This window comes from Peromyscus eremicus, chromosome X (genome assembly GCF_949786415.1).
Source record: "Peromyscus eremicus chromosome X, PerEre_H2_v1, whole genome shotgun sequence".
Lineage (NCBI taxonomy): Eukaryota > Metazoa > Chordata > Mammalia > Rodentia > Cricetidae > Peromyscus > Peromyscus eremicus.
In genome coordinates, this window is record NC_081439.1 from 99,883,312 (window position 1) to 99,955,400 (window position 72,089).

General features: G+C 43.5%; 2 protein-coding genes across 2 annotated transcripts; both read right to left on the bottom strand.

The window, feature by feature from the left end:
* Positions 1-36,685: 36,685 nt before the first annotated feature.
* On the bottom strand, positions 36,686-38,085 carry LOC131899076 (homeobox protein Rhox13-like). Its single transcript, XM_059250448.1, has 2 exons — positions 37,460-38,085; positions 36,686-36,772 (listed from the first exon to the last, which is right to left on the bottom strand). The coding sequence occupies exons 1-2, from the start codon at positions 37,849-37,851 to the stop codon at positions 36,700-36,702; spliced, it is 465 nt and encodes a 154-aa protein (XP_059106431.1). The 5' UTR covers positions 37,852-38,085; the 3' UTR covers positions 36,686-36,699.
* Positions 38,086-39,346: 1,261 nt separating this feature from the next.
* On the bottom strand, positions 39,347-42,180 carry LOC131900170 (rhox homeobox family member 2-like). The gene is made up of 4 exons (XM_059251532.1): positions 42,099-42,180; positions 41,472-41,922; positions 40,780-40,825; positions 39,347-39,574 (listed from the first exon to the last, which is right to left on the bottom strand). The coding sequence occupies exons 1-4, from the start codon at positions 42,178-42,180 to the stop codon at positions 39,479-39,481; spliced, it is 675 nt and encodes a 224-aa protein (XP_059107515.1). The 3' UTR covers positions 39,347-39,478.
* Positions 42,181-72,089: the final 29,909 nt, after the last annotated feature.

Below are 72,089 nucleotides of genomic sequence, written 5' to 3' on the forward strand. Positions count from 1 at the left end.
CATGTTTCTGCTCCTACACCTACAGAATGGGGTTCAGGAGTGAGAGACAGAGAACAAGGCACATTCTGTGCAAATCCAGAGAGACCAGAGAAACAACTGTGAAGTGCAGGGGCTACTGAAGGTGACACAGGCATGCCACCTCTTGAAAGAAGACCTCTTTGCCAATCTGTTTGAATCTTGTGTACAGAGATCATTTTGCATCTACATTCTACAAAGCAGAAAGAAAATATTGTGTAAATCTCTCTTTACTGATACTGTTATTCCAATGCCAATGATATAGAGAAACACAGTTTTCAACAGCCCATCTCCATGTGGCTCCTGGACAAGGATGGCATCCTAGGGCTCCTCCACGTCCTTCATGGAAATGTGGTCCTGGATCCCAGGTGGTGCGCTCCTGAGCATTGCTTTCTTCTCATTGGCCCTCTGTTTGGCTCTCCTGTTGTTAAACCAAGTCTGAAACCAGAGGAGAATGGGAAATGTCTCAGCATTCTGGGCATTTTGATGCAAAGAGGCACATCATAGGGACACTGGCATTCTGAACTGTACAGCAGCAGCTGTTTTCCAAATGCTCAGCCACCCAGGGCAGAAGCAGGCAGGGTGGGTTCAGTGTTGGAGGTCATGTCTAGACTCTAGTTAACCCTGCCTTCTTCACAGGAACCTGAAAACAGCACCAGCAATCACTATTTCTGAAAAGTCATAGCATGCCTGCACCTTCAGATCACACAGGGAGAGCAGCAGCCCTGTGCTAAGTTCTGGAAGAAACTTGGTGCAAGACAAGTGCACATTTAATGTGATTTCCAAGATGCACTTTTACGGGTATCTTATTCACCGATGCTGGGTCATCTCTAATGAATTAACTGGTTTTGACTGTTCCATCCCTTAGACAAGGTTTCAAGGGCATTAATCCTCGCCCTCTTCCACCACCCTTGGGACAGTTTGGACAATGTGTTAGGGTGGAGACAACATCTGAACTGAAAACAATCCCCCAGATTAAAATTGAGTGCTGCTATCTCATGCACACTCACAGAGGAGGAGGAGCAACCACTTGGACTATGAAGCTCTATTCCCACATCAGTCTCGTCATATCATGCATTAGTTGCTCCACGTGGGTTCTATAGGTAAATAATTCACTTGCCCCGATAGCTAGTAGGTTGTCCTTTAGCTAAGTGTGCACAACTTATTTTTAGTAAATTAATGCAACTGAATCCTTTGATAGCCCTGTTTGATCCTGCATCAACTTGAGTCTCTACAGCCACATCCTCAGTCCCAACATGACTCCACAGAAGTTTCCTGTAAAGGACAATGGTGGTGAAGGAATTAAACATGAATACTGGGTAAATAGCCATGCACTCACAGGTATGTGTTCTACGTGTATATAATTATAGAGCCCTTGCCGTGAAAAGACCTTGGCTTTGCACACAGAACATGAGCAGTATGTGGTTGCTTTGGGTTTCTGTTTCCACCAGGAAGTCACTTTCCTTCCAGGAACAGGCAAGAAGCACTAGCTGAAGTATAGTTCTTCCACCTTCCAATGAGGAAGCCAGTGACTGCCATCATAGGAAAACAGAAATCATACACCTACTGAAAAAGACCCAGGACAACTGGTCCAAGACCTGAAGTGCTCCAGATGGACTGCCCCACCCCATGCTTTCTCAGATTTACTGACCTGCACTTTGGCTTCAGGCACATTCATGTTTCTGGCAAGCACCCGTCTGTGTAGAGAAAGCCACAGAGATCAGTAGTCAAGATTATGAGAAACATCACAGGCTGGAAACAGTGTGTGCTTGTGACAATCTTTGTCTTCCTGCTAAACTCCTCAAGGACTTGTCGCTGATAAAGCCAGGCACGGTTTTCAAAGGTTTCACATCATCACAAAAGTGTTGTACATTGATGGTCAAGACGACTCTAATTAGCTTACACAAATAATTTCAATGCAGTATTTTATAAATGAGTACAAAGGCAGGAGTCTATGATGGAGATGTTATGTAAATTTTAAGCATAGGAATATGTAGGAAATATGTGAAAGGCTGTATGATGACAAGATCTTATTCTCCTGACTCTGTTTCCTTTAAATTTGTTTAGTACCTAAGGCGAAGACCAGGAAGGAGTGGGGGTGGGGGGTAGAGGAGTGGGTGGGGAGAAAATGAGGTAAAATAGAGCGCATCAAAAATATAATCTTCCTTGTATCATAGGACACAACCAAGAGTGTGTAGCCAGAAATGACAGGGGAGACCTGTAGTTCCAGCTACTTGGGAATCTAAGGCAGAAGGGTCACAATATAAGGCCTGAGTGGGCTCTAGTTTAAGTTCAAGGTCATCCTAAGGAAGATAGAAAGACCCTATCTCAATCAGTAAGAGGAGGCTCGTAGCCAAGGCAGGGAATCTCAGATTTGTATTCCTAGGACTTGAACACCAGAGAGAGGATAGCCTCAAGAACAAGATTAGCTTGGTTTACATTGGTGGATCCATTTCAGCAAGGACTCCAAAGGAAGTCCATTTTTAAAGAAACCAAACACTCCTTTAGATCAACCAAGAAATGGTGGCTATGGCCATAGATTTAGTGGACTGCCTGTGGAGCATACACATTCCCTGCCTTTAACCCTCACCACAGACAAACAAAAGTGACAAAGACAACCACAGAACAGGAAAATGTTTGGAAAGAACACTGTCACAATTTCTTACCCAGTGGGATAGCTAACACAATCTACAGGTGAGGATTTAGATAAAACAGGAGCTTCTAGACTGTGGGTGGAAATATCTACTCATGCACTACGTGAGGAAAAGCATTGCTTATGAAAAGACTCAATCCAGTAACTCCATTTCAGAGTTTACATAGCCAAGACCAGAAGCCTGGAGCTGAAGAGAGTTTTGTCATCCCAGGTAACATCAACCCCACCCCCATAGCCACAAGGCAAAAACAACCCTGAACTCCTCAGAGGGAGGATTCTAAACAAAGACAGGGTATGTTGATACAGAGGTGTGAGATTCAGACCCAAAGGGATCTGAAGAGCACCAGAAACTACGGCTGAGAAGCCTGAGAACTATGACAAATCAGTCAAAAAAGGACGTTGACCTCTATCAGAGGCAGCCTTTAGAGCACTAGTGTTTACACCAGGAAGGAAGAAGAGGTCAGGTTCTGGGGTGGAAGAAGTAGGGAATTTTGATACAGTTGGTCAAGAGGAATGGACTTCTAGAGCTCTGTCAGACAAATCATAACATTGCAGAATTCTCAAGCATCAGAAGAGTTTGAGTTCCTACACGATTTTCATTCACCCATGTTGCACCACAGTTGAGAACCGAGATAAAGAAGGACATGGGCAGTAAGCACACCTGTCTCATGCCACCACTGCATGAAAACACTAACCTTGATTCAAACACTGAGCTTGATGCCACAAAGCAACTTCCCCACACCCATCATGCGGTAGAAGCTACCTGTGGTTTGGAAATGAATGGGGAGGACAGGGTCCAGAAGGGGTAAAGACCAGGTCAATATGAACACTAGCCCCTGGAGGCCAGGGTGCCTCCTAATGCCAGCCACATACCTTGTGAGCACATCCGGGTACTGGGTTTCTTGGAAAATGGTCTCCATTTCCTGCACCTGCCACTGTGTGAAGTGGAACTGGATTTGGTGCCTGCTGGGCTGGCGCCTTGGAACCTCAGCCAGCAAGATGACTGGCTCCTCTGGGTCTGCCCACATGGGAGCCTGGTTGCTGTGGTCACCTTCAGGACCCAGGCTGTTGTAAGGGCTCCTGTGGCCTCTCTGGTTGAGGTTGCCCTGTTGGTTCTCACTGTCATCCAGGCTTAGAGCTCCTTCATAGACCCTGCCACCTGATTCAGGTGCTCCCTCATGTTCAGGGTGGGGCCCACTGTCCTCCTCATAGTCCTCCAGATGATAGTAGAAATTGTCGTTGTAACTCTGGAGGTGCTCCATGGCTACTTATCCTCAGAATCCTAGTGATCAACACCCTCCCTGAGGTGTTTGGCAGGAACCTTGCCCTGGGGGCTTTCAGCAGGTTGCTGCCACAAAGGTTCAGGCCCTCCTCTTTCAAGATTGCTATTGGCTTTCTGTGTTCTTCCTACATTCATGGGCGGGTCTCTGAAGTGAGAATGGGCTGGGGCGTGGCCCAAGCATGGGATGGGGGAAGGACAGTGAATCTTACTTTTAGAAGACCTGCTCAGATCTGGCAGCTTGCCCTGGCCCATGCTCTTGGACCTCAGAACACCTTAGGAATGGAGCTATGGGAGATTGCAGGCTGATTTTAGCATGGAGAGTGGGGAACAGGGGAAAACTCACAATGAGCACACGAGGCTTGGGTGAAGACTGGAGAATGTCTTATCATCCCAGACCCCACATTTCTGAGTCTCTATGACACATGAGATGAACATTGAGTGGACAGGGTCAGCTCTGTGCATAAAGGCTTCAAGAGTCTTCAAGGACTCTGAAAGCAGAGGCCAATCCCGGACCTCCACCTTCAGCAGTGGCATTTTAGTCCCATGTTTACAGTGTGTTGTGCAGCACTACAAAAAAATCCAGTGCAACCCTTGGAAAAGTTAACAGACTCCAGACAGCCAGTGAAGAATCTGCATTAGAATGCTTATAGAAGGTCCTGTCCAGCACTTCTCAGCTCTGCAAGTTCAGACACTGCACCAACTGCACCCTTTGTGTTGCAGTACAAACTACTGAGGGCTGAGGGTGCATTCGTACAATAACCTGGACAGAGTAAGTGCCACAGACTCTGGAAGGCCGTAAACAGGGTGAGGTTGTGTGCAGTTCTTGTGGTAGAGCAACTGTTCTCATTGACGGTGTTTCAGAGTGCTGGGGTTGGGGTGGGGTGTTAATAGGACCTGAGAGAGAAAATGCAGTGTTGTCCTTTGGTTTGTTTCTTCGTTTTGTGTTTGTGACAGTCTCTCATGTATCCCAGGGAAGCCTGAACCTCGCATGTCCCATACCGTGTACCTCAGGATGACTAGTGCTGTACTGCCTTGTGTTATACCCTCCCACTGGTCACAGGAGTGCATAGAAATGTCTGGCTTTTGGTTAATTAACTAATTATAAAAAAGAGGTATTAGAACTGGAGGCTTAGCTGTGCATAGAGCTGCAGCATGGCTGAACAGCCTCCAGGAATTCTAAATGCATTGTAGGACAAACACCTCAACCTATAAACATGAACGCCATGCCTAGAAATAAGAAAGCCTTGTCAAATAATGCTGGATATTAGCTAAATCAAACAAGTCATTGTTTTTGCGAAATATCCATCCTTTCACTGAAAGGGGAAGACACAGGTCATTGCTACTTTTTATTGAAAGGGCTTGAGAGAAAGATCCGGAAGGTAAGGACTGACCCTGCATGATAGTTATGCTCAGAATGCTCTCTGTGGGTGGAAAGTTCTGTAAGTATGTGGTAAACCCAGCAGTAAGACATGGATTTCAGAGTCCCTGACAGTGGGGGCTGTCAGGGGTATTTAGTAAATACACAAGGAAAGTCATAGAAACCGAGCCCCGTGATTTCAGGAGGAAGTCGTGTATGGATTTGAGATATCTGAGTGAAGGGATGTTTACAAAATGTCCTCAATGAACAGCAGAAAGTCTTTTCTCTTAAAGTGTCAATGAAATCGCTTACCCTTAGACACAGATGCCAGCCAGTCATGTGTAGTCAGCCAATAGAAACACAGATCCCTTTTCACACATTTACCTGGTCTCCCCACAGTCTCCGTCCATGTTTTATGAAGGTGCCCTCTCACAGACACACTCAACTGGTCCCTTGCACCGCAATGTAATCTACTGAAAAGTGGAGCCTCTTCTAATTGATAGGAAGTCCAGTCAGAACCTGAGCCAGACATGTGGTCACCTAGAGCATGCCACAACAGGATCTGGGCCTGCAGCTGAATACACATTTTGTGTAGCAGTTTTCTCCAAGATAAGACATTCCATTTGGAGGAAAGCTCCTGAAGACACAAGACATTCCAAATGGAGGTGAAACATTTCATAATATGGAAGAGATGGTTAAGACACAGGAAGTAAAAGGCTGAATAGCTCCAACTGGGCTTAGAAGATGTTTGTTCCCAGTTTCTCCCATCTCCCCAGGAAGAGTATCAACAGCACATCTCAGTTCCACATAACCAGGGAGCACAGAATGAGAATTCACAGTCAGCTGAGGCACAGGATGCCATCCACAGGTTCCGTTCATGGAGATTCAGCCCCAGTGAGAAGACTGAAGCCACTGGATATGGCAGCCAGGAACTGGAACATGTCAGCAGACAATACTCTGTACCTGGAAGATTGGTGGCAAGGGCCCAAATGGAACTCAAGAAAGTCATCTCTTGCTGGAACATCCAATGTGGAGCCTCAGGACCCTTTTTCCTGATTCCTCCAGGTCCCCAGTGAACCCATCTCTCTCTCTCTCTCTCTCTCTCTCTCTCTCTCTCTCTCTCTCTCTCTCTCTCTCCATGTGTGGTCCCCACCATGAGCCCTTGGGGATTATCCTAAGATAAAGATGATTGCAAAATACCATCCAGAAGTCAGTTAGGAGCAGAGGCCCTGGTGGTAGTGGCAGCTGCAGCAGTGTGTATGTGTGGAGGACTGAGGGGGGGGGGTCAGGAAGGAAGAGGGGTCCTCACTGGAGTAAGAGCTCTTCTTCCTAAAGAGAAACAGTGGAAGCCAGAAGCAGCCAGGAACTCAGGGTACCTGGAGACAATTTGAGGCCCCTGGAAACCACTGCTTTCACTCCACCCTTAAAAGACTGAGAACTGTTTTCAGACTATTCCAAAACCCCATGGGACTGTAGGATGAGCACTGAGCTCAATGGAGCCTACACAGCCTGGGGGTAGGGGCTGTGCTCAGACTTCATTTCTCCTTCTAGAGTCCCTTCCGGTTCTTCCTGACCAAAGACAAACAGGGGATCCAAGGCTTCTGGGCCTGTCAGCCCGCACATCACCATGTACATCATATCTTCTGGACAGCTCAGGGTGAATGTTCTTTGCAGTAGCTGATGTTTAGTACAGAGACCCACAGCTCGTCAATGTGTAGCAGCAAACAATAGAAGATGGAGCACTCAGGTCTAAATGGGACATCTCTGTCCTAATCCTTGCTCACAGGCATAGGGACCATGAGGATGACTGGTGAACGATTCTCATTCTTAAAGCTAGGGGAGGTGTAGTGGGTAGCCATTCCAGCTTTGATCTGGAAGTTCCAACCCCCATTGAGGCTTCAGTAACTGTCAAGCCTACAAGGCAGGGCCAAGAGAGGGCCCTGAAGACCAGAGTTGTGGATGCATGCTCTCTTGGTTCCTCGACCCTGGACGCTGGAGGTAGACCAAGCAGAGTTCTCCACAGAACATGGCCGGACTGCGCTACGTCTTTGCCAGACCCTGCAACCTACCTATCCCTTCATTTGTAAGTAACATCACTAAATAAACCTCCTTTTAACTATGTGGAGTGGCCTTAATAATTTCATCAATAGGGAAGTGGTTATCTGTACTGAAATATTATTTGCTAGACCTGCAAAGGGGAGACCTCAGGTTCAGGGCCATAGATGCAGCCCTAGTGAAATTCTGATACCTGATAAATAATTGTTCCACAGAGATGGAGTGAGTTGACAAGGCTATGATGAGGGGGTGGAGAGTCATGTGCGGTCAGCATGAAGCAGCATAGCACCTGGAAATCTTCTTCACTTGGCAAGGCACAGTGACCACAGCTTGCCAGTGTCACCTCCTGCCATAAATGCCATTTCTGGAATAGGCTATTGTTGTTCAAATTCTTATACCCACATTTTACTAACCTCCAAAACAATGGAACCAACCTAAGGTGTGTGTGTGTGTGTGTGTGTGTGTGTGTGTGTGTGTGTGTGTGTGTGCGCATACACAAGTGTGGACACAAACATTTAAAAGCAAACAGGACATGTCCTTATACAGTTTATTTCCACCACAAAGTCTGAAGGTTGGAATCTTTTCACTTCAAGAAGGATCTTGCAAGATGGATGGGTGTGCTGGAAGCAGATGTGCTGGTCAGTATTCTAAAAATAATAATATTTTGGGAGGGCTCCACATCTTGTGATGTTGTTGTCTAGAGGATAATTATAGCAGAAGAATGGGACCCTGAAGTCTTATCCCAAGGACGCCAGACAAGTCCACAGCCAGGCTAGGCTCAAGATGACAAAAGACCCCATTTTTTCAGGCAGGAAATGCAAACCTGGACACCTGAAAACATAAGTTGCTAAGGTGCTTGGCCTGTCCCTCGGTTGACACAGCATGTTCTCCATGACCTTCTGAATGCTGTGCAGCCCACATGCCTCACTTAAGTGAAGAGACCATGTTCTTGCCCACCTTCAACACTTTCACTCATCTGAAACACAGCTGCCCCCCCTCTCTCTCTCTTTGTGTATACTGGTGTCTTGTGTAGAAATAAGGAGAGTCAGGTCCTCTCTGAACCAAGAAATGAGAGGACAGGTCAGGGATCCTCCCCTTCAGTCTTTCAACCAGCCATATCACTTTGGAGTGTTCTTACTTAACCCCTTTGGTATGCTGTATCCCAGCAACAGGCCCTGGAGCATTCTTGTTGTATCCAGGCCATTGGTCCTTTTCCCTGGTTATAGGTCTCATCCTACAGAGACTCAGTAAGGACTCTTCCTGCTGTTTGTAAGAGACACATGGTAGAGAGAGACAAGGGGTGATATAGAGAGAGGCAAAGACTGGGAGTTGGGTGGGCAGACATCTAGAAGGACAGTATCCTGAGGAAGGAGAGGGTGTGGTGGCTGAAGTGAGCTCTAAGGAAGGGTAGCTCTGATAGAGATGGTAGAGGTGTGGCCAGGAGATGGTCTGGAGACAAACTGGGGCAATTTTCCAGTGGAAAGGAGTCAAGGTTGGGGAGAACAATGTACCAATTATGAGCTTCGTCAGGCAGTGTTGGCACATGCCTTTAATCCTAGCACTTGAGAAGCAGAGTGAGGCAGGTCTTTGTGAGTCTGAGACCATCCTGGTCTACAGAGCAAGATCCAGGACAGATACCAAAACTACACAGAGAAACCCTGTCTCGAAAAAACAAAAAAAAAAATTATGAGCCCCAAGAAAGAGGTTGGAGTTCTGGGTACCCAGCAGGGCCCAGGAGAGAGGCCACTGAGAAGTCAGAAGACTGTGCAACAGATGAGAGCATGCTGTGAGCATGACTGACTGTGCATCAGTACAGAAGTGAGGCAGGCTGCAGGACAGTGGTGGGGATTTCTCATGTAAATCAGCCTGGCTAACCAGGGTCCAGTGTACAGAAGGAAACCTGGGCCCTTGTAAAATCTCCAGGACCCTAAATGTGCCTTTGTGGGGCTCAAAGACCAGTAAAAATGGTTCTGCTGTGTAGAGAGTTGACCACATAAACTCCCCTGGTGCTCTCCGAGAGGGGCCTGTTCTTCCTGGATGCAAGCTTAGGCTGGCATAACAAGCTCTCAGATAGTCCCCTGGTGGGGTGGTAAGAACATTCAACTTCTTCAGTGACTCCCATGGAGAATGAAGAATCCTTACTAGTAGAAATTGGTTATAATGACTTAGTGTGTGTTGATTTGGCTGTGATACTCACTGCAGAATTATGTCTAAACAAAAAGCTGGGAAGGGCCTTGATATCCTTCATTGGAGAATTTACTCCATAGGCCAAAGTCTGACCTGAGGCTAGATGATTTTACAGACCATAAACATCATGCTCTCACAAGTGCAGTCAGGGTGATCTTTCCAAAATACCACCCTGACTCTGCTGCTTCTCTGCTCAGACACTGCCCACAGCTGCCCATCACCCTTCTGACTTTGCAGGAGCCCAACACTGCCCTTCTCCGACCTCATATTCCATTTGAGTTGTCACCAAACAGTGTTCCTTGGTCCACCTTCGTTCCTTCTGGTTTTATTTCTGGCATGTCCTACTTTCTAATTTAACTCCGAGGCCCTGTCCTGTGCACACTTCCTGGGCTTTCTGTCTGTGTGAACGGTTCTATACTGCCACTAGTACCTCCTATTACTGAGTTGGGATCCCTGAGGGCCTCTAGGGATTGGCCTGTCTAGTGCTGCGTGTGTTCCTGTGGGCAGAGGACTTATGCTGGAAACAAGGAAGCAATTAGGCAGGTAGCCTGCTCCCGTGTAGGAGGGAATGCAGCCCACGAATGTACCTGGGCCAACTCCAGTGTACTTGGGCCTCTCCACAAGGCTGTCAGGGTGGGCATTTTGCTGGCTACCAGATAACAGCAGTCTGCCAGAGGTCTCTTCATGAGGCTATGAGACATTCTTGAACCATCTGTCCTTGTACTTACACAGGAACAAGATATTCAAAACAAAATATAATTAAAAAGATCAACAAGATTTGGTGGGCTAGAGGAAAGGTCTGCAGTTCAGATTACAAGCCTCTTCCCACTGTACACTCAGACAATTACGTGGCATACAACTCTGCCCTACACAGAGACATATTGATGAGCAAAGTATGGAGTGGAAAGATTATAAAAGTATGAGGTGTTAGGACCTCCCTCTCTTAGAAGTCAGCTCATGTAGAGCCTCTATAATATCATATGACCAAGGAACAACAGAATGCCAGGATTAGACATACAGACAAATTTATAAGGATATAAATGTGAACATTGATTGTATTATGTCAGAATTTGAGTAGTAACTGCAGCATCTTTGCCCTGAAGACTTTTCCTGGGTACTCTGACCACTAAGAGTTAATAATACACTGCTTGAGACATGGCAAATTGCACAGGGTGGTTGAATATTTTTTGTTTTGGTCTAGTGTCCTTGAAGCAACCAAAGCAACCAGCCTGAGCACAGGCTGTCATATGCCTCTAGATTCTCAAAAATTGGGTTATGAGGTTAGTGAGTAAGAATGATAATTCTCTTTATTAATGATGTCAAAACTTGAGAGAAAATGATTGTAAATAATAACTCTTTTCTGTCATAGTTTATTAATGATGACTAAAAGATGAGCAAAAGGAAGTGAAACACATGTCCAAAACCAAAAGTTTTGAAATGATCTATGTTTTGGAACATCATGAATGTATCCCTGCTAACTAACTTCTGTATAAATAAAGACACAATCTGGCTGCTAGTCAGTCAGGCTGCAAGATTCTCCAGACCACCATGGCCTGGCTCACTTCCTTCCCTGCTGACTCCTTATACTCTCTCTAAGTGATAGCAATGATTTTTGTCATCAAGATGCATTTTTTCAAGTTGAACAGTTCCTTCGATCTCCTGGTTTTTCTCTTTCCCTTCTCTAAAACTTCTGTTAGAAATTTTACTTTTAATATTTAAATTTTTTTGAAAATATGTAGAAAATTTCGGCATTCTTTGGTTTTCTCTGTGCACATGCATCCTGTTGCTATGGGAACACAAACCAATCCAGGAAGTAATTCACCCAGGCACTGAGAGAACACAGCACAAATTCTTTAGCCATGAAATCAAGACCCTTGCTAGTGTTTAAGGGGAACCGGCCCAAAGAAAAACCATTCATGTTTATAAAAAGGATAGCTATAACAGTGTACTCTTATATATAAGTTTATCTACAGCAGGATCTACGATCCTACTTCAAGATACATTTTCTGAGCAATTAAGCAAGTTTTTTTTCCTATGGCATTTCTTTCCTTTAATTGACCATAGATTTTTTTTGTCACATAATATATGCTGATTACTGTTTCCCCTACATCTATTTCTCCCTGTTTCTCCCCACCTTCCCTACCATCTGGCTGCACTCCCTTTCTGCCTCTCATTAGAAAACATACAGTTTTCAGAATAGGACAAATATCAATGAATAGAAGGAAAAGAGCCCAAGAAAAGACACAAAAAACATGCAAAGAGCTGCTTGCTCACATACTCAGAAATCCCATAAAAAACACTAAACTAGGAACTATAATATCTATGCAAAGGACCTTTGGGGTTAAAAAAGAGAGAGAAAATTAAAAATAATAAGTAAAACATCTTTAAGAACATAAAAATTAAAGAAAAAAATCAGAAGAAGAAAAAAATGTGACATGACATTATAGACAAGGAACCTTCAAAGGTGCCCTTGAGTTCCTTTCAATTTGGCCATCTACTGCTGGACTTGTGGCCTATCATTGAGAATAGTTTGTTTCCCCAATTAGAGAAAGCTTCTGGGTTAGGGATGGGGGTATGTGTCCACTTTGTCTTTCAGCTCAAGGACCCCATGTGGTGCAGACCCATGTGGACCCTGCTCATGCTGCCTTGGTCTGTGTGAGTTTATATGTGCATTGATCATTTTGATTCAGAGGACTTCTTTTCTTTGTGTCCTCCACCCGCTCTGGCTCTTACACACTTCCCCTCTTATCCTCTGCAGGGTTCCCTGAGCCTCGAGAGAAGGGGTTTGATGGACACATCCATTTAAGGCTGAGTGTTTCAAGGTCTCTGGTACTCCACATATTGTCTGGCTGTGGCTCTCTGTATTTGTTCCCATCTGTCACAGGAGGAAGCTTCTCATATGGTGGCTGAGCAAGGTACTGGTCTATGAGTATAACCTAATGTCATTGGGAGTCATTTTATTGCCTCCTTTGTTAGAAGAGTAGTGTTTGGTTTTCTTTTAAGTCCCGGGACTATCTAGTCTCTGGTTCTTGGTCACTCAAGCAGTGTTGGGTGTGGGTTCTGTCTCATGGAGTGGGTCTTAAGTCAAACTGGATATTGGTTGGCTAATGGCACAAGCTTTGTGGGAATAGCCTTGAATTCCCTGGCACAGGAAAAGACTTTCTGAACAGAACACTGTTAACTTAGTGCACAGGCATTAAATTCAACAATTAATAAATGGAACTTCGTGAAACTGAAAAGCTTTTGTAATGCAAAGAACACCATCATTCAGACAAAGCAGCAGCGTACAGGCTGGGAAAAAGTCTTTACCAACCTCATGTGTGATAGAGGACTAATATCCAAAAGACATAAAGAACAAAAAACACTAGATGGTGCTGTGTAGATGACTCCATGGTTATATACACTATCAGCTCTTCCAGAGGACCCAAGATTAATTCTCACCACCCACATGGCAGCTGGCAACCATCTGTAGTTCCAGTCCCAAGGAATTCAGTGTCTTCAATAATGGTATCTGTATTCAAGGCAGCCACACAGCAATGAAGAAGATTTGAAGGGCATTAAATCCACAGTCAATTTTAGCTGTGGGATAGCGTGTGTTTTATTATTTTTCATTCCATCTGTTGGTTATGCTTGCATCTGTAGTTCCTGTTCATTTTCTCAGATTTTCTACTTCCAGCATTCCCTCAGTTTGTGTCTTTTTTATTGTCTCAGTTTCAGTTTTCATGTCTTGAACTATTTCCCTCAATTTTTTAATTGCTTTCTCTTGGCTTTCTTTCAGGTATTTACTGATTTCTTCCATTTTTTGTTTGACTTTTCCTTGAGTTCTTTAAGGGAACTTTTCATTTCCTCTTTAAAGATCTCTATCATCTTCTTAAGGTCATTTTAAGGTCGATTTCTTCTGTTTCTTCTGTGTTGGGATGTTCAGGTCTTGCTGATGTAGGTTCTGATGGAGCCATTGGTTTTTTTGTTGTTGACTGTATTTCTGCACTTGTCTTCTACCTATCTCTTTCTCCACTTGGTGCAAGCCGTGTCTGTGTCTGAGGGAGCCTCTCTGGTCTGATCGATACTCTTGGTCCAGTGGGACCTCTTGGTCTAAATGGTGCTGATGGACTCTTTGTCTGAGAGAGCAGCTCTTAGTCCAATTGGTACTTGTGGGCTCCGTCTCAGGGAGTAGCTGCAATCTTGGTGTGTGGGTGGGTTGGGAGGGGTGAGGCTTGTGGATTACAGGGTCTGGTGGGGAATGATGGTAATCTGACCTGTCTGCAGTAGTTCTGCCTGCCTGCTGACTGGCCTGAAACTGGGACTGCAATGGGTGGTGGTGTAGGGCTTCAGGGTTTTGCCCATGGGCCCAAAGCCTAGGGGCTGGGGTGTTAGGGTATGAGGATAAAGACTCACTTCTTAGTCCAATTGGGTGCTAGCTGGCTCTGTCTCAGGGAACAGTTGCAGTCTAGGTGGGTGGGTGGGATTTGGGGGAGGTGGGGCTTTTGGATTACAGGGTCCAGTGGGGGATGGTGGTAGTCCGACCTGTCTGCAGGAGGCCTGCCTGTTGGCTTGAGACTGGGACTGCACTGGGTGGTGGTGTGGGGGCACAGGTTTGTGCCCCTGGGCCCCATCTAGACAAAGACTGACCTCTTAGTCCAATTGGGCATTGGCAGGCTCTATCTCAGGGTACAGTTGCAGTCTGGGAGGGTGGGTGGGATTTGGAGGAGGTGGGGCTTTTGGGTTATAGGGTCTGATGAAGGATGGTATTAGTCTGACCTATCTGCAGGAGGTCTGCCTGCCAACTGGCCTGAAACTGGAACTGCAATGGATGGTGGTGTGGGGGCGCTGGGTTGTGCCCCTGGGCCCAAAGCCTAGAGGCTGGGGTGTTCGAGTATGAGGATGAAGACTCACCTCTTAGTCCAATCAGGTGCTGGCGGACTCTGTCTCAGGGAACAGTTCCAATCAGATTTTCTAAGAAATTGTCTTTAAAACAGTTAAGAAAATAATATGTGTGTGTGTGTGTGTGTGTGTGTGTGTGTGTGTGTGTGTGTATGTGTGTGTGCGTGCGCATGCGCGTGCTCGCGTGAGTGTGTTGTATGTATATACATACAGCATGTATTAGATGGTATTTATGTACTGAATTCATAGTTTGTCTTGTTCAGAACTTTAAAGGGAGTGTATTTAAGATTGTAACTGAGTATGGCTGCTATGTGTCGATAGTTTATTGATTTTTTAAGATAAGGAAGGATCTTTATACTCTGGTTTATGAGATTTTTCAGTTATTCATAATTGATACTGGATTTAGTGAGGTATTTTTATTTGTACATTTTGGTAAAATGTATTTTTTATTTTTGTCAGTGTGTTCATTCTCATTGACATATTCAATTGTTAAACTGTCCTTGCGTTCATATTATCAGATAGCTCTCCTGTTAATGGTTGTTTTCGAAAGCACATCTTGACTAAATTGTTTTTCTTGTTACCATATTTATATGTCCTTGAAAAAGAAATTGCTCTGCTTTTATTGACTTTGCTTCATATAAAGATATTTCAAGACCATTAAATGGTCATTATAAACATACATTTATGTTTTAATAAATCTTTATTTCTAAACCTTTTGCCTAAAGTTATATAAACTGTTTCAATATTTTGAGTAGTATCTGTAGGTGTTTCCCATTTACCTATGTTTTTACTTATAATCTTCACTCTATGTTTTGTCCAGTCTAGACAGATATCAGTCTACCATATTAACCTTTTCAGAGATAAAAGTATTGTTACCATGCACTCATTCTCTGAACTATAAGCAGGACACAAATTAAATGCTGTTTAAAATACTTTGCCTTGGTCATCATGTCTCTTCACAGCAATACAAAAGTAACTAAAACATCATCCTTAGCAAATAGGGAAATGCTAATGAAAAAAAAATTGAGGTTTCATCTCAGCCCAGTCTGAAGGCTAAGATCAATAAAACCACTGAGAGCAGAAGCTGGTGAGATTGGAGAGAAAGAGGAATCCTCATCACTGTTGCTGAGAATGCAAATTTGTACAGCCACTCTGGAAATCAATATGAAGAATCATCAGAAAACAAAATTAAGTCCATCATATGTTCCAGCTATGACCCTCCTTGGCATATGCCCAAAGACACATCATCCTACTCCACAGGTACTTCTACTGTGCTTTTAAGTTGAATTCACAGTTAGTTTACAGGTCATTCATTAATTTTCTTGTGAAGTTTTCATAAAACTATACATGTTTCTCCAAGTATTGATTTAACTACCAGTTTTGGCATTACTTAGGGAGTTCTGTAACTGTGGTATGCATTTGACATATTTATGGACTTTTTAAACAGACTTCGGATTACCTCACCACGACTTCTTCAGCACTTATCATACACAGTCCATTTTAATTTCATCTTTTCTCCCTTCAGTTCTTCCTTTTGGAAACATTTTCTCCAAATACTTTTGTTGTGTCCAGACCTTCACCTTCCTCCATTTATTTCTCTTCCAACTTCTCTACTACTGTTGCTTCTTCTTCCTACTCTTCACTTTTCCTTGTGAACCACGAAAATTAATGAGTGGAGGGCAAGTGGAATGTATGATATAGGGAACAGATCACCCAGGAAGAACATAAAAACAAGAAAAATATGGCTGTCAAGATGGCTCAGTGGGTAAGGGCACTTTCCAGGAATCTTGACGATCTATCAAGTTCAATCTCCCAGACCTACATGGTAGAAGGGAACCGACTTTCACAAGATTTCCACTCAACTACATATGTGCGCCATAGCATACATATACACACATATACATATATATATGTATGTATGCACAATAAATAAACCAATGTAAATAAAATTTTTAAATGAGCCAAGACAGCCAGAGCTGTAAACTAATTTAGTAACTATCAGCTTTAGATAATTTGCACTGGCATGGATTCTTGTATATTGATACATATGTAAATTTTTTTGTATTTATGTTTAAGTTATTTTGTATATTGATACAAATAGCAAACTATATTTGTCATATTGTACATACATTTCTACTTGTGTTTGAATTATTTTCATATATTGATACAAACGTAAAATTATATTCGTCATACTGTATATTTGTTCTATCACAGCTTAGGATATTTTGTGTATTGATACAAATTAAGGATATTCTTGTATTACTGTACTATAAATTTCTACCTTTGATTAAGATATTTTGTATATTGTCACAATTTTGAGTTCATTGTCCCTATACTATACATCTCTTTACAGATTGTTTACTTTTATAATGTGAATTCTTTGTCTTTAAACTATTTAGGTAGATAAGTATTACAGGTCAATAGTAACCCATACTTTTCCTACTTACAGACATGTTAGTTAGGCTTTCTAGATATACAGAGATATATGTCAGGTGGATAGGTAATCTTTAAATGCTTCATAGAGCTAGAGAATATGGCATTGAAATGTTTTAATAACTTAGAATAATGTTGATGTGAGACATGGTTGCTCCTGGCAGGACCATTCTACTCCTGAGTGGATGTTAGGCATTGAAGACACTCCTTATATTTGTCTTCTTCTTGGCATAAATGGCCTGTTGGGCAAAGAACTGCCCTTGCCTCTACTGCTGACAGTAAGTACACTGTCCAATCAGGACAAGCGAGACAAAGGGAAAAGTGAATGCTGTACCTTGACAAGACAGGGCAGGACAGTCTTTCAAATGTTCCTGTTTCTAAAAAGGTCTCTCAGAAATAGGCCTGTAGCCAAAAGTGGATGCCCCAATGTTGCAGAGAAATATTGGGTGACTGACTGTCCAGGCAGTCAGATGTCTCTGTCATTCCTAGCACGTTTTCGAAGTTGCTTCCTTGCACTTCCTACTTACTCAGGTAATGTTATTTTCCTTCTCAGGTCTTTGGTGGAAGTGAAGACTAGATAGTTATAGTTACAATACTCTCTTATCTCAGCTAAGATCACATCAGGCTCAAGATTTAGATCCTTAAGGATAGGTTATGTTATCACCCTTTCTCTCTCCTGGATAATACTTGAAAATTGTTCTTATTGTATATAGTTTTTTATTTGGTTTATAACCTTCTTATTTAGACAAGAAGAAAAGGGTAAGTGTTGTGGGAATTTGTTGCGCTAATGGCTTTGGGGGGTTCAAACCCTGGGGTGTGGCTTTCTGTCTGCTTATGTAACATTTTAAGAGTGGAGGGAATTGAGTGGTACACTCTCTTGGGAGGTGAAGATCGGGCTAGGTGGTGTGAAACAGTGTGTGGTTGGTCTCCAGCCTCCCAAGGACTCTGCAACTGTATTTACCATATCCTGTATTCGTGAGTGTATTTCTAAATTTCATATCATAATAATACCCTGATACCTCTTAAACATACTCTTGTGGATTTTGCATACACAGAGCTACATAGTAGCTATCCCCAAAAAAGCACACACAAAAATTTTAATGAGAAAAATGGTATCAGCCAAAAAAAAATGGCATATTGAGGGATAATATATTGATGAGAGAATGGCTAAAAGGATAAAAGAAAAACCAGGAGAAGCATTGTAGTAGAAAAGAACAAGTTCAACTTTTGCTAGGTAAAGAAATTTATCATTCCGGCACTGGAAGGAGACAAGCATATTGACTGTAATGGTCGCTGGTAGTAGTGATGAAATGTGAAGATTTATTAGAAGTTTGTCCTGCATTATCTCGTGGTATAAGAGCTTTCCCTGTATTTTCTTGTTTTGTTGACACCCAAAATTTATAAAGCTAATAGTGTCATTATTCTCATATTAACACGAAAAACTTTTTTGATTTGGGATAAGACACATAAAGCCATTCTTTGCTTGGCCAGTATGAAAACATTTTTTACAAAGATAATTAAAAAGAATAAATAGAAAAGTCAAAATTGAGGTAATTGAGTGCACATAGTTATTTCCTACAGTATTTTAAACAGGGAAGGTCCTAACAAGGTTTCTGAAACAATATCCAGAATTGTGACACTTTATTTTTAGTGTTCCTGTATTATTTAAGATGAGAGAGAACTTACAAGTATTGTAAATCTAGGTAGAAATGAAGGTAAGGGATAAAAGCTTAACTTACAGGAGAAGCAAATAAATCTTTGCATTAGAATCTTGAAAAGGACTCAAATGAGTGTCATTGCCCATTCTGTATTACTGTCAAAGAGTACTGCACAGTGGGTACTTTATAAGTAAAGAAATTTATTTTTCACCATTCTGGAGGCTAAAAAGTCCAATATCTCTGTGGCAGCATCTTTTTAATGTGTCATACTATGTTGGAAGGCAGGAAGGCAAGAGATAACCAAAGGAGAAGAAAACAAGAGGGGACAAAATGCTGATAACTAATGCGTTTATGATGGTTTTGTACTTCCGAACTAATCACTTCTTAATAGGCCCTGTGTCCCAATAATACACATTGTATGCTACCTTTTGTACCTCAATCCATATCAATGAGACCCTACAAGAGAGAAAATATCTGCATACAAGAAGAGTTAAAAATGACTAGCATTCATACAAACATATCCATCAAGAAGGTGTTGATGCATCTGTTTTATTTGATGGTCTGGTGAGGCTAGGTAAAATAAAAGTGAGATTATATGTTGAGGAGAAGGAAGGATGTGGTCCAGGAAATTTGGGACACCATGAAAAGACCAAACCTAAGAATAGTAAGGATAAAAGAGGAAGAAGAATACCAACACAAAGGCACAGAAATATATTCAACAAAATCATTGAAGAAAACATTCCCAACCAAGAAGAAAATGCCTATAAAGATTCAAGAGGCTTCCAGAACACCAAATAGACTAGATCCAAAAAAAGTCCCCTCATCACATAATAATCAAACTAGCAATCATACAGAATAAAGAAAAATTATTAAGAACTGCAAAGGAACAAGGCCAAGTAACATATAAAGGCAGACCCATAAGAATACCACCTGCCTTCTCAGGGGAGACTCTAAAAGCCATAAAGGCAATTTACAGCAAGCCAACAGCCAACATCAAATTAAATGGAGAGAAACTCAAAGCAATTCCACTAAAATAGGAACGAGGCAAGGCTGTCCGCTCTCCCCATACTTATTCAATATAGTACTTGAAGTTCTAGCTAGAGCAATAAGACAACATAAGGAGATTAAGGGGATACAAATTGGAAAGGAAGAAGTCAAGCTTTCCCTATTTGCAGATGACATGATAGTATACTTGAGCAACCCCAAAGATTCCACCAAGGAACTGATGCAGCTTATAAACACCTTCAGCAACATAGCAGGATACAAGATCAACTCCAAAAAATCAGTAGCCCTCCTATATACAATGGACAAAAAAGCGGAGACGGAAATCAGAGATACATCACCCTTTACTATAGCCACAAATGACATAAAATACCTTGGGGTAATACTAACCAAGCAAGTGAAGGACCTATATGACAAGAACTTTAAGTCCCTGAAAAAAGAAATTGAAGAAGATGTCAGAAAATGGAAAGATCTCCCATGCTCATGGATAGGCAGAACTAACATAGTAAAAATGGCAATCTTACCAAAAGCAATCTACAGATTCAATGCAATCCCCATCAAAATACCAACACAATTCTTCACAGACCTGGAAAGAATAATACTCAACTTCATATGGAAAAACAAAAAACCCAGGATAGCCAAAAGAATCCTGTACAATAAAACAACCTCTGGAGGCATCACGATCCCTGACTTCAAGCTCTACTATAGAGCTACAGTAATAAAAACAGCTTGGTACTGGCATAAAAACCGACATGTGGACCAATGGAATCGAATTGAAGACCCTGATATTAATCCGCACACCTATGAACAAATAATTTTTGACAAAGAAGCCAAAAGTGCACAATGGAAAAAAGAAAGCATCTTCAACAAATGGTGCTGGCAAAACTGGATATCAACATGTAGAAGGCTGCAAATAGATCCATATCTATCACCGTGCACAAAACTTAAGTCCAAGTGGATCAAGGACCTCAACATAAATCCAGCTACTCTGAACCTGCTAGAAGAGAAAGTAGGAAGTAGTCTTGAACACATTGGCATAGGAGACCACTTTCTAAATAGAACACCAGTAGCACAGACACTGAGAGAAACAATCAATCAATGGGACCTCTTGAAACTGAGAAGCTTTTGTAGGGCAAAGGATACGGTCAACAAAGCAAAGCGACAGCCTACAGAATGGGAAAAGATCTTCACCAATCCCACATCTGACAGAGGACTGATATCCAGAATATATAAGGAACTCAAGAAATTAGACATCAAAATGCCCAACAGTCCAATTAAGAAATGGGCTATAGAACTAAACAGAGAATTCTCAACAGAGGAAACTCAAATGGCTGAAAGACATTTAAGGAATTGCTCAACATCCCTAATCATCAGGGAAATGCAAATCAAAACAACTCTGAGATACCACCTTACGCCTGTCAGAATGGCTAAGATCAAAAACACTGAAGACACCTTATGCTGGAGAGGATGTGGAGCTAGGGGAACTCTCCTCCACTGCTGGTGGGAATGCAAGCTTGTACAACCACTTTGGAAATCAATATGGCGATTTCTTAGAAAATTGGGAATCCATCTCCCCCAAGATCCAGCTATACCACTCTTGGGCATATACCCAAGGAATGCTCAACCACACCACAAGAGCACTTGTTCAGCTATGTTCATATCAGCGTTGTTTGTAATAGCCAGAACATGGAAACAACCTAGATGCCCTTCAACTGAAGAATGGATAAACAAAATGTGGTACATATACACAATGGAATACTACTCAGCAGAGAAAAACAATGACATCATGAGGTTTGCAGACAAATGGATGGATCTAGAAAAAATCATCCTGAGTGAGGTATCCCAGACTCAGAAAGACAAACATGGTATGTACTCACTCATAACAGGATACTAGATGTGGAACAAGGATGACTGGACTGCTACTCACATCACCAGGCAGGCTACCTGGAAAACAGGACCCCAAGAAAGACACAGGGATCGCCCAACGACAGAGAAATGGAATGAGATCTGCATGAACAGCCTGGACAGGAGTGGGGGTAGTGAAGGGTGAGGGTCGAGGGAAAGAGAGCTTGGGTGAGTGGGAGATCCCAGCTGGATCAAAAACAGAGAGGGAGAACAAGGAATAGGAGACCATGGTAAATGAAGACCACATGAGAATAGGAGGAAACAAAGTGCTAGAGAGGCCCACAGAAATCCACAAAGATACCCCCACAACAGACTGCTGGCAATGGTCGAGCGACAATCCGAACTGACCTACTCTGGTGTTGCGATGGCCAAACACCCTAATTGTCGTGCTAGAAACCTCATCCAACTACTGATGGACCTGGAGGCGGAGATCCATGACTAGGCCCCAGGTGGATCTCTGGGAGTCCAGTTAGCGAGAATGAGGAGGGTTTATATGAGAGAGAATTGTTGAGACCAGGGTCGGATGGAGCACAGAGACGGATAGCCAAACAAACGGAAACACATGAAATATGAACCAATGGCTGAGGGGTCACCAACTGGATCAGGCCCTCTGAGTGGGTGAGACAGTTGATTGGCCTGATCTGTTTGGGAGGCATCCAGGCAGTGGGACCGGGTCCTGTGCTCATTGCATGAGTTGGCTGTTTGAGACCTGGGGCCTATGCAGGGTCCCTTGGCTCGGCATGGGAGGAGGGGACTGGACCTACCTGGACTGAGTCCACCAGGTTGATCTCGGTCTGTGGGGAGGGCTTTGCCCTGGAGGAGATTGGAGTGGGGGGGGGCTGGGGGGAAGGTGAGGGGGGCGGGAGGGGGGAGAACAAGGGAATCTGTGGCTGATATGTAGAACTGAATTGTATTGCAAAATAAAAATTAAAAAAAAAAAAAAAAAAACTCAGTAGCCCTCCTATATACAATGGACAAAAAAGCGGAGAAGGAAATCAGAGATACATCACCCTTTACTATAGCCACAAATGACATAAAATACCTTGGGGTAACACTAACCAAGCAAGTGAAGGACCTATATGACAAGAACTTTAAGTCCCTGAAAAGAAATTGAAGAAGATGTCAGAAAATGGAAAGATCTCCCATGCTCATGGATAGGCAGAACTAACATAGTAAAAATGGCAATCTTACCAAAAGCAATCTACAGATTCAATGCAATCCCCATCAAAATACCAACACAATTCTTCACAGACCTGGAAAGAATAATACTCAACTTCATATGGAAAAACAAAAAACCCAGGATAGCCAAAAGAATCCTGTACAATAAAACAACCTCTGGAGGCATCACGATCCTGGACTTCAAGCTCTACTATAGAGCTACAGTAATAAAAACAGCTTGGTACTGGCATAAAAACTGACATGTGGACCAATGGAATCGAATTGAAGACCCTGACATTAATCCGCATGCCTATGAACAAATAATCTTTGACAAAGAAGCCAAAAGTGCACAATGGAAAAAAGAAAGCATCTTCAACAAATGGTGCTGGCAAAACTGGATATCAACATGTAGAAGGCTGCAAATAGATCCATATCTATCACCGTGCACAAAACTTAAGTCCAAGTTTATCAAGGACCTCAACATAAATCCAGCTACTCTGAACCTGCTAGAAGAGAAAGTAGGAAGTAGTCTTGAACGCATTGGCATAGGAGACCACTTTCTAAATAGAACACCAGTAGCACAGACACTGAGAGAAACAATCAATCCAGCTATACCACTCTTGGGCATATACCCAAGGAATGCTCAACCACACCACAAGAACACTTGTTCAGCTATGTTCATATCAGCATTGTTTGTAATAGCCAGAACATGGAAACAACCTAGATGCCCTTCAACTGAAGAATGGATAAACAAAATGTGGTACATATACACAATGGAATACTACTCAGCAGAGAAAAACAATGACATCATGAGGTTTGCAGACAAATGGATGGACCTAGAAAAAATCATCCTGAGTGAGGTATCCCAGACTCAGAAAGACAAACATGGTATGTACTCACTCATAACAGGATACTAGATGTGGAACAAGGATGACTGGACTGCTACTCACATCACCAGGCAGGCTACCTGAAAAACAGGACCCCAAGAAAGACACAGGGATCGCCCAATGACAGAGAAATGGAATGAGATCTACATGAACAGCCTGGACATGAGTGGGGGTAGTGAAGGGCGAGGGTCGAGGGAAAGAGAGCTTGGGTGAGTGGGAGATCCCAGCTGGATCAACAACAGAGAGGGAGAACAAAGAATAGGAGACCATGGTAAATGAAGACCACATGAGAATAGGAAGAAACAAAGTACTAGAGAGGCCCACAGAAATCCACAAAGATACCCCCACAACAGACTGCTGGCAATGGTCGAGAGACAGTCCGAATTGACCTACTCTGGTGATGGGATGGCCAAACACCCTAATTGTCGTGCTAGAAACCTCATCCAACTACTGAGGGATCTGGATGCAGAGATCCATGACTAGGCCCCAGGTGGATCTCTGGGAGTCCAATTAGCGAGAATGAGGAGGGTTTATATGAGCGAGAATTGTTGAGACCAAGGTCGGATAAAGCACAGAGACAAATAGCCAAACGAACGGAAACACATGAAATATGAACCAATGGCTGAGAGGTCACCAACTGGATCAGGCCCTCTGAGTGGGTGAGACAGTTGATTGGCCTGATCTGTTTGGGAGGCATCCAGGCAGTGGCACCGGGTCCTGTGCTCATTGCATGAGTCGGCTGTTTGAAACCTGGGGCCTATGCAGGGTCCCTTGGCTCGGCCTGGGAGGAGGGGACTGGACCTACCTGGACTGAGTCCACCAGGTTGATCTCAGTCTGTGAGGAAGGCTTTGCCCTGGAGAAGATTGGAATGGGGGGCGTGCTGGGGGGAAGGTGAGGGAGGCGGGAGGGGGGAGAACAAGGGAATCTGTGCCTGTATGTAGAACTTAATTGCATTGCAAAATAAAAATTAAAAAAAAAAAGAACTGCAAAGGAAAATGGCCAAGTAACATATAAAGACAGACCCATAAGAATAACACCTGACTTCTCAGTGGAGACTCTAAAAGCTAGAAGGTCCTGGACAGATGTTATACAGATACTAAGTGACCATGGATGCCAACCCGTACTATTATACCCAGCAAAACTCTCAATCAACATAGATGGAGTAAACAAAAAAATTCCATGATAAAAGCAGATTTAAACAATATCTTTCCACAAATCCAGCCAGACTAAATCACTAGAAAGAAAAATCCAACCTAAGGCAGTTAGATACACCCATGAAAACACAGGCAATAGATAGTCCCACACTAACAAGTACCAAAGAAGGGAAATGCTACCACCAAAAATTAAAAATAACAGGAATTAACAATCACTGGTCATTAATATCCATTAATATCAATGATCTCAATTCACCTATAAAAAGACACAGGCTAACAGATTGGACACGAAAACAAGATCCATCCTTGTGCTACGTACAAGAAACATACCTCAACTTCAAAGAGGACACTACCTCAGAATAAAAGGCGGGGAAAACAGTTTCCAATCAAATGGACTTTGGAAGCAAGCTGGAGTAGCTATCCTAATATCTAATAAAACAGACTTCAAACTAAAATCATTCAAAAGAGATCAGGAAGGGCATTATATATTTATCACAGGGAAAATCCGACAAGATGAAGTCTCAAATCTGAGTATTTATGCCCCAAATACAATGGCACACACATTTGCAATAGAAACGTTATTAAAGCTTAAATTACAATCAAACCCCATACATTAGTAGTGGGAGACTTCAACACTCCACTCTCACCAATGGACAGGTCTGCCAGATAGAAACTTAACAGAGAAATAAGGGAACTAACAGACATTATGACTTAAATGGACTTAATCCATATCTACAAATATTCGACTCTAACACAAAAGAATATAACTTCTTCTCAGTACCCCATGAAACCGTCTGTAAAATCGACCAAATGCTTGGTCACAAAGCAAATCTTAACAGATACAAACAAATTGAAGTAACCTCATGTATGTTATTGGACCACTTGGTTTAAAGCTAGATTTCAACAACAACAAAAATTACAGAAAGCCTACAATCTCAATGAAACTGAATAGTACTCAACTGAATTACCAATGGGTCAAGGAAGAAATAAAGAAAGAAATTAAAGACTTCCTAGAGTACAATGAAAATGAATGTACTACATACCCACACATATTTGATGCTATGAAAGCAGTGATAAAAGGAAAATTCATAGCACTAAATGCCCACATAAAGAAGTTGGAAGCTAGGCGGTGGTGGTGCACGCCTTTAATCCCAGCACTCGGGAGGCAGAGCCAGGCGAATCTTTGTGAGTTCGAGTCCAGCTTGGTCTACAAAGTGAGATCCAGGACAGGCTCCAAAGCTACACAGAGAAATCCTGTCTCGAAAAAAGAAAAAAGAAAGGAAAAGAAAAAGAAGTTGGAAAAATCTCACACTAGGGACTTCACAGCACAACTGAAAGACTTGAACAAAAAGAAGCAAACTTACCGAGGAGAAACAGATGCCAGGAAACAATCAAATTGAGGGGTGAAATCAATAAAATAGAAACAAAGAGAACAATACAAAAAATTAATGAAAGAAAGAGTTGGTTCTTTGAGAAAATCAACAAGATAGACAAGCCCTTATCAAAATTAACCAAACAGCAGAGAGAGACATTAACAAAATCAGATATGAAAAGGGAGACATAACAAGAGACAATGAGGAAATCCAGAGAACCATCAGGTCATACTTTAAAAACCTGTACTTCACAGAATTGGAAAATCCTAAAGAAATGGACGATATTCTGGAAGGTACCACATACCAAAGTTAAATCAGGACCAGATAAACTTTTTAAATAGACCAATAACCCCTAGGGAAATAGAAACAGTTTTTAAAAGTCTCCCAACCAAAAATGCCCAGGACCAGATGGTTTCAGCACAGAATTCTACCAAATTTTTAAAGAGCTAATACCAATACTCTTCAAATTGTTCCACACAATAGAAACAGAAAGAACATTACCAGACTTTTTATGAGGCCACAGTTACCCTGATACCCAAACCACACAAAGATGCAACCAAGAAAGAGAATTACAGACCAATCTACCTCATGAACATTGATGCAAAATTACTCAATAAAATACTGGCTAACCAAATCCAGGAACACATCAAAAAAATTATCCACCATGACCAAGTAGGTTTCATCCCAGGAATGCAAGCATGGTTCAACATACAAAAATCTGTCAATGTGGCCGGGCGGTGGTGGCGCACGCCTTTAATCCCAGCACTTGGGAGGCAGAGGCAGGCAGATCTCTGTGAGTTCGAGGCCAGCTTAGGCTACCAAGTGAGTTCCAGGAGAGGCGCAAAGCTACACAGAGAAACCCTGTCTCGAAAAACGAAAAAAAAATATTTGTCAATGTAATACACCATATAAACAAACTGAAAGAAAAAAACCACATGACCAGCATTAGATACTGAAAAAAGCCTTTGACAAAATCCAACACTCCTACATGATAAAGGTTATAGAGAGATCAGGTATACAAGGAACATACCTAAACATAATAAAGGCAATTTGCAGAAGCCAACAGCCAACATCATATTAAATGGAGAGAAACTCAAAGTGATTCCATTAAAATCAGGAACAAGACAAGGCTGTCCACTCCCCCCATGCTTGTTCAACACAGTAATTGAATTTCTAGCTAGAGTAATAAGACAACAATATCAGATCAAAGGGAAACAAATTGGAAAAAGAGAACTCAAATTTTCCCTATTTGCAGACGATATGATAGTATACATACGTGACCTCAAAAATTCAACCAGGGACTCCTACAGCTGATAAACTCCTTCAGTAAGGTGGTAGGATACAAGATTAACTCAAAAAATCAGTAGCCCTCCTATATACAAATGATAAATGGGCTGAGAACTGTTTGGGGGCCCCCAGGCATTGGGACCAGGACCTGTCCTTAGTGCATGAGCTGGCTCTTTGGAACCTGGGGCCTATGCAGGGACACTTTGCTCAGCCTGGGAGGAGGGGACTGGACCTGCCTGTACTGAATCTACCAGGTGGAGCTGAATCCAGAGAGAAGTCCTTGCCCTGGAGGAGATGGGAATGGGGAGTGGCCTTGGGGTATGGCAGGGGGGGGCAGGAAGAGGGAGGACAGGTGAATCCGTGGTTGATATGTGAAATTAAACTAAATTTTAAAATTAAAAAATAAATTAAAAAACATCAATTTCTTAAAAAAATAGTTTGTATAACTATTAAGTACATTTTCTGTATTTTAAGATTTTTAAGTTTATTGAGTGTGGTTAAAGATCTATAAAATCTACAACAAAAAGGTTAATTTAAATATTTATGACAAAAAGGCTTAATAATTAAAAATGTGTGTGAGTATCCTTAATTTACTACAATATATTCAACACTTGTTAGAAAAAAAATATTAAAAAAATAACAGCCATGTAATTTCACCATCATCTTGGTCAAGATGTCTTCCTAACAATAGACTTAAAGATGCTTTTTATTGTGCTAAAAACATCTCTTTCTTTTATATATACACAATTTCAGCCCTTTGGGAAAAGGTGTTCACATGTTTGATTTTGTATCTTTTGAGTCCTCAAGTTTTTACTATGAGTCACAGGCATGAGTCAACTGCAGTTTTTACATTTCGGATTTCTGTACATATTAGAAACAATGTTAATAGTAATGTATCTAAAATGTTATCTGGTGTAAAATTTAAAAATCCATATAAGCTATAGAAAGACACAACTTGGATCCACATGTCACACATCAAATGGACTCCAGATAGGTACTCCTGTCAATCAATAGCCTAAGCTTCCCTGCCTGCTGCTTATTACTGAGGGCAAGTTCAAATCTAAGATTCTCCTTTAAGTTCCTAAACTTTAACTTCTGTCCCCATCCTACATCTGTACCACCAGATTCCCACTCAGCCGACAGACATCAGGAGTCGGCGGCAGACAATAAACTGCTTCAAAGGTCATGAGCCCTGGACTTGCTGAAATCTTATGTGAACCAGTCCAGCCAATGTGATTTCTCCCTGTCTCCACAGCAAACCAGATGCTTCTGATGAATGCTCCCCACTGCCTGAACGCCTAACATTGGCCTTGGATTTGCATTCCAGCCTTCACGGGTCCTGACAAGAACATCCTAATCTCAGCTGAGAAGCAGTTACAGAAGAGAGTTCCTTACCCTTTATCCTCAACCAAAGGCTGGAATACTGCTCTAAAGGAAACTGGTTTCCCTCTATCAAAAAGCTTTAGAAATAATAGGTATCCATCACAGAGTCATGAAACAACTCAACGGGGGAATGTAATGGTTATCATTATGCTGTGGGATGTTCTGTATGGCAAATGTGTTGCTAATTAGTCAATAAATAAACCACTGGTTGGCCATTGGCTAGGCAGGAAGTATAGGCGGGACAAGGAGGAGAATAAAGCTGGGAAGTGGAAGGCTGAGTCAGAGAGACACTGCCAGCCTCCACGATGACAAACAGCATGTGAAGATGCCGGTAAGCCACGAGCCATGTGGTAAGGTATAGATTTATAGAAATGGATTAATTTAAGCTGTAAGAACAGTTAGCAAGAAGCCTGCCACGGCCATACAGTTTGTAACCAATATAAGTCTCTGTGTTTACTTGGTCGGGTCAGAGCGGCTGTGGGACTGGCAGGTGAAAGAGATTTGTCCTGACTGTGGGCCAGGCAGGAAAACTCTAGCTACAAATGGCGTCCAACGTGGTGGCAAGAGTTTCCACCTAAAAACTGAGAAAAAATATTCTAAAACAGAGCTAAAAACAGCTTCCTAATTGTCTCTCTCAAATGAGCGGCAGCTGCTGGTTTGAGCTACTTGTGGGTTCCTAGCGTGCGCTGCTTGACCTGCCATATGGAGGGAATGAGGCCTCTGCAAGTGGCACATTAAGCTGCATGGTGGATTTAGCCTTTGCTGGTACAAAACAAAACAAAAGAGGTTTTTGGGTTACACGCTGCTTGGATAAAAGCATAGACCCACGATAGCTCCCAGAGCTGATGGTAAACGTAGCCATGTTGGGAAGCTGAGGTGGGCGGAGCCAGCAGCCACAGCTGCTGCAGTTTAAAGCAATAGATTCACAATAAGACAGATTCAGATGTAATAGTTTACAATGTGTGTAAAATATACGTAGGCTTGAAAGAGACAAAAAAGGTGATATATACAGTTATAGAAACAAATACATAGTTTTAAAAAATAAAGTCTTTAAAGAGACAGTAAAATTAATATAAAAAATAAGCCACATAAAGATGAATATTACACAGAGAATCTGGATTGTGTTGTCTTTGGGATTTTTAACTGCAGAAAAACATTTGATTGTAAAAGCTGTTGAGTTATGCCAAAATGTATATTGTAAAGATACCTTGACTTCAAAATTTGGATATAAGGATATGTTGCTTTGGAAAAGAGTCTCTTTTGTTTCCACAGAAAGCCAGAGGCTATGGATTTGTTCAAGATTAAGATACATCACATTTGACCAGCCAAGACCCCCTGAAAGGTCTCTGATGACACCATGGCCCAGATGATCCAACATCCAGAATGGTTTCAAGGCAACTGGCTCAGACAATACAGCCTCATGGACTATTCCATAATCCTAAATTTTTTTGTGTGCCCATAAGATACAGTGCCCCCCTCCAGCAAGAAGTAGTAAGAGAAGCTACGCCCAAATTCCCAAATTATATGTAATTTTACTTTGTTAAGGTTAAAACCTACCTTTTTGAAAAAAAAAGGGGGGAAGTGCTGTGGGATGTTCTGTATGGCAAATGTGTTGCTAATAAGTCAATAAATAAACCACTGATTGGCCATTGGCTAGGCAGGAAGTATAGGCGGGACAAGGAGGAGAATAAGGCTGGGAAGTGGAAGGCTGAGTCAGAGAGACACTGCCAGCCTCCACGATGACAAACAGCATGTGAAGATGCCGGTAAGCCAAGAGCCATGTGGCAAGGTATAGATTAATGGAAATGGATTAATTTAAGCTGTAAGAACAGTTAGCAAGAAGCCTGCCATGGCCATACAGTTTGTAACCAATATAAGTCTCTGTGTTTACTTGGTCGGGTCAGAGCGGCTGTGGGACTGGCAGGTGAAAGAGATTTGTCCTGACTGTGGGCCAGGCAAAACTCTAGCTACATCATTACATTTAAAGTTTAGACTTACTGTGCTTGAGAGACCCAAAATAAAAATGCCTCCAACATGCAAGCCCCTAGCTTATTCAAGCTGTGCCCTAGTAGCTCACCCTCCCCACCCCCTCCCCGTTTGTCCAAGACATTGAAGACTATTCTTAAACTGACTGATCCTGTAAAATTTGCTGTTCTAGCAACACAATAGCTCATAGGACTAACTATTATTTCTGTTTTTGTAATCAAACTTGCTTACTCTGCTCAATGACTGGGACAACTGCAAGACATAGATGTTAAAATTAGATCATGCATACGTGTAGACAGAATACATGTAATCTTGTGGTTTTTGACTTTATAAGCCTTGGATTAATGTGACCAGGAGCCTCAACTTGGGAGCAATCTCAGTTGCAGTCTTGGTGTCATGAGCATCTGGCACCAGTTCTTATTTAATAAAGCCTGTGCTAATTTAAATTTATTCATGGTCACAGTGAAACTCTGAGTGATGCCAGACCCACAATATTTTGTTTTATTCTAACATGTTAGGTTTTGTTTTAAGTATGTATGTATGTATGTATGTATGTATGTATCTATGTATGTATGTATATATGTATTTATTTATTTATTTTGGGTTTTTCAAGATAGGGTTTATTTGTGTAGCCCTGGCGGTCTTGGACCTCACACTGTAGACCAGGCTGGCCTCGAACTCACAGAGATCTGCCTGCCTCTGCCTCCAGAGGGCTGGGATTAAAGGCATGTACCACAACAGCTTGCCTATAGTTTATTTTATTATTATTCTTTGAAGCCTGTATGTTTTCATACACACACACACACACACACACACACACACACACTCAAACACACACACACACGATATTTTTCTTTGAGAATTTAACATAATACACCCCAAATCTGCTCATTTCCCAGTCCTCCATTTCCTCCCTTCACCCTTGCAGCATCCTTCCCCCATAATAAAATTAAAAAAAAATACCAAACTAAACCAACCAACCAACCAACCAACCACCCAAAGAAAAAAGCCCACTTCACTCTTTTGTCTCTCCCGCCTCTTCAACATCTCTTCATTCATTTTATTGGCACTGGGATCCTCGGTGTGTCCTGCAGTATACTCTTTTGTTCAATCAGCCCCATCCGAAAATAAAAATTGTAATGAGTCATTGGTCTGGTTCAAGGCCTCTGGTTTCTGGTACACCATCTTCACTTGATCCTCACTGAAACTCCTCTCTGATATCCAACGGCTGCCCCTAGTCATGGAGATCTGCAGAACCAGTCCCTTCACATGCTCCAGCAGGTCCTAGATGGGGTAGATGTTAGGGTGGGCCAATCCAAGGCCCTGAATATCGACTTGGGTGGTAGTTGAGTTGGTCAGTCCTTGATACTAGGACTGCCCCCTCAGGTGGAGGTGGAACCAGCACTCCTATGCCCATGGCATCAGGGCCATCTCTCTCATGCCTGTGTTGAGAGGTGGGGCCAACTCTCCTAAGTACAGGGGGCCAGCTCTCCATGCCAGAGTAACTGGGGCCAGCTCTCCTGTGAGGGTCAAGTTCAGGACTCTTGCTGTAGTGTCTAGTGAGGGGCTAGGCCAGCTTTCCTAGGGCCAACACAGGGCATATGTGGCTCAGCACTGCCCTTGGATTTCATTATACATGGCCCCCTATGGTAACATGGGCCACAGATGTCAACACAGACTCCAGTTACAGCAGGACCACAGATCCAGAGGTGGTCTTCCAGAGCATCTCGGGCCCAGATGTTACCATGTCCCGTGTGGCAGCTCAGGTCACTCAGAGCAGTTCGGCCTCAGCATCAAGTAGCATGACTCTCAGACACCAACATAGTCTGAGGTGGCTAACCAGACCCTGGGTATCTGCATGGCCCTTGGTTGCAACAGATGCTATGGACATCAACTCAGACCCTGGCTGCTGTGGGGCCATGGACCCAGAGATGTCCCTAGACTGAAGCTTGGGCCCTGACATACATTGGCCCCAGGAGGTGGCACAGGCCATTCAGAGCCGCAGCATGGCTGTGGGATACCAACATGGTTTCAGGTGGCAGACGAGACCTAGGACATCTTCTTGCCCCTTGGTGGTAACAGGAGCCATGGATATCAACTCAGACCATGGCTGCCATAAGGACACGCACCTAGACATGGCCCTCAGCAGCCTCTTCGGCTCGGATGGCACCTAGGCCCCAGGTGGTAGCATAGGCTACTCAGAGCAGCATGGCTCTGGAGGCTTGGACAACAACAAGTCCACAGGTTGTGCCACAGACCCTGGGTATCCATGTGGCCTAGGTGGCAATACAGGACACAGACTTTAACAGAGTCACTGGATGCAGTAGGACATGGACCCAGACATTGTCCTAGGCCTCTACATGGCCTGGATGTCACCAAGGCCCCATGTAGCAGCACAGGCACTTACATTGGCATGACCCAGGGGCACCATGATCCAGGGTCACCGACTCGGCCCCAGGTGACAGCCCAGACCCCAGACATATGCATGGCTTTCAATGGTAGCAGGAGCCGTGGACATCAACACATAGACCCTGGCTGTAGTAAGGTCATGGATCCAGACAAGACCCTTCGCGCAGCCCAGGCACGGGCATCATCACTCCCTGAATGACAAGCAGGCCATCTACCTCAGCCGGCTTCTCACCACCTTCGGTTCTTCTGTTCCACATCTTTCCACAGCACATGAACCATTCTGCCTCTCGTTTTCTCCCATTTTCCACCACACATTTGCTCATTATAACGGCACCCAACCTCTGTCAACTTCTTTAGGTAGCCCAGGTCTTGAGGACCCAGGATGGCCGGCCTATGAGTGCTTTCCACCCACCTGAGCTGTTTTCTAATGACAGACAGAAAGGTAGATATGTCCAGATGGAAGGGTAAGTGAGGAGGAACTGGGGGGAGTAGGGGGAAGGGAAACCATAATCACGATATAGTATGTGACAAGAAAATCTATTTTCATTAAAAGAAAAAAGAAAGAATTGTTGTGACCCCTCCCCAAATAAAAAGTAATCATCACCATCAATACTTTCTGTGCCCACCTCCTTAGATTCCCCATTTGCAGGGTTATTACTGAATCCCATGCTCAAAAGATCAAGTGAGACTGAATCAAGAAGGCTTATGTGATCAACTGTTTCATAATTCCCATGTATAGGGAATAGGGAATAGTCATCTGTGCAAGCAATACTCATGACTTTGAAATGCCACTCCTGAAACACAGAACTTGTCATTTTGTTTAAATGGCATTTCCTGAAGAGTGTACATCTATATACTACAAAATCCCAGAAAGCACATGAAATTAAATAACTTGGAAATTCATGTTTTTATTGTTAACATGAGTGATGAATTTTAGTGAAGCTGTACATTGAGTACATGTGTCAACAGATTTCCCTGTAGCTCCTGAACAAAGATTGCACTCTAGGGATAGTCGTCCCTATCCATAATGAGAAGGACCTTTTCAATACGAGGAGTTGTGCTCTGTACTACTACACGCTTCTGACTCTTCCTCTCTTCTGCTCTCCGATGGACGAACCATGTCTAAAATTAGAGGAAGTCAGGATTGGAGTTAGCATTGGCTTCCACCCCAGAGCCAAGAGATAAAAACCACTTTAAGACACATAACACTGTTTCTATTTAGCTCATAAAATCAAATACCAGCTGTGTGTCAACTTCTGCAATAGGCCATGGTTTTGTCTTTTTCCAGCAGTATAGACACTTCAGTGGTTTCTTTTCTATTGGAAAGCTTAGATTACAACTTGTTCCAGTTCCTTGATATTAATTCAATATATGATAACTGGGTAAAGGAAATTATTCATTCTGACATTTTTCCATAAGCTGTAGAATACCCTCCTCACTAGTGATACATTCCTCTTGTTTGGGCAGAGATTGTAGATCACCAAATGTTAGCACATTTTAAAGGCCTATGGAGGGGAACAGCTTTCTGTTTGTAAAAGCAATCTTCAGTATGAAGTAATTAATCAACAGAAATAAGCATGAGAGATTTTTAGAAAGAAAATAGCATTCAAGGGTGCCAATGGGATTGTTGGTGCTTGAAATTTCTGGAGAGGGAACAGGTGGTAGGCAGAGAAGGCCTAGACAATGGTTTGACATCACAGCCTCCAGTGTTTGTGAAGGATGACAAATTTAACCTAATGACATACAGGACACCGAAACCTTTGCCATCTCCAGGAGTTCAGCTGAAAGCATGACTTCCACCCATGGTAAATCTGAACAGTATATTCTTTCATGCTATAAAAAGTTCTCCAGGATCAGGATGAAGAATAATATCATTGCTTCACCTATATTTCCAGAATCCTGTCCAGCACAGAGGGCACACTAGGCCCTGCTGTGTCACCAGGACATCTAAAGCCCATCATTCTTCAAAAGACAAAGAGTAAGATGGTGGACAACAGTGTGGGGAAAGTAGTCATAAATCAGGTCTTCCTAATATGGTCTAGCTATGGAAATACAGTCACAGTTACCTGTTAGATGTCACCATCCTTTCAGGCTCCTAGTGAATGAGGGTCCATTGTATTGGGAAGTTCTCAAAATGTGCATTTGTGCCTCCATGTACTTTCTTTCCCTGCCTATTTTATGGATATATAGTCTATAGAAGACCAACCAAAACACCAGAAGCCCTACTACCATCATGATGCCTCCATGAACTCAAATAAAGCCCCAGTGCTGACTCATGTGGTCTCAAATTAAGTCAGAGTTCCCCCTGTTTGATTCCTAAAGCGTATCTATTACGTTTGTAAGAGGAAAGAGGAAATCAGAAATGAGGCTTTTGGAAAATCACACTCAAGAGTGTGCAAACAGGAAACCATGGGTGTTTTCTTTTGTATCTTGTGTCCACATTCTCTCAGTAGCTGCAGTGCACCAGTCTCTAGAGCTGTAGTGTATCATCCTCTCTAGAGGTGCACTACATCATCCTCTCTAGAGCTGCAGTGCATCAGTCTCCAGAGCTGTAGTGTGTCATCCTCTCCAGAGCTGTAGTGTATCATCCTCTCTAGAGCTGTAGTGCACCAGTCTCTAGAGCTGCAGTGAATCAGTCTCTAGAGCTGTAGTGTATCATCCTCTCTAGAGATGCAGTGCATCAATCTCTAGAGCTGCAGCGCACTAGTCTCTAGAGTTACAGTGCATCAGCCTCTCTAGAGATCCATTGCATCATCAACTCTAGAGTTGAAGTTCACCAGTCTGTAGAGCTGCAGTGTATCAGCCTCTCTAGAGCTGCAGTGTATCAGCCTCTCTAGAGATCCATTGCATCATCAACTCTAGAGTTGAAGTGCATCACTCTCTAGAGCTGCAGTGTGTCAGCCTCTCTAGAGATGCAGTGCATCAGCCTCTCTAGAGCTGCAGTGCACCAGTCTCTAGAGTTGCAGTGCATCATCCTCTCTAGAGATGCAGTGCATCATCAACTCTAGAGTTGAAGTGCACCAGTCTCTAGAGCTGCAGTGTATCACTCTCTAGAGTTGCAGTGTGTCAGCCTCTCTAGAAAAGCAGTGCATCAGCCTCTCTTGCAAAGAATAACGAGGCTACAATCGATAACCCAAGAGAAGTCAGGTAAATAGGAGGTCCCAAAGAGAGACATTCATGGATCACCCCAGGAAGGGAAAACGGATACGATCTCCTCTGTAAACTGGGTAGGGGGTAGAATGGAGGGGTTGGGAGATAGGAGCATGAGGGATCTGGATGGCTAAGTTGGAATAGGAATGGAAAGGGAGAGCAATGAAAGAGATATCTTGAGAGAGCCATTATGGGTTTAGGGAGAAACCTGGTGCTAGGGAAATCCCCAAGAACCCAATGCCTTGTTCAGCCTTGATGCAGTAGGTCCTGCCCCAACTGAATGTACCAGGTTTGTTGACTCACAATGGAGGCCTTATCCCCTATGAGCAGTGGATGTGGGAGTTCGGGGAGGAGGTGGGGATGAGAGCAGGAGATGGGGAAGGAGGAAGAACTGTGGTTGGTATGTAAAATAAAAAAAAATTAAATAAAAAAGTGCCTAGGACAAGTCTTCCCAAGACTTGAGGAAGGCTGTAGATTGACTGTTCAATGTCTTTGCTTGGATTTACTGACCTTCACTTTGACTTCAGGAATATTCAAAACTTGTGCAAGTTCTTTCCTGTGGAAAGAAAACCACAAATGTTTAGCATGCCGTGGTTTGCATGAACTGCAAAGTCATAAATGATTTCTATACTTTTTTAATATTGCTATCTTCCCTCACTCCCCCACTCCATTTAACTTTCATTCTCCGAACTAGTCTTGCTTTTGCAATGGTTTCACCTCTTACAAAAGTTTCTAAACAATACATATTTTAATTTTAACACACTATGAAAACTAAAAATAAATGCCAAAGTGTATGCTGAGCAAATTATACTAAATTAAAAAACAGCACCAGGGTAAGGGAATGGGAAACCGAAAGGAGTTGATGGATAGGTACACAGTCCCTGAAAAAATGAGGAGACTACTGGTGAGGAGGTCACCCAACAAAGTGTAAATCCTTAACACTGGTGAACTTTACACTATTGAGTATTTTGACACACTATACTCATGTCCCCATATTTTACAGAAATTAAAGTATGACTCGAAATGGGTGGTGTTGACTATGCACACTTGTTTGCGGCCAACACTACACGCTAATTCTGACTTTTACCCCTACACAAGGCACCCTCCTGTACCCACCACCTAGGGAGAAGACAACAGTGGCTTAGGGAGGGATGACAGGAAACCAGGGCCTGGATGAACAAAAGGAAATCTCAACCTGAGACAACAGGGAGGTTGGGGATAGCTCCTGGTGCAAGACACATACCTGGCAAGCGCATCTGGGTACTGGGTTTCTTTGAACAATTTTTCCATTTTCTCGACCTGCCCCAGTGTGAACTGCAATGTGGTTCGCCGCCGCCTTGGTGAGGAATGGCGCCTCGGAATCCGAATCACAGGCTCGGCTGAGGGTCTTGGCTCCTCCTGGTGAGGCCCCGAGGAAGAGGAGTTCGCGTCCCTACTGCTCTCCTCAGAGCCGTTTTGGCTCTCACGGACATGGCTGACCCCGTTATTTAGTTCCATTAGGCAGCCCGCATCACCTCCACTAGGGTTGTCACCCACCATCGCCAAGGCAGCCTCTAAGGTGGAGACCTCAGCTATCTCCTCACCATTCTCATTCCTCACAATGTATATATATTGCCATTGGACCTTGCGGGCCATGACTAGTAGTGGGCCGAAGCCACAGAGAGAAGTGGGGCTCCAGGAATGACGACACTCAGGGCCTATTGTTCAGTCATGTCTACTACTGATGAGGCATCAAGAGAAGGCCTGAGGAAAAGGTGACGTCAACGTGTCCTTCTGCGCATGCTCCACACTTCTCCACATTCCTCAAGGTTGGCGTCCACATGCTCCTCTCCAGATGGGCGCTATAGTCTTTTCCTTCCCTGACTGACTGCTCTGGGCTTTATGACCTCTTGCTGAGGTAGGTGGTATTTGCTTTGGTGCACAAGTGGTGTGTGTGGCCCAAAAGATGAGGAAGGAGGGAGCCATTGTGAAGAGGGTTGTGAAAGGTCCTGTGAAGTTAAACCTCACTTCCAGTGCATGCATTTGGAAGAGCAGCATGCACTCTTAACTGCTCAGCCAACTCTCCAGTTTTTACTCTTTTATTTTTTTTTAAATTTTTTAATTTTTATTTTGCAATACAACTCAGTTCCACTTATCAGCCACGGATTCCCTTGTTCTCCCCCCTCCCGCCCCCCTCACCTTCTCCCCAGCCCACCCCCCATTCCCACCTCCTCCAGGGCAAAGCCTCCTCCGAGGACTGAGATCAACCTGGTAGACTCACACTAGTGATGGGATGGCCAAACACCCTAATTGTCGTGCTAGAAACCTCATCCAACTACTGAGCGATCTGGATGCAGAGATCCATGGCTATGTCCCAGGTGGATCTCTGGGAGTCCAATTAGTGAGAATGAGGAGGGTTTATATGAGCGAGAATTGTTGAGACCAAGGTTGGATAAAGCACAGGGACAAATAGCCAAACGAACAGAAACATATGAAATATGAACCAATGGCTGAGGGGTCACCAACTGGATCAGGCCCTCTGAGTGGGTGAGACAGTTGATTGGCCTGATCTGTTTGGGAGGCATCCAGGCAGTGGCACCGGGTCCTGTGCTCATTGCATGAGTCGGCTGTTTGAAACCTGGGGCCTATGCAGGGTTGCTTGGCTCGGCCTGGGAGGAGGGGACTGGACCTGCCTGGACTGAGTCTACCAGGTAGATCTCAGTCTGTGAGGAAGGCTTTGCCCTGGAGGAGAAGGGAATGGGGGGCGGGCTGGGGAGGGGAGGTGAGTGGGGCAGGAGGGGGGAGAACAAGGGAATCCGTGGCTGATATGTAGAATTGAATTGTATTGCAAAATAAAAATTTAAATAAATAAATAAATAAATAAATAAATAAATAAATAATTGTTCCACAGAAGTGGAGTGAGTTGACAAGCCCATGATGAGGGTACAGAGAATCATGTGGGGTCAGCATGAAGCAGCATAGCACCTGGAAATCTTCCTCCCTTGGCAAGGCAAAGTGACCAGAGCTTGCCAGTGTCACCTTCTGCCATAAATGCCATTTCTGGAATAGGCTACTCTGGTTCAAATACTTATACCCACATTTTAGTAACCTGAAAAACAATGGAATCAACATACTGACAATCCACCTCTTTATTGCTGAGATAATTGCAGGGAAGAAAATGTTGTCATGGCCAGCATGGGTGGCCGAGACATTGGGGGCATGGCCAGGTTCCAGGTCATCTGGCTCTGGACAGAGGTGGCACACATGAGCTGCTCCAAAATCTTCAGGGATCGTTGTTCTGGGGAGCAGGTGGTGCATCAATCAGCACCACCTTTCTATTGTTTCTCCTGAAAATGGCTCTCCTGTTCCTAAACCAATCCTACAAGCAGAAGAAAGGGTTGCTTTAGTACACTGTACTGTACCACCACTGAAGAACACATCCTTTAACCATGTATACTGGATCAATTGTACTAGCATTTTAGAACATATATGGAACCCATCTCTGGCCCAGTGTGTGCTAGGTATGTGCTCCAGGACAGAGCTACTCCCCTAGTAAAGCACCACATTTCTGTTTGCCCAGAAACTGTTTATTGATCTAACCCCAAGAACGGTTGAAGACTTACCTCAAGTGTGTACTGATTGTTCAGAATGCTGGAAGCAACAGGTTTCATTCTCATTGAAACAGTGAAAACACCCCCATGAGGCCCCAGAGGACATGTACCCCTACACCAGGCCTTCTGCTATGGAACAGACCCAGAATGTTGTCTATTCTCTCCATCAATTGATATTTTTAATGCATTCTTTCAGGAAAGGATGCAGATCCAGCTCATGGGTTGTTCCTGGTCCTTGCTGTGTGTTGAAAAGTATCAAAAACAGTTCTCTTGGAACCCCGGAGTACTATCTCAAGGCCCAAATCTGTCTGTAAAAGGCTCCATGGTGATAGCCTTTTGTGAGTATCCAGAATACACATTATATGAGACAAAGGGCACTTCTTTCTGCTCTATGCTTCCTTCCTAGCCTCCAAGTATACTTCGTATAAGCCTTTTCCCTTGTGGGCATGTGGTCTGGAAAGTCAGGGCTGATTGTAATGGTGAGCAGAGTTCACATACATAACCAACAAAAGACTGGTAAAAGGGTTATGGGCCTTTTGAGGTTCCTGGTCCCAGTATTGATTCAGAACTAAGCCAGGCATGGGACCTTTACAGACTAGATCAAGAAGTCTGAGAAAAGGTTTTCTGAGACACGCAGAGTGAAAGAGTTGAAGGTTAGCAAGAACATGGTCTCTTCACTTAAGTGAGGCGTGTGGGCTGCACAGCCTTCAGAAGGTCATGGAAACACACTATGTTCACCGAGGGACACACAAAGCATCTTGGCATCATAGGTTTCAGGTGTCCAGGTTGGCATTTCCTGCCTGAGAAAATGGAGGTCTTTTGTCATCTTGAGCCTAGCCTGGCTGTGGACTGGTCTGGCATCCTTGGGATGCAACATCAGGGTCCCAATTTGGTGCTATACCTCTCTTCTAGACAGCACCATCAGAAGATGTGGAGCCCTTCCAAAACATTAATTTTTTTTTAAAATACTGACCTGCACATCTGCTTCCGGCACACCCATTGATATTGCAAGATCCTTCCTGAAGTGAAAAGATTCCAACATTCAGGCCTTGTAGTGGAAATAAACTGTATAAAGACATGTCCTGTTTGCTTTTAAATGTTTGTGTCCACACTTGTGTGTGTGCACACGTGTACATACACACACACACACACACACGCAGACACACACAAACACATGCACACACTCGCACAGACACACACACAGTATTCCTCACACCTCCTTTGAACTTACTCCAGTAGTAGGTTTCTTTCAGGGACCAAAATTAAGGGTAATCCCCCAAACACAGGTATGTGGTCTATGTACTTAACATGTAAAGCTTCATTAAGAGAAGCTCCACGATAAAAAGTGTTAGTCAAATTTTAATCTGAGGTGGAATCCCTCCTGCATTTTCCCAGCCACACCTCAGGCTTCTCACTCATACTTACAGAGACTTATTTAGAACAAGCATTGTCTAAATTTCCCACACACGCGCCAATTAAACAGGCAACAAAATACATTCTTTCCAGTTGGACTAGGGCACATCTGCTTACTCCAGAATCCAATTTCTGCTGGAGGGTCCAGACATGGTTGCTTTGTTTCTAGAGGAAATCAGGGGTCAGGGAGGACCAAAGGACAGCCTGGATGCACTGCTAGAAAACCAGGCGCCTAGCAGGCCTTCTGCTTACCTTACTTGAAAGCTGGGGAAGCGAGTCTCTTCAAAAAGACGCTCCAGGTCCTGCAGCTGAGACTGGGTGAAACTGGTGTGTCTGTGGAAAGGCTGCCTGTCCCGAGCCTGGAGATTCTTGGTGCCCTCAGGCATTGCCGCCTCTTGCTGAGGCTGCTGTGGAACACTTCTGCCATGGCCACCTTCGGCCTGGATCCCCTTTTCCATGGGGCCAGAACTACCATCGCCAGAATGACCTCCTTCCATTTCTTCTTCTTCGTTTTCTCCCACCTCTACCACTCCTGTGGCTTCCTGAGTAAGACCGGACTGAGCAAGCGCTTCCTGAGCAGGCTTGCTTGGGGCAAGTTCGCCCAGAGCAAGTTCGCCCTGATGAAGCTCACCCTGAGCAAGCTCGCTCTCTACAAGCTCCTTGCCTTCTTCCTCTCCAGCCTTCAGGACAACTGCATTCCCACCTGCCAGAGAGAAATACATAAAGATAAAGATCTGAGCATCGTGGCCCATGGATCATTGGAAAGCCTGGAGAGGGCCCACAGGCAGAGCCGGGTAATCGAAGTGCCTGGCCACTGGCCTTTCCACCAAATTTGCTTCCCGGACTTCGCTCAAGTGGAGTCAGAACCATTTTACTGACCATGCTGTTGTTCCTGGTCTTCATTAGCTCCTAGACACAGCATCCTGGTGAAAATGTGGCAGCAGCCCTGGCGAGACTCCATGCCAGGAATCTTTCAATGAGACCCGAGTTCCGAAGACCTAAAAGCCGTGTCCTCACGGTCTGACGCCAGAGGTACAGCTGTGACTCTTAACCCGGAAGGCTTGTCTTCTGGAGACTCTACGTAATTACAATGTGTCCAATCACACATTCTGGCCTGCACAGGCTCAGCGGCTGTGGGCTTGTCCTCTGAGGTGCCTAGCCTGAAGCACTTTAGGGCTGCAAAGAGCAGGGAGTACTTTAAAACCTGCAGTGAGTGTGTGTGGAGGGGGTGCGGAACCTGTGGCTCTGGTTTGCTGCTTAGCTGACACCTCTAGTTTTGTTCAAATTCAGTCATAGGGAGTAACAAAAAGACCTTTTCAAACTCAGCAGGCCCTTGAGCACAGCTAAATCACTTTATTAATTTATGGAAATGTCCTTCAAACAAAATGCCCCAACCTTGGTTGTGCTGTCTTGAAGAGCCCTGTATGATGGCAAATATGTGGGTAGGCCAGGGCACGATCCTCCTGAGAGACTGTGCTCCCAACAGGGCTGAATTCCACCGTTGTTCACAAGCTCAATCTGATGGAGACCTTTCTCTACCCAGCTGTGCTTGACCAAGGTCTAGGGTGACCCAGATACCTGAGGGCATCAAAGATCAACCCTGGGTACTGGCTCCCAACCTGTCTCACAGCTGTGAAGGTGAAAGGCAGGAGGAGTAAGCAATTCTGGATTCAAGCTCTACAAAGAATCATTGCAGGAAGGGGCAGAACTGAGGAAAAGTTAGAGAGACTCCCCAGAGTAGGTGACATTCTCAAAATTTAAAAGAGCCACTGAGCTCTGTCACTTCGTGTTTTTGTTTTTAATAGGATCATGGCAGATTCCGGACAATGGCTGAGGTAATTGTTAGGAGATGGAGCTCATAGGACACTGGGTGTATTCTTTTTTTTCTGGCAGTTTGCTCCAAGGGCTTAGCAAAGAGTGATGGGCAGGGATTTCCTCTCTGTGGGTTGTTTCAGCACCCTAAAAGATGGATGCATGCTGCGTAACCCAGAGGAGCTGTGGAGTGCACTATGGGAGTAGCTAACACAGGTAAACACCAAGGCCTGCTCTGCTCCAAGCTGTTATCTATGTGAGTCTGGAAACCAGCACCCATCTCTGCCTTTACCCTTGATCCTCTTGACTCTGCTGTCCCCATCTTGGACCTGGGGAAGGGACTCTACTCTGCTGACTCCTTAGGATGTCTGCTGCTCGCCTGCTGCGATGTAGTAGCCCAATCTTACATATCACTGCATTGACAGGAAACCTGTACCCATAAGCAGCTTTTGTTGTAGAACAGCAGTGATTCATGAGCCCAATTACTGCTCTGTGTGATTTTCTTTTAAGCTGTCTTCTGTGAGGGACTCTCCAGGATTGAAATGCATTAATGCAATCTTGTTTCTCCTTCTTGTTTAGTTACATGCTCAGTGCTTTAGGTCAGTGATTTTCAACCTGCCTAATGCTGTAGCCCTTTAATATAGTTGCCCATGCTGTGGTGATCCCAACCATTTTTGTTGTTACTTCCTAATTGTGATTTTGCTATTGTTATGAGTCCTAATTTAATATCTTTGTTTTCCAATGGTCTTAGTTAAGGTCTGTGGACCCCAAATTTAAAAGTGGCTGCATTACCCAAGTTGAGAACCATTGCTTCAAGTTCAGGCATGTGATTGTGGAGCTTCTACACCATTTTCCCATGGGACTCTCCTCATCATAGTTATTAGATGGGAAACCTACCTGCACACAGATTTTCCTGAGGGATTTCTTGGTCAGCATGCACAACTCCACACAGGTGCATTCACAGTCACAACATTCACATGCAGAAACATCTGTAGCCAAAGCCCTCCCATCCCATTGTCCAATCCCCTAGAGTGAGGATAATCTGCAGATTGTAAGAGTAGTTCTAGAAATACGGAAAGCAAAAAAGGAAAGTGGTCCAAAACGTTTCCTAAAGGTAGTTACTGCTGGGAAAGGAAACACAAATGAATTCTAAGTCTTTTATTGATGAGCACAATTTAAAAAAAAATCTTGGATCACTGATTAACTAAAACCCAAGACAATATTCAGTTTACTTTGAAGAGTGTTGAGATAATTCAAATGAGCAATTTTAGAAGCAATTTATCAGCTCTAAGAAGAAACATAATTGTGGGATCAGGATCTATACCTGGTGCATGCGGGGGCTTTCTGGAGGTCATTATCTATGATGGGACACCTTGCACAGCCTTGGTACAGAGGGGAGGGGCTTGGTCCTGCCTCAACTGAATGTACCAGGCTCTGCTGAATCCCCATGGGAGCCTTACCTCTTTCGAGGTGGGGATAGGGAGGTAGGTTGCTGGGGGGGGGAATGCTGGGGGTATTGTGAGGAGAGATGTGAAGGGGATCTGTGGTTGGTATGTAAAATGAATAAAAAATTTCTTAAAGAAAAAAAGAAGAAACATAATTGACAGGGAATGAGTTCTTTGATGATCTTTTACCTGCGTATGACATCATGTCACTTACAGAAAGAATAATAAATGGGGAAGCTTTCCTAGATTGGAGTCATCTTCCACAAACCCGTCGTCAGCATATTTAGGGACACCTGACATTCCATGAACCAGCTGTGCCCAGGTTGGCTCTCCCATGAGGCCTTTGTGGCTCATAGGACAGGATACACTGACCACTGCACTGCCCACTTAGTCACAGCTCACTATGTCCTTTCTCTGCTCAGCACTCCATGGCCTGAGCTTTCAAGCCACCAAGTGATAATCATGTCTTTGGCAGGAAAGTCAGAGGCTGCCACCTGGCTCATCTGAAATGCAGCTGCTCTCTCTCTGTCTCTCTGTCTCTGTCTTTATCTGTCTCTCTGTTTCTCTTTCTCTCTGTCTCTCTCTCTCCTCTGATTCTCTGTCTCTCTCTCTCTGTCTCTCTGTCTCTGTCTCTGTCTCTGTCTCTCTCTCTCTCTCTCTCCTCTCTCCCTGTCTCTTTTTTTTGTGTGTATACTGGTGTCTTGTGTAGAAATAAAGAGTGAGCTCCTCTGTGAACCAGGAAAGGAGTGGACAGGTCAGGGATCATCCCTTCAGTCTTTCAAACAGCCACATGACTTTGGAGTGTTCTTGCTTAACCCGTCTGGTATGCTGTATCCCAGCAACAGGCCCTGGTGCGTTCTTGCTGTATCCAGGCCATAGGTCTTTTCCCTGGTTATAGGTGTCATCCTACAGGGACTCAGTAAGGACTCTTCCTGCCGTTTGTAAGAGACACATGGTAGAGAGAGACAAGGGTTGATTTAGAGGGAGTCCAGGACTGGGAGCTGGGTGGGAAGACATCTAGAAGGACAGTATCCTGAGGAAGGAGAGGGTGGGGTGGCTGAAGTGAGCTCCAGGGAAGGGTAACTCTGAAAGTGATGGTAGAGGTATGGCCAGGAGATGGTCTGGAGACAAGCTGGGCCAATTTTCCAGTGGAAAGGAGTCAAGGTTGGGGAGAAATATGTACCAATTATGGACCTCATCAGGCAGTGTTGGCACATGCCTTTAATCCTAGCACTGGAGAAGAAGAGGAAGGGAGATCTCTGTGTGTTTGAGGCCATTCTGGTCTACTGAGTGAGATCCAGGATAGGCACCAAAACTACACAGAGAAACCCTGTCTGGAAAAAAAAACAAAAAAAATCATTATGAGCCCCAAGAAAGAGGTTGGAGCTGGGGTACCCAGCAGGGCCCAGGAGAGAGGCCACTGAGAAGTCAGAAGACTGTGCAGCAGATGAGAGCATGCTGTGAGCATGACTGACTGTGCATCAGTACAGAAGTGAGGCAGTCTGCAGGACAGTGGTGGGGATTTCTCATGTAAATCAGCCTGGCTAACCAGGGTCCAGTGTACAGAAGGAAACCTGGGCCCTTGTAAAATCTCCAGGACCCTAAATGTGCCTTTGTGGGGCTCAAAGACCAGTAAAAATGGTTCTGCTGTGTAGACAGTTGACCACATAAACTCCCCTGGTGCTCTCCGAGAGGGGCCTGTTCTTCCTGGATGCAAGCTCAGGCTGGCATAACAAGCTCTCAGATAGTCCCCTGGTGGGGTGGTAAGAACATTCAACTTCTTCAGTGACTCCCATGGAGAAAGAAGAATCCTTACTACTAGAAATTGGTTATAATGACTTAGTGTGTGTTGATTTGGCTGTGATACTCACTGCAGAATTATGTCTAAACAAAAAGCTGGGAAGGGCCTTGATATCCTTCATTGGAGAATTTACCCCATAGGCCAAAGTCTGACCTGAGGCTAGATGATTTTACAGACCATAAACATCATGCTCTCACAAGTGCAGTCAGGGTGATCTTTCCAAAATACCACCCTGACTCTGCTGCTTCTCTGCTCAGACACTGCCCACAGCTGCCCACCACCTTTCTGACTTTGCAGGAGCCCAACACTGCCCTTCTCCTGTCGTGTCTGCCTCGACCAGCAAGGAAAACGCGACGCCAGGCTCTTCTCTAAGCAGTTTATTCAGGAACCTTGAACAATCTTCTGACCCCGGGGAAAGTCATTTTCTTCTTCTCTCTCTCTCTCTCTCTCTCTCTCTCTCTCTCTCTCTCTCTCTCTCTCTCTCTCTCTCTCACTCACTTTCTCACTCTCTTTCTTACTCTCTCTCTCTCTCTCTCTCTCTCTCTCTCTCCTCTCTCTCTCTCTCTCTCTCTCTCTCTCTCTCTCTCTCACAGTCACTCTCCCAGTCACTCCCTGGGAAAGTCAGCCCACGCCCTTTATAGCCACTGGGCAATCAACCCCGTGGTGCCACGTGGACAATGCTGCTAGGGTCAGACATACGCAAGCAAGCCAGATTAGGTCCAGGTGTGCAGAAGCAAGCCAGATCCTAGCCTTAGCCAAATAAGGAGCATCTGCCATCGGGAAGGCAGAAGCCAGATGCTGCGCCATCCTTGAGGCACAGCCGTGCACGGCTCTCTACAGCTCCCCCTTTATTGTTTTAAGCAGCAGGCAAGAGCAGAGGTCTAATCTCTGCCACAATACAACTTGGAAATTGTACTGGTGTTAGTCCAGGTGTCATCCACCCAGAGAACACTTGACCCGTCCGATACCCTTTTTTGCAGAGGTGGGAATTAGGGCATCATCCCACATGCAATTAGACTTGCTCTTCTTGGGTTTTGCAATACAGCTAGACCCAAGTGCAGTGCACTAGCCTCGCATCCTGCGCGATCAAGCTTTTAATGCAGCCAGCCAGGCCTGGGGAGGCTGTCCAGCTTCTATGGCTGTAAAGGCTTGGATAATCATGGCTGCATTACGTTGCTGAGAAACCCTTGAACAATGCACCACAGGCACATCAGGGAGACAAGTACCAGTAGGCCTGCCAGGGCACCTAATCCCGCCAACTTCTTTAAAAAGGTGATAGAATTGATGTTATGGGCAAAGGGTATGGCCAGGCTTTTATAAGAGCCCAGAGTAGTCAGCTGCTCCCGCTGGCACGCTTGTCAGAATCAGGGCTATCAGGATCAGGCACATCAGCTTCCGGGGTGTCATCACGTCTCTCCGTCTGAGGGGCCTGTCGCACCAATCGTTCAGGTACCCAGATAGGGTCTAGCCGATCCTGTGGGAAAACACAAACAGAACCTCCCGCCCATGTCAGCACGGGATCGGGACCATGCCGGCTACCCATGAGAATATCTTTCCACTTCACCATGCCCTTCATAGGGCTGCATGGATTAAGACTTCTTATGGTGGTGGAGGATCTTCCTATCAATAAACCCACCGTGCCTGGCTTCAATCGCTGTTAGCTCAGGTTTTTCTGTGTTGCATTGATTTTCCACAGATCTCAGCTGCGGATGCCTTGTTGTACTGGTTCTGGCATCCACCATTCTTAGTTTCTTAGCGGCTTTTGGAGCTTTTGAAAACCGCTCAGACTGCCTGCTTTGCAGTCTACTAGGACACTAACTCTGTATCTCAGGCTCTTTCACCACATACATTAAGCTTAGATTCACAATCAACATTTACACCTTTTGAAACTATAGAACTACTTTAGCAAATATATTTCTTATTACTTCTTATATACTTTTTATCTTATTTCTTATTTAAACTTTCACTTACAACTAGCATCTTTACTTCTTACAAGCTTATCACTACATGTCTTAAGGCTACCTTAGATACTTCTTGCAAGCTTATATTCTTAAAGGAACTCTATCACATATAACATTAACATCTACTTATCTATGCTTCTTAAGGAAACTGTAGAACTACATTAGCATATATTTCTTATTCACTTATATTCATCTTATATTCATTCTATCTTCTTACTTAAACTTGCATTTATTTCTTTCATCTTATATTCATTCTATCTTTTTACTTAAACTTGCATTTACAACTAGCATCTTTACTTCTTACAAGCTTGTTCTTTTATATTCTATTACATTTATATTACTTATACTTATTTACTTACAGCTCTATTTTCACACTTATATTCATAATAACTATTAAGCAAACTCTACAGGGCTACCATTAGCATGTATCTAACTTTGCAAACACTTAAAGATTTCTTAACACAGATTTAACAAGACAGAATTTTTACTTCTTACTCTTAATTATTATCTCTATTCTATTAGATTCTCTTAACTAGACAGGAAGTACGTACATCATTTCTAAAGTTTGGAGTTTATAGTCAGCTTTGTTATAAAGCACTGGGATTTAGTGAGTGTTGTTATAGAATTGTGATAGTTGTTGCTAGGGAACTGTAACATTCTTGGGATGACACCACACTCCAAAGTTGCCAGTTCTCTCAGCCATTCCGAAACCGGCAGAGATGCACTGTCAGCGGTAGACGGTTTTTAACTAGAGGTGTCCCTTCACCCAAATTCATAGTAGTTCCCCTAAGTGCTTCAATTCAGACAAACGTTTCTATCACTGAAAAACTTCACTTCACCCTGAGGGTGAAATTACCGTATTTAGCAGCTGTAAGCTCGTTGCCAAATACTGCACAGCTATAAGGTGATATAAAGTATTTTTCTAAAGGAGCGAGTAAAGCCTCAAGTGGCACAGCTCCGAACTGTATTTAGTATTTTCCTTCATTAGCTTTAACTCCTGATGTTATTAGCGGCTGTAATATTTTGCATTGATTTCTTATAAGGAACTTTCAGGTGAAACTTTTTTAAGACAAATTTTTCTGAAGTTTGTTTCCCATCTATAAAGCAGTCATTTCTTTTTGAATGCTTGTTTCTTATCCCCTTAATTAGATTTGCAAAGGAATCACTCATTGCAGGCTGTTTGTTCAAGAGGTAAATAATTTTTAATTTCACGTAAGTTTCTTCATGTCTAAGACAACGTTCAGTGTATAAACTGCTCTCTCTTGCTTTAAGGATTTTAAAGTGGCTTGTTTGCTCTTAAAGGTAGCTTTTGTCATCCAACTACCATAAAAACTTTGCACAGCTATTAGGGTAAATAAGGCATTTTACCAACCCACAAACCGCAAAGTGCCTAGTTCCATATCCTTTCAATTTTTCCAATGGAACTGACACTTAAACCATTTTCCTCCTTATTCTTTTAAAAGCTGTATTTTAAATTTACCATGAACGTATTTTCGAGCTGACAAAAGTGTTTCAGGGCAATGTCGCCATCTTTAGCAGAAAAACTACCTTTCCCAGAATGCATTTCCCTTATATCAGTCTATAATAATATCAGTCCCTTATATCAGTCCTTTATATCATTTCCCTTATATCAGTCATTTCACATAGTTCTTTTCGGGTCTGAGAGTCAACTGGTTCTCTTTTACCAGACTTGCTTACAAATTCTTGCCCGGGGGGTTTGAACAAGGTTTTTTGCTTTTGCAACGGGAGATTTGAACAGGCATTTTACATTTTCAATTATGGGACATTGGGAGATTCCTATTCTCTCCTCAACTGGCTTTAGCAGGTGTCTCTCCTTTAGTTGACACTGGCCCCCAAATCAGAACCGCACCTGCCTCGTTAGTACGCATTGAAGTGGGCAATTTCTGATAGCAAGTTTCCTCGGGGCTTGTGTTTGCCTTAGCCAGTCAGTGAAAAACAAGATCATGTACAACAGCTTTTCCATAGCTCTTCCGGAGAGATTTTCTCCCACTGATCTCATTTTGCTTGTTCCTTCCTTCCCCAGATGCAGAGCTTCAGGTATCTACGGCTCTGTACCTCTGCTAGCTGCCTTTGGAAGTAGGGGCTTTTTTTTTTCTCCCCCCGAATCTGCCTCAAATTCTAGCAGCTTTTCACAGGTCATATTTTTCTGGGGAGGATTATATCCCTTTTCTGTTTCTTCAGAGTCTTTCTCCTAGACAGTTCCCAGTTTGGTCTCAGTTTATTCCCTCTACCCCAGAAACAGTTTCTGACACTACAGTGGCGGCTTTCCCTGCTACTGAAGGTAGGGCTTTTTGTCCATTTGTCCTCTGGGTCTGTGTGGTTTGCGTACAGACTGAAAATCTAACAAGTGAGGTTTTTGCCATTTCTAAACTCCCGTTAGGACAGGTGTTTTGCCTTATCAGACCTTCACCTGGCTCAGTCCCCCAGTGGGTTGCATTTGCTTGTCTGGGTGCTCAAGGACAGAGCTTATGCCAGAGGCAATCACCCCTCAGGGCTACACTCCCTCATCTCAGGGAGCCAGTTGAAACAAAGCTTTTCTCTAAGAGGTGCTTTCTGACAGAAAAGAAAGCTTTACTCCTGGATAGTTCTGTTTTGCCCTAGCTGGGCTCTTTCCCCAGACAGCGTTCTGACTCAGCAGCACAACTGCTTCAGACACAGTTCGGCTTTACTGTTTTCCCAGAAAGGTCCTTACTCTGATAAGAAAGCTTTTCTCAGATTTCTTTTTGCAGCTGTGGACCTACCAACCCGGGACTTGTAGGAACGCAGACAACCGTGCCGTTCCCACTGGCTTTAGTTTTGTTCATTGGCAATCTTCCCCTGGGTCCTGCACCTTCCTGCCTCAGCTCTGTGCTCCAGGAAGTTTACCACTGCAGGAACCCTAGTATCCCCGAAATACACTCCAACTCAGAAACGCTGGCCAGTCGCCTCTGGGTTTTTGACCAGAATTGAGGATACAATGCTAACAGTTTGCATTGCTTCAGGGGATCTTTGCATTAGGACCATTAGGAGCACCTTTTCATTCTGAAACGCTCACTCAGAAACAAAACCCTTGATGCCTCAGCTCGGCTGTAATTGAAAAGCTTGGCTTTTTTGCTTTTCTCAGGTAAAGTTTCCCGCCCTTTTGGGCTCTCTGTAGCTCTTTACCCACACTCTCCCAAGCGTTTCCCTCAGGGTACTCTGACCCACTGTCTTTTACTAGCTTGAAGAGACACAGCTTACAAGAGGTTTTTAGGAACTTGTCCCTGCCTCCTGCATTTCAGGGAGGACTTTTAAAGCTTGAAAGAGAACTTAGAGAGGTTTTGCCATCTTAAGAGGTTTGTTGTTTTCCCTTAGAGCTAATCACAGGTGGTCCCCATACTAATCTTCAGGTGATTCTAATTTTTATCCTTCTGAGATAGTGAGTTCTGAAAGGCTTTAGTTTTTAAGTTTAAGAGAGCTTTTGAGAAAGATTAAGGCTTTTTAGAGAGATTTTCCCCCCAAATTTTCCAAGAAAAGCTTTATAGTTTAAGAGAAAGATTTTTTTCCCCAAGAGAGAAAGACCAACTTTTCCCAATACTTCGCAACTTTAAACTTTGACTTCTTACACCCCCATTTTTGCCTCAGGGAGAAGTTACTTTCTCCTGCCGCTTGGACTTAGCATTTCAGCTGTCCCCAGGACAAAAGCTTTCATAGGAAACTTTTTCTTCCCCATAAGCTCAAAGAAGAGCTTTTTTACTACCCGTAAAGCCCAAAGAAAGATTTTTTTCTTTTCTTCATTTTGCATTCAGAGCCCCCAAAGTTAGAAAATTGAAGAGTTTTTCTGTCTAGTTGCCTTACTTATTTTTTCCTACACAATCTTACACTTCTAAGTTTTTCCTACACTATATTACTACCCTATGCCTTATTTTTAATTTTCCTGTCCGCTTTTGTCGCAGCTCTACTTTTCCCGCTTTTATCCCGGATCCCCGCCTTACCTGGGGACTTACCAGTGCACTGCCCTGACTGCGAAGAGTTCTGAGCCTTGAGGGGTTCCCCGTACGGGCCACCACCTGTCGCGTCCGCCTTGACCAGTCCACCTGATGGGCGCTATAGGCTTTTCCCTCCCTAACTGACTGCTCTGGGCTTTATGACCTCTTGCTGAGGTAGGAGGTGTTTGCTTTGGTGCACAAATGGTGGGTGTGGCCCAAAAGATGAGGAACGAGGGAGCCATTGTGAACAGGGTTGTGAAAGGTCTTGTGAAGTTAAACCTTGTTTCCAGGGCATGTATGTAGAATGAGTTTTAGCTTGCATCTGCGCGCATGTGCATGCTGCCTGTTCCTTCTAGGTTGTAGAGATGACACTGAAAGTGAATTGTGTAGCATTGCAAGATAATTGGGGAATAGAGTATGGGAGAAAGGTTGGAACACACACTGACCACAAGACCCTTGAGTCAACATGCAGAAAATTTCTGTGAACCTCACCCTTCACCTACTAGTGCTGCTCAGAGAATGGGCTTAGAACTAAGTGGACATGATCAGATTAGTGAGGTTTTTTAAAAACATGTTTTGCATCTTTAGAACTTGATTCTTCTCCTTCTTCTCTGCTGTCGTCATGGATCTCTCAGGGTGTTGTGTGTCTTGGAGTCTCACTGATGCCTTCTTTGTCTTGTTTTGATTGTTTCAGCAACTTAACTGTATTGAATTTCTCAACCATGTTTACATTTTCCCAGAAAGCATTTTGTGATTAACTTTATTCTGTATGTCTTTTCCTTCTTGTTCTTTGCTTCTGATTCTTAACTATTTATTGCTGATTAAAGTTCATATTTTCTCTGCCATTTTAGAATTGAAGCAGCATGATATAACACACTTTTTATTAGTAGTGAGCTGGTTCATTCATGTAGATTTCTTGCCCTCCCCTCCAGTGCCAGGAATCACACCCAGGCCCTTGTGTGTGCTAGGCACATGCTCTCCCACTGGACCTCAGCCTCAGCCTATGGATTCTGAACCCTAGTGAGGTACTGTGGGTCTTGTGTGGATAATGTATCCTGGGAGGGATTCTGATTGTTTTCTTTATTTTTTCTTCTGTATAGTGCTTGGAATTGGACCCAGGAGCTCAAGTATGTAACATATAGTTTATAACTGAGCTATATTCCCACTCTAGCCTAGGAAATCTGAGCGTTTGTGTTTCTATACAGGAATTGTTTGGGGAGTGGGGTGATAATGGCTGAATCATTGAGCTCCAGGAATGACTATGAAGAGAAAGAAAAATGGTTCTTTTAAAAGCATTTTTATTTTATTTATGTGTCTATGTGTGTCTTTATGAGTGTGTGCCATGTGTGTGCAGGTACCTGCAGAGTCTAGAGAGCATGGATTCTGTGGAGCATAGGCGGTTGTGTGCTGGCATTTGAACTTGCAGCATTTGGAAGAGCAGCATGCACTCTTAACTGCTCAGCCAACTCTCCAGTTTTTACTTTTTTATTTATTTGGTTTTGTTTTGGTTTTTGAGACATGGCTTCTCTGTGCAGTCCTGTAGAACTCACTATAGACCAGGCTGGCCATGAACTCACAGATTTCTGCCTGCATTTGCCTCCCAAGTGATGGGATTAAAGGTGTGCACCACCAACTCCGGCCAGTCCTGATTTTTAAATGTATTTTCATTTTTGCATTTATTGTTTTGGTGGAGGACACTGCAATGCTTGTATGGGAGTGAGAGGACAACGTCTACTCTGTTCTCTTTCTCACTGCAGCTGGGACTAGGAGTGTCTTAACCACTGAGCCAGCTGTCTCACCAGCCAAGAAGAGTTTTTAAGGTTACAGTATGAAGTGATGCTAAGTTTTCAGGTTAGGAAAAAGCACCAACAGCATTTAGAAGAGGATGGACTTTCTTTGTTAATTCAGATTTTAGTCGTTAGCTTGTAAACTTACTTTGTCCTGAAAAATATAAGAAGTAGTATGGTGTTCCTAAAGGCAGAGTGAACTTGGTGTTTTAAGCTGGGATATATAGACAGCTTGGTTGCTTCAGCAAGAATTTCTGAGCAACAAGTTCCTGAAGTTCCCAGGGACAGTATACTGAAGAATTGTATCACAGAGTAGTAGCCTACTTGCGGTCTCTTGCCCACCCTTTGTTGGTCATGGAAGAGCTAGGAATTCATCAGTCTTGTAGTCACTAGGCTCCTGATGCTCCTCTTCCTTAGCTTCTGTGAGCTGGTTCACCCTGACTGTTGGCTGTTGTCCAGATATCCAGAGAGGTGTCACAAGTGACACTCCCATGTTGGTGGTAGCCAACAGCTGTCTATTTGGACATTTAAGACCCATTCCACAGGAGGAAAATCATCCCTCATCCTAGAAACCTAGACAACATCACAGGGCTAGTGACGTTATGTATCTTAGAAGAGAATTTACAATTGCCACGATGATAGACTGGAATAATTCAAACCGCATTATTAATCTTATCCTTACATAAGTGTGACTACCACCCCTAATCAGAGAACCCTCTGTCTACAGCAAACGGAGACCATCAGAGAAGCCACAACTGGACAGGATGCAGAGAACAATGGCTCATGGGGAGCACAGCCCCAATGCCTACATCTACATCACAGTTCCTGCATCTATGACTCAGGAAAGGCAGGGGAAGAGGGGAGCTGAAAGATTTTAAGAGCCTCAATACCAGGATGTCTGCTGTGAAACAGTCACTCACAGAACTGGCAGCATAAATGAGATGTGAACATTGGCCATATCAACAGACAAGATGATGGAGAGATGGTAAAGTCTCCATGGAAGGAGAGACACTTTGTACTGGGATTTTAGGCCTGGGCTTTATTTTGTTCCCAGACAGAGAACTGTGGGCAGCTAGTGACTACAGACAGAGGGGGAATTGACCTCTCCCAGGGATGAGCCCTCTCAGTGGTTAGTCAAGGCAAAGGATCAGCCCTGAAATAACATGCACACAAACAACTAAAGCAGACTCAGCAGGCCATATTCACACATTTATTCATACATATATGTCTATACGTAGGAAGAATAATTGAAAAGAGGCAATTAATTTGAGAGTAGTGGGGGAAGGCATGGGAGGAGTTGGAAGGAGGAGACGGGAGAAATTGAGGGAGGAGAGATTTTATCACTCCATTTCTTTATTTGAGTTGGCTTTAGTTGGCTTTCTGCTTCTGCAATAAAACACAGGAACTAAAGCAAACTGGGGAGGAAAGGGTTTATTTCCTCTCAAAGCTTACAGTCTACCATTGAGAGGAGTCAGGGTAGGAACTGGAGGCAGGAACTGAGGCAGAGGCTGTGTAGAGATGTTGCTTACCGGCTTGCTCCTCTTGGCTTCTTCAGCCTGCTTTCTAATACACTCCAGATGACCTGCTCTGGGGTGGCTCCACCCACAGTGGGAGGGACCCTTCCATATCAATCATTAATCAAGAAAACGCTCCTCAGAATGGCTTACAGGATGGAGCCATTTTCCAATGGAGATTCCCTCTTTCCAGATGCATCTAGCTTCTGTCTACTTGACAAAAATGCAACAGACACTTTGTCCACTGGAAAAAGTAAACAAAAACGAAAACAATTTAAAAAGAAACAAACAAAAATGGTTCTCTCAAGTTCTATGGTTGGTATGAAATCCCAGGTATGGTCAGAACCAGCTCTGTCTGGATAAACACCATCTCCCTAGAGATTTTCAATGTCCCTCTTGCCCATGTGTGGTACAACTTGGTGAGGGTGAGGAAGAACACACTATGATGGAGGACAGGAGAATTTATGGGTCAATGTAAACACCACTTGACAAACTCCCATGACATAAAAGGCTACTGATGCTCACTCAGTGATGTGCCCCCACAGAAAGAGACCTTGTCATTTTCTTTAAATGGCACTTCCTTGATAACCATCATACATAACACACTAATGCAGAAGACACATGAAGAAAGCAAACTGAGAATCTATTTATTTCAAATACAGGTTCTTAGGGAAGAAAGATGTAAGAACATATGGGTGGAAGACAAAAATGCATGTGCAAGTGGATCCTAGTAAAGGTGGACACACTGGGTCTCCTGCACAATCTTTAGATTGAGGTGGAGGGGGTCCCAGGAGGAGCACTGCTAAGTCCTGGCAGATTCTTCCCTCACCAGATCTGTTCTCTCCTCTTCCTGAACCATCTCTGCAATGAGAGGGAAGAGGGATTTGTTCAGTAGGGTAATCAGGATATAAACAGAAAAAACATCGTGTGACATTAGCTGCTCTCTATAATTTAGATTGCACAGAAGATCCTGCTGTCTCACTACTCTAATGCTGTGTGGGGCTGAGGGGCTGGAACAGAGTCCAGTGCTGGCCTAGAATGCGGGAGGCCCTGGTTTCCACCCCAGTACTGCAGAACAGTCCCTGGAGAAATGTCCAAACGTTGCATGCCCTTCCCCCTCCCCACAGTAATTCACTATTGAGGAAGTCAGCAGGATTTTCAGGCAGATGCACCAGTGTGCTTCAAATAATTACAAAGCTTGGTGTCCTTATCTGTGTGGCCTCACCAGATGCTTCAAAACAGCAGAGGGACAGGGCATTTGGACTCTATGCTTTCCCATTCCCATCAGTCTCTATTTAACCAAGCTTACATCAGCATTATCAGTGCTGGGTTCTGCCTGTCCAGTATCCACACACCCATATTACTCCTGTAAGGATAGAATCTATGCTTACTTTGCAGTATTTGAAACAGTTTAGGATCATGGAACCCCTAGCTACACTAATTTGAATCCTTTATTGGTCATAACCCCAGGACTATTCCACAGAGAAAACCTACCCTAAGGATGCCAACATTAAAGGAATGGAATGCACTTGTATATAGATATTGATATAAATACTGAATGTAAAAGAAGTAGGAACATGACTTGCACCTAGTATGGTGGAAGAAAAGTCTATAATAGATTTGTGGGAGAGCATAACCAAATGCGGGGACATCTGGGAGAGTCCAGAGTGGATGTGACCAGATTGAGCCATGTGAGGAGAGGAGGGAGGGGGATACAAATGTATCAACATTATAAACAAAGGCAGTGTGGTACCTGAATTATCCCAACCACACCTCAGGCTTGCCCGGCTAAACATTTCTACCTGTTCCACCTAAATACTACATGAGAATATCTCCACTCCCAGTTTATAGAGCTCCCACTCCCTTTTGGAAGCCTAGGACAACAAGGCAGGGGTCTTGCAGGCTGGAATGCGTGGGTGGCTTTAGTTCTGGAGGGGAAAATGGAGGCAGACAAAATGGCTCAGCAGATGAACATGCCTGCCAGCCAGCCTGAGGAGATGATTTTGAGCCAAGGACCCACATCTTGGAAGGAGAGAACCAAGTTCTTCCAGCTGTCCTCTGACCTCCAAATGTGAGACACAGCTCCTCTCGTCCCCCCCCACACACTCATGCCAAGACAAAATAAATCTTCAAAATATAATCTGAACTTTTCAGTAAATGAAGACAATAAGGACAGCTGCCAGCAAGCCAGAGGCCTCTCTGTACCAGCTTGTTCCCTATGAAGGGACTGGAAGCCACACAAGGTGCTTACCCTTCTTCAGCACTGGATCATGATTTCTCTGGAAAAGGTGTTCCAACTCCTGCAGCTGTAGCCCTGTCACAGAGGCAGCTGCAGGACCCCAGTGCTGGCACAGGCTGCATTTTGGGCACGGTAACTGGAATGGACTGTGCACTGGGTGCCAGAACTGACACAGACTGGACATGGGGTCCTGTAATGGCACAGGCTGCTCATTGGGTGACACTGTACTTGGCATAGACTGAACACTGGGTACTGTAATTGGTATGGCTGTACACAACCCACCTGGAATGGCATAGGGTGTGCAATTGGAACTACCACAGGTGGTGTGCTAGTTAACTTAACTGGCATATGCTGTACATTGCACATAGTAAGTGGCATGGGACAGACATGGGGAACAGAAACAGGCATAGGCTGTATCTGGGCCTCAGTGATTGACACAGGCAGTACCTGGGGCACAGTAACAGGCATATGCTGTACCCGAGGCTCAGTGATTGGCATAAGCAGTAACTGGGGCACATTAATAGGCATAGACTGTATATAGGACAGTAACAGGCACAGGCTGTACACGGTGCACAGTAACAGGCACAGGCTGTACATGGGACAGTAACAGGCACAGGCTGTATATGGGGCATAGTAACAGGTATAGGGTCTGTACATTGGACACAGTGATTGGCATAGACTGCAACTGGGGCACATTAAGAGACACGGGCTGTATATGGTGCACAGTAACAGGCACATGCTGTGTCTGGGGCACAGTCACAGGCATAGGCTGTACTTGAGGCACAGTAACAGACATAGGCTGTGCTTGGCGCACATTAACAGGCACAGGCTGTATCTGGGGCACAGTAACAGGTATAGGGTCTGTACATTGGGCACAGTGATTGGCATAGGCTGTACTTGAGGCACAGTAACAGACATAGACTGTACTTGAGGCACAGTAACAGGCATAGGCTGTACCTGGCGCATAGTAACAGGCAGAGGCTATACACCAGGCACTGTTACTGACATACACTGTACTCGGGGCACCAGATGTGACATATGCTGTACACAGGTCACAAAGCTGCACAGCCTCAGTGCCCCCTATGTTCTCAGGAACTGGCTTCTGAGGTGGACGCTCATTCTCCTGGCTATTGGGACTGGCACTCTCTCGGTCATCCATGAGGCCTGAAGGTACAGCAGCAGAAGGACCTTCTCCAGTCTTCCCTGTTTTTCTGTTCTACTCCTCTCCATTCTGCTGTTGGGGCTCCCGACGCAGGGTGGTCCCTTCCACTCTCTTCCTCGTTTCTTCTCTCTTCATATGGGGAGAGCATCGGTGTCTCAGCACCTGAAAATAGAAAACAGAAAGAAGAGGCGACAGGGACCAGAGTGGTGCAAAGTCTATGACATCAAGGCAGGCGAAGTCCTCAGTGCCCCACGCCTCTCCAGTCACCTCTGAGGAACAACATCTCCTCATGGACATGGCCAACCCACCACTCCTAGCATGCACTGACCTTTCCATTTTTCCTGGTCAGGTCCCTCAAGAGGCAGGTGTTTGATGTTTCCATGCTCCATGACAGGAATGCTATCAAAGTCGCTTGAGGTTTGCCTTCCTTTGTGTCTCTTCACATTCTGAAGGGGAGACCCATATACTTCTGGCAGGAGAACTTCTCCACCAGAAAGGCTTCTTTCTCTTCTATACCTTAACGACCTAACATCCAGGTTATTTTAACCAATCAGAAGCCTTCCTGGGATGATTGACAGTTGCAATGGACTGAGCCTCTGAGGTCCAAAACCAACAGTATTGTAGCTGGAGTCTCTCTGAGTCCTGCCAAGCCCCGGGAGTCCGACAGCCCACGTATAAAATAAACACAGAGATGCTTATATTATTTAAACTATTTGGCTGTGGCAGGCTTCTTGCTAACTGTTCTTATATCTTAAATTAACCCATTTCTATAAATCTATACCTTGCCACATGGCTGGTGGCTTAGCGGCATCTTAACGTGCTGCTTTTCATGGCGGCAGCTGACGGTGTCTCCCCCCTCACAGCAGTTTGGAGCTTCAGTGAGCAGGATGTGTTTACAGGGAAGGTGTGGCCCTTGGGCAAGGAGAGTGTAGAAGGAACCTTCCAAGTGGCATCTCAACTGAGTCCCCTGGCGTTGGGGAATTATCTTCCTAGAAAATGGGTGGGGGTCAACTATGGGAACAAATCTGCAGTGATTAAAAAAAAACAATAATTCTGAGGCCTTGTGGAAATGTGTGCACCATATCTCTTGGGGAAGGCAGAGAAAAACAATGACATCATGAGGTTTGCAGACAAATGGATGGATCTAGAAAAAATCATCCTGAGTGAGGTATCCCAGACTCAGAAAGACAAACATGGTATGTACTCACTCATAACAGGATACTAGATGTGGAACAAGGATGACTGGACTGCTACTCACATCACCAGGCAGGCTACCTGGAAAACAGGACCCCAAGAAAGACACAGGGATCCCCCAGTGACAGAGAAATGGAATGAGATCTACATGAACAGCCTGGACATGAGTGGGGGTAGTGAAGGGCGAGGGTCGAGGGAAAGAGAGCTTGGGTGAGTGGGAGATCCCAGCTGGATCAACAACAGAGAGGGAGAACAAGGAATAGGAGACCATGGTAAATGAAGACCACATGAGAATAGGAAGAAACAAAGTGCTAGAGAGGCCCACAGAAATCCACAAAGATACCCCCACAACAGACTGCTGGCAATGGTCGAGAGACAGTCCGAACTGACCTACTCTGGTGATGGGATGGCCAAACACCCTAATTGTCGTGCTAGAAACCTCATCCAACTACTGAGGGATCTGGATGCAGAGATCCATGACTAGGCCCCAGGTGGATCTCTGGGAGTCCAATTAGCGAGAATGAGGAGGGTTTATATGAGCGAGAATTGTTGAGACCAAGGTCGGATAAAGCACAGAGACAAATAGCCAAACAAACGGAAACACATGAAATATGAACCAATGGCTGAAGGGTCACCAACTGGATCAGGCCCTCTGAGTGGGTGAGACAGTTGATTGGCCTGATCTGTTTGGGAGGCATCCAGGCAGTGGCACCGGGTCCTGTGCTCACTGCATGAGTCGGCTGTTTGAAACCTGGGGCCTATGCAGGGTCCCTTGGCTCGGCCTGGGAGGAGGGGACTGGACCTACCTGGACTGAGTCCACCAGGTTGATCTCAGTCTGTGGGGAAGGCTTTGCCCTGGAGGAGATTGGAATGGGGGGCGGGCTGGGGGGAAGTTGAGGGGGGGAGGGGGAGAACAAGGGAATCTGTGGCTGATATGTAGAACTGAATTGTATTGCAAAATAAAAATTAAAAAAAAAAAAAGAAGAGGCCGGGCGGTGGTGGCGCACGCCTTTAATCCCAGCACTCGGGAGGCAGAGCCAGGAGGATCTCTGTGAGTTCAAGGCCAGCCTGGGCTACCAAGTGAGTTCCAGGTAAAGCGCAAAGCTATACAGAGAAACCCTGTCTCGAAAAACCAAAAAAAAAAAAAAGTACAAGAAGATCAAGGGGATATTGATATGAAGACAGTATAACAGTATGCATAAGTGACCCCAAAAACTCTACCAGGGAACTGCTCAGCTGATAAACATCTTCACTGAAGTGGCTGGATACAAGGTTAACAACAACAACACCAACAAAATCAGTAGCCCTTCTATATACAAACTGTAAATGGACAGAGAAAGAAATCAGGGAAACAACATTCTTTACAATAGCCACAAATAATATAAAATATCTTGGTGTAACTCTAACCTAGAAAGTGAAAGACCTATAAGGCAAGGACGTCAAGTCCTTGAAGAAAGAAATTAGAGAAGATATCAGAAGATGGAGAGATCTTCCCATGCTCATGGATCAGTAGAATTGACATAGTAAAAATGGCCATCCTACCAAAAGCAATCTACAGATTCAATGCAATCCCATCAAAATTCCAACACAATTCTTTACAGACCTTGCAAGGACAAAACCCAACTTCATATGAAAAAACAAAATACCCAGGAGATCTAAAACAATCCTGAATAATAAGAGAATTTCAGGAGGTATCACCATCACTGATTCAAGCTCTAACACACAGCTATAGTAATAAAAACAGCATTGTTTTTGCATAAAACCAAACAGATGGATAAATGGAATCAAATCAAAGAAACAGACATAAATCCATACACCTATGGACACCTGATTTTTGACAAAAAGCCAAAATTATCTAGTGGAAAAAAGAAAACATGTTGGGAACTATACAGCTGAGTCTGGATCAACATATGACTACCAGTCCAACAAGGCACCTATTGGAAATAGATTTTTTTTTTAAAAATTTTTATTTTGCAATACAATTAAGTTCTACATACAGGCACAGATTCCCTTGTTCTCCCCCTCCCGCCCCCCTCACCTTCCCCCCAGCCCGCCTCCCATTCCAATCTCCTCCAGGGCAAAGCCTTCCCCACAGACTGAGATCAACCTGGTGGACTCAGTCCAGGTAAGTCCAGTCCCCTCCTCCCAGGCCGAGCCAAGCGACCCTGCATAGGCCCCAGGTTTCAAACAGCCGACTCATGCAATGAGCACAGGACCCAGTGCCAGTGCCTGGATGCCTCCCAAACAGATCAGGCCAATCAACTGTCTCACCCACTCAGAGGGCCTGATCCAGTTGGTGACCCCTCAGCCATTGGTTCATATTTCATGTGTTTCCGTTTGTTTGACTATTTGTCTCTGTGCTTTATCCGACCTTGGTCTCAACAATTCTCTCTCATATAAACCCTCCTCATTCTCGCTAATTGGACTCCTAGAGATCCACCTGGGGCCTAGTCATGATCTCTGCATCCAGATCCCTCAGTAGTTGGATGAGGTTTCTAGCACGACAATTAGGGTGTTTGGCCATCCCATCACCAGAGTAGGTCAATTCGGACTGTCTCTCGACCATTGCCAGCAGTCTGTTGTGGGGGTATCTTTGTGGATTTCTGTGGGCCTCTCTAGCACTTTGTTTCTTCCTATTCTCATGTGGTCTTCATTTACCATGGTCTCCTATTCCTTGTTCTCCCTCTCTGTTGTTGATCCAGCTGGAATCTCCCACTCACCCAAGCTCTCTTTCCCTCGACCCTCGCCCTTCACTACCCCCACTCCTGTCCAGGCTGTTCATGTAGATCTCATTCCATTTCTCTGTCATTGGGCGATCCCTGTGTCTTTCTTAGGGTCCTGATTTCCAGGTAGCCTCCCTGGTGATGTGAGTAGCAGTCCAGTCATCCTTGTTCCACATCTAGTATCCTGTTATGAGTGAGTACATACCATGTTTGTCTTTCTGAGTCTGGGATACCTCACTCAGGATGATTTTTTCTAGGTCCATCCATTTGTCTGCAAACCTCATGATGTCATTGTTTTTCTCTGCTGAGTAGTATTCCATTGTGTATATGTACCACATTTTGTTTATCCATTCTTCAGTTGAAGGGCATCTAGGTTGTTTCCATGTTCTGGCTATTACAAACAATGCTGATATGAACATAGCTGAACAAGTGCTCTTGTGGTGTGGTTGAGCATTCCTTGGGTATATGCCCAAGAGTGGTATAGCTGGATCTTGGGGGAGATGGATTCCCAATTTTCTAAGAAATCGCCATATTGATTTCCAAAGTGGTTGTACAAGCTTGCATTCCCACCAGCAGTGGAGGAGAGTTCCCCTAGCTCCACATCCTCTCCAGCATAAGGTGTCTTCAGTGTTTTTGATCTTAGCCATTCTGACAGGCATAAGGTGGTATCTCAGAGTTGTTTTGATTTGCATTTCCCTGATGATTAGGGATGTTGAGCAATTCCTTAAATGTCTTTCAGCCATTTGAGTTTCCTCTGTTGAGAATTCTCTGTTTAGTTCTATAGCCCATTTCTTAATTGGACTGTTGGGCATTTTGATGTCTAATTTCTTGAGTTCCTTATATATTCTGGATATCAGTCCTCTGTCAGATGTGGGATTGGTGAATATCTTTTCCCATTCTGTAGGCTGTCGCTTTGCCTTGTTGACTGTATCCATTGCCCTACAAAAGCTTCTCAGTTTCAAGAGGTCCCATTGATTGATTGTTTCTCTCAGTGTCTGTGCTACTGGTGTTCTATTTAGAAAGTGGTCTCCTATGCCAATGCGTTCAAGACTACTTCCTACTTTCTCTTCTAGCAGGTTCAGAGTAGCTGGGTTTATGTTGAGGTCCTTGATCCACTTGGACTTAAGTTTTGTGCACGGTGATAGATATGGATCTATTTGCAGCCTTCTACATGTTGATATCCAGTTTTGCCAGCACCATTTGTTGAAGATGCTTTCTTTTTTCCGTTGTGCACTTTTGGCTTCTTTGTCAAAAATTATTTGTTCATAGGTGTGCGGATTAATGTCAGGGTCTTCAATTCGATTCCATTGGTCCACATGTCGGTTTTTATGCCAGTACCAAGCTGTTTTTATTACTGTAGCTCTATAGTACAGCTTGAAGTCAGGGATCGTGATGCCTCCAGAGGTTGTTTTATTGTACAGGATTCTTTTGGCTATCCTGGGTTTTTTGTTTTTCCATATGAAGTTGAGTATTATTCTTTCCAGGTCTGTGAAGAATTGTGTTGGTATTTTGATGGGGATTGCATTGAATCTGTAGATTGCTTTTGGTAAGATTGCCATTTTTACTATGTTAGTTCTGCCTATCCATGAGCATGGGAGATCTTTCCATTTTCTGACATCTTCTTCAATTTCTTTTTTCAGGGACTTAAAGTTCTTGTCATATAGGTCCTTCACTTGCTTGGTTAGTGTTACCCCGAGGTATTTTATGTCATTTGTGGCTATAGTAAAGGGTGATGTATCTCTGATTTCCTTCTCCGCTTTTTTGTCCATTGTATATAGGAGGGCTACTGATTTTTTTGAGTTGATCTTGTATCCTGCTATGTTGCTGAAGGTGTTTATAAGTTGTATCAGTTCCTTGGTGGAATCTTTGGGGTTGCTCAAGTATACTATCATGTCATCTGCAAATAGGGAAAGCTTGACTTCTTCCTTTCCAATTTGTATCCCCTTAATCTCCTTATGTTGTCTTATTGCTCTGGCTAGAACTTCAAGTACTATATTGAATAAGTATGGGGAGAGTGGACAGCCTTGCCTCGTTCCTGATTTTAGTGGAATTGCTTTGATTTTCTCTCCATTTAATTTGATGTTGGCTGTTGGCTTGCTGTAAATTGCCTTTATTATGTTTAGGTATGTTCCCTGTATTCCTGATCGCTCCAAGACCTTTATCATGAAGGGGTGTTGGTTTTTGTCAAATGCCTTTTCAGCATCTAGTGAGATGATCATGTGGTTTTTTTCTTTGAGTTTGTTTATATGGTGTATCACATTGACAGACTTTCGTATGTTGAACCATCCTTGCATCCCTGGAATGAATCCTACTTGATCATGGTGGATAATTGTTTTGATGTGTTCTTGGAGTCTGTTTGCCAGTATTTTATTGAGTATTTTTGCATCAATGTTCATGAGGGAGATCGGTCTGTAGTTCTCTTTCTTTGTTGTATCCTTGTTTGGTTTGGGAATCAGGGTAATTGTAGCCTCATAGAAGGAGTTTGGTAATGTTCCTTCTGTTTCTATTGTATGGAACAATTTAGAGAGTATTGGTATTAACTCTTCTTTGAAGATCTGGTAGAATTCTGCACTGAAACCATCTGGTCCTGGGCTTTTTTTGGTTGGGAGACTTTTAATGACTGTTTCTATTTCGTTAGGGGTTATTGGACTATTTAAATAGTTTATCTGGTCTTGATTTAATTTAGGTATGTGGTAACTATCCAGAAAATTATCCATTTCTTTTAGGTTTTCCAGTTTTGTGGAATAGAGGTTTTTGAAGTATGACCTGATGATTCTCTGGATTTCCTCAATGTCTGTTGTTATGTCCCCCTTTTCATTTCTGATTTTGTTGATTTGGATGCTCTCTCTCTGTCTTTTGGTTAGTTTGGATAAGGGCTTGTCTATCTTGTTGATTTTCTCAAAGAACCAACTCTTTGTTTCATTAATTTTTTGTATTGCTCTCTTTGTTTCTATTTTATTAATTTCAGCTCTCACTTTGATAATTTCCTGGCATCTATTTTTCCTGGGAGACTTTGCTTCTTCCTGTTCTAGAACTTTCAAGTGTGCTGTTAAGTTACTAGTGTGAGATTTCTCCAGTTTATTTATGTGGGCGTTTAGTGCTATGATTTTCCCTCTTAGTACTGCTTTCATAGTGTCCCATAGGTTTGGATATGTGGTGTCTTCATTTTCGTTGATCTCTAGGAAGTCTTTAATTTCTTTCTTTATTTCTTCCTTAACCCATTGGTGATTCAGGTGGGTATTGTTCAGTTTCCATGAGATTGTAGGTTTTCTGTAGTTTTTGTTGTTGTTGAAATCTAACTTTAGACCATGGTGGTCTGATAGAACACAGGAGGTTATTCCAATTGTTTTGTATCTGTTTAGATTTGTTTTGTGACCAAGTATGTGGTTGATTTTAGAGAAGGTTCCATGGGGTGCTGAGAAGAAGGTATATTCTTTTTTGTTAGGATGGAATGTTCTGTAGATGTCGATTAAGTCCATTTGAGTCATGACATCAGTTAAGTCCTTTATTTCTCTGTTAAGTTTCGATTTGGGGGATCTGTCCAGTGGTGAAAGTGGGGTGTTGAGGTCTCCCACTATTAATGTGTGGGGTTTTATATGTGATTTAAGCTTTAATAATGTTTCTTTTACATATGTGGGTGCCCTTGTGTTTGGGGCATAAATGTTCAGAATTGAGACTTCATCTTGGTGGATCTTTCCTGTGATGAGTATGTAATGCCCTTCTTGATCTCTTTTGATTGATTTTAGTTTGAAGTCTATTTTGCTGGATATCAGGATGGCTACACCCGCTTGTTTCTTAAGACCGTTTGATTGGAAAGTCTTTTCCCAGCCTTTTATTTTTAGGTAGTGTCTATCTTTGAATTTGAGATGTGTTTCTTGTATGCAGCAGAAAGATGGGTCCTGCTTTCGTATCCATTCTGTAAGCCTATGTCTTTTTATAGGTGAGTTAAGTCCATTGATATTGAGGGATATTAATGTCCAGTGATTGTTCATTCCTGTTATTTTTTGGTGGTGATGTGTGTGTACTTTTCTTCGTTGGGGTTTACTACTGTGGCTTTATCTATTGCCTGCGTTTTCGAGGGTGTATCTGACTTCCTTAGGTTGGAATTTTCCTTCTAGTGCTTTCTGTAGGGCTGGGTTTGTGGATAAATATTGTTTAAATTTGGCTTTGTCATGGAATGTCTTGTTCACTCCTTCTATGTTGATTGAAAGTTTTGCTGGGTATATTAGTCTAGGCTGACATCCATGGTCTCTTAGTGTCTGCATTACATCTGTCCAGGACCTTCTGGCTTTCAAAGTCTCCATTGAGAAATCGGGTGTTATTCTGATAGGTTTGCCTTTATATGTCACTTGGCCTTTTTCCTTTGCTGCTCTTAATATTCTTTCTTTATTCTGTACGTTTAATTGTCTAATTATTATGTGGCGAGGGGACTTTTTTTTGGGGTCTAGTCTGTTTGGTGTTCTATAGGCTTCCTGTATCTTCATAGGCATTTCCTTCTTTAAGTTGGGAAAGTTTTCTTCTATGATCTTGTTGAATATATTTTCTGTGCCCTTGAGTTGGTATTCTTCTCCTTCTTCTACCCCTATTATTCGTAGGTTTGGTCTTTTCATGGTGTCCCAAATTTCTTGGACATTTTGGTTCATGACTTTGTTGGCTTTAGTGTTTTCTTTGACTGATGAATCTATTTCTTCTATTGTGTCTTCAACGCTAGAGATTCTCTCTTCCATCTCTTGCATTCTGTTGATTATACTTGCATCTGAAGTTCCCAATCGTTTTCTCAGATTTTCTATTTCCAGCATTCCCTCTGTTTGTGTCTTCTTCATTTTTTCTATTTCCCTTTTCAGGTCTTGGACTGTTTCCTTCATTTGATTCATTGATTTTTCTTGATTTTCTTTCAGTATTTTATTGTTCTCTTCCAGGACTTTTTTGATTTCTTCTAATTTGTTTGCCCTTTCCTCTAGTTGTTTACAGCGTTCTTCACATTTTTTTGTCTTTTCCTCTACATGAGCCTCTAGCTTCTTCATGATGACATTCATAAGGCGATTTTCTTCTGCTTCTTCCAATTTCTGATGTTCAGGTCTAGGTGTTGGAGGATGGCTAGGGCCTGGTGATGGTGTATTGCTATTCATTTTGTTGTATGTGTTTCTGCCTTGACGTCTGCCCATCTCCTTGTGGTTCGTTCTTGGTTTTATCCGCACACTTGGTTCAGACAGAGCTGACAGATTCAGGAAGTCTTTCTCTCTTGTCCAGATGGGAGCTCTCTGTGCTGTGCTGTGCTGTGCTGTGCTTCAGAAGGGAAGTCCGGGGCCAGATGGGAGCTGTGCTTCAGAAGGGAAGTCCGGGGCAAGATGGGAGGGGAAATAGATTTTTACTTGGCAAGGACCAGTACACCAAGGGACTGCACAGGAATTTGCAAAATTTATGCAGCTTGCAGGCTCTTTTCTCTCTCATTATATTGCTGATTTTTTGGTGGTTTTAGTTCTACTTTGGTAATCACACATGCAATAACTATAGTTTTCCCTGGAAATATTGTTCTTTCTTGAATATTTTCCCCTAAGATTCAGCAGGGGGCTAATGATTCTCAAATCTCTTATCTGGAATTACTAACTACAACTCCTAATCCTGGGAACTTTTCTGACTCAATAGAGATATTTAGGTACATGAGAAAATAACACTTGGAACATTAACCATGTCTCACAGTTCTGGAAAGGAGAGTAAGAGTGCCTTATCAAAGTCTGCTTTGATAGAGAGATTGAGACATGGGACCCTCTAGTGGAAAAGGGAACTGTATAAAAGCATGTCTTACAGACATAAAGAAATTGTTTGTGCTTGAATATTGTTTGAATTGTCCTTAAAGTATTGTGCCCATTTTATTTCTTTTTAACTTTGTAACCACAAGTAGCTGCCAGCTGACATAAGAGCAGGATGTGTCTGGCTCTACATATAGTTAAGCCTGACAAATGCTGACTTCTATGTCTAGAAAATAAGGTTATGTCGGGGGTTGGGAAGGTGTATTTGGGGAAGTATGAAGGGGAACAATGGGGCTTTTATAATGACTACAATATAGTTCTTAAAATATGACATATTTTTTTAAAAGTCAAAAGTAGGAGCCAATAATAAGCGGTTTGTGTAAACCTGATGGGAAAAAAACTGTTAAAGTATAGCTAAAGAAAGATCGAGTTATTCAGGACCACTTGAGTGCAATCCACCTGGTGGTAAGAATTCCTCCTTGCACTGACACCTCTTCTCCATCTCAGGACCTGAACCCGAGTTGAGGCAAAAGCATCTTCAACAAATGTGCTGGTCTAAATGAATGTCGGCAGGTAGAAGAATGCAAATAGGTTTATATCTATCACCAAGTGTATCAGACCTCAACATAAATCCATATACAGTGAACCTGATAGATAAGAAAGTTGGAAATAACCTTGAACACATTGGCACATGAAGGAACATCCTGAACAGAACACCAATAGCACAGGCACTAAGATGGACAGTTAACAAATGGAACCTCATGAACCTAAAAAGCTTCTATAAGGAAAGGACACTGTCAACAGGACAAAATGACAGCCTAAATAATGAGAAAAGATCTTCATCAATCCCATATTTGACAGAATGATGATTTCCGAACTATATAAAGGACTCAAGAAACTAGACATAAAAATACCAAACAATCTAGTTTTAAAATGAGGTACATCTAAACAGAGAATTCTCAACAGAGGAATCCCAAATGGTAGAGAAGTACTTAAAGAAATGTTCAACATCCTTCGCCATTAGGGAAACGCAAGTCAAAAAAACATTGAGAACCCATCTTATACCTGTCAGGATGGCTGAGATCAATAACACAAGGGACAGCTCATGCTGGTGAAGGTGTGGCGCAAGGGGAACACTCCTCCATTGCTGGTGGCAGTGCAAACTTGTACCACAACTCAATATGGCAGTTTCTCAGAAAATTGGGAATCAATCTACCCCAAGATCCAACTATACTTCTCTTGGGCATATACTCAAAGGATGCTCAATCAAACCACAAGGATACTTACTCCATTATGTTCAAAGCAGCTTTATTTGTAATAGCCAGAACCTGGAAATAAACTAGGTGTCCCGCTACTGAAGAATGGATAAGGAAAATGTGGTGTATTTACACAACTGGAGTATTACTCAGCTGTTAAAAAAAATGACATCATGAACTTTGCAGGCAAATGGGTGGAACTAGAAAAGATAATCCTGAGTGAGGTAGTCCTGATCCAGAAAGACAAACATGATATGTATTCACTCATAAGTAGATACTAACTGTAAAGAACAGGATAACCAACCTACAATCCACAGACCCAGAGAAGCTAAGTAACAAGAAGGGCTCAAGTATAGGGGGAGAAATGCATGAATCTCCCTGGGAAGGGAAAACAGAATAGATTTTCTGGGTGGATTGGGGGTGAGTGGGGATGGGAACAGGAGGTTTCAGGTTTGAGGAGATGGAGGAGGAAAGTACTGGAAAAGATGATTGTAGTAAAGGGGGGCATTTCAGGGTAAGGTAGAAACCTAGTGCAATGGAAACTCCCAGGAATCTACTAGGGGAAGTTTAACTAAGACTCTTAGCAATAGGGGATATGGACCGGAACTGCCCAGTTCCTGGAACCAGACAAGACTTCCAGTGAAGGGATTGGGACACCAACCTAGCCACATAACCTTTGACCTACAATTTGTCCTGCCTACAAGATGTGCTGGGGTAAAGGTGGCTCAGAAATTGTGGGAGTGGCCAACAATGACTGGCCCAGCCTGAGACCCATGTCACAAGAGTGAGCCCATCCCTGGCACTGCCTATAGAGCCAGGATCCAGAGGCAGACAGCAAGAGACCTAGGATGGAACCAAACACAACTGGAATAAACAAAAAGAAGGAAAAGTCAATGAAGTGATTCCTAATGATATTCTGCTATCTTCATAGATTGGTAGCTAGCCCAGTTGTCATTAGAGAGGTTTCACCCACCAACTGGTAGAAACATATGCAGACCCACAGCCAGACATTAGGCGAAGCTCGGAGAATCCTACAGGAGACAGGGAGGAAGGATAGTAGGAGCCAGAGGGATCAAGAGCACCACAAGAAAACACACAGATTCAACTAACCTGGGCTCATAGGGGCTCACAGAGACTAAACCAACAACCAGGGAGCCCACATAGGACCAACCTAGGCCCTCTGCATATATGTGACAGTTGTGTAGCTTGGTCTTCTTGTGACACTCCTAACAGTGGGAGCAGGGGCTGTCTCTGATTCTTTTGCTGGCTTTTGAAACCCTGTTCCTCATACTGGGTTGCCTTGTTATGCCTTACTGCAACTTGATATGCCATATTTTGTTGATATCCATGGGAGGCCTGCCCTTTTCTGAATAGAAAAAAGAGGAGTGGGTGGGGGGAGGCAGGCGGTAGTTGGGCAGGAGGGACTTGGGAGAGAGGAGGAAGGGGAAACTGTGATCAGGATGTAATAATAATAACAACAATAATAATACCATTTAAAATACACTTCATATTTTTAGGTATTAAATAATGTAATTTAAAAACACATACAAGTTTAAAACAAAAGAGTATTTTTTTAAAGTAATTAATGTTAATAGCATGTAGTATGATTTTCTATGCACTTTTAATGTTTATGTTACAAAAACCTATGCCTGCTGGGCAGTGGTGGTGCACACCTTTAATCCCAGCACTCAGGAGGCAGAGGCAGGCAGATCTCTGTGAGTTTGAGGCCAGCTTGGTCTACAGAGCAAGATCCAGGACAGGCACCAAAACAACACAGAGAAACCCTGTCTCGAAAAAAAAAAAAAAAGAAAGAAAGAAAGAAAGAAAAGAAAAATAATCTATGCCCTAATATACCTGAGTTGATTTTGTGAGTTTAAGAACTGGCATTGTATGTCAACGTGGTTGTGTTTTCACATAAAAAAAAGTTTCATAAGCATGTAACTCATTCCTTCTATGAAATGTTTGCTTTATTTTACACAGTAGAATAAATAATAAATACATATTCTCTTAAAAAAAAGAAAAAAAATAATTCTGAGGCCTTGTGGAAATGTGTGGACCATATCTCTTGGGGAAGGTGGGAAAAACTCACAATGAGCACATGAGGCTTGGGTGAAGACTGGAGAATTTCTCAACATTCCAGACCCCACATTTCTGAGTCTCTATGACACATGAGATGAACATTGAGTGGACTGGGTCAGCTCTGCATGTGTCTGCTTCAAGAGTCTTCAAGGACTCTGAAAGCAGAAGCCAATCTCGGA

Excerpts from the sequence above, each read along its gene's own strand:
- LOC131899076 (XM_059250448.1), bottom strand. The coding sequence starts at position 37,851 with ATGGCCCGCAAGGTCCAATGGCAATATATATACATTGTGAGGAATGAG. Across the intron at positions 36,773-37,459 it reads TACCCAGATGCGCTTGCCAG|GAAAGAACTTGCACAAGTTT; the intron begins GTATGTGTCTTG and ends TTCTTTCCACAG.
- LOC131900170 (XM_059251532.1), bottom strand. The coding sequence starts at position 42,180 with ATGGAGTCTCGCCAGGGCTGCTGCCACATTTTCACCAGGATGCTGTGT. Across the intron at positions 41,923-42,098 it reads AGACCAGGAACAACAGCATG|GTGGGAATGCAGTTGTCCTG; the intron begins GTCAGTAAAATG and ends TCTCTCTGGCAG. Across the intron at positions 39,575-40,779 it reads TGCCGGAAGCAGATGTGCAG|GATTGGTTTAGGAACAGGAG; the intron begins GTCAGTATTTTA and ends TTCTGCTTGTAG.